General features: G+C 38.9%; 4 protein-coding genes across 4 annotated transcripts; all 4 read left to right on the forward strand.

Annotated features, from left to right (window-relative positions):
- The first annotated feature begins 544 nt into the window (after positions 1–544).
- LOC121650594 (olfactory receptor 10K2-like) lies at positions 545–1667 on the forward strand. Its single transcript, XM_042002161.1, has 2 exons — positions 545–572; positions 748–1667. The coding sequence occupies exons 1-2, from the start codon at positions 545–547 to the stop codon at positions 1665–1667; spliced, it is 948 nt and encodes a 315-aa protein (XP_041858095.1).
- A 6295-nt stretch (positions 1668–7962) lies between these two features.
- Positions 7963–8833, forward strand: LOC121650501 (C-C motif chemokine 4 homolog). Its single transcript, XM_042002048.1, has 3 exons — positions 7963–8111; positions 8186–8312; positions 8482–8833. The coding sequence occupies exons 1-3, from the start codon at positions 8048–8050 to the stop codon at positions 8585–8587; spliced, it is 297 nt and encodes a 98-aa protein (XP_041857982.1). The 5' UTR covers positions 7963–8047; the 3' UTR covers positions 8588–8833.
- Positions 8834–15709: 6876 nt separating this feature from the next.
- On the forward strand, positions 15710–16624 carry LOC121650597 (olfactory receptor 1D2-like). The gene has a single exon (XM_042002162.1). It carries the CDS (start codon positions 15710–15712, stop codon positions 16622–16624), a length of 915 nt encoding a protein of 304 aa, XP_041858096.1.
- An 8937-nt stretch (positions 16625–25561) lies between these two features.
- On the forward strand, positions 25562–48780 carry LOC121650598 (MAGUK p55 subfamily member 4-like). Its single transcript, XM_042002163.1, has 20 exons — positions 25562–25763; positions 28990–29111; positions 29198–29275; positions 30378–30461; positions 30549–30680; positions 36233–36314; positions 36432–36517; positions 37993–38064; positions 40113–40309; positions 41092–41150; positions 41922–41939; positions 42716–42733; positions 43121–43159; positions 43803–43970; positions 44574–44654; positions 46103–46196; positions 46312–46420; positions 46990–47124; positions 47321–48461; positions 48544–48780. The coding sequence occupies exons 1-19, from the start codon at positions 25562–25564 to the stop codon at positions 47504–47506; spliced, it is 1962 nt and encodes a 653-aa protein (XP_041858097.1). The 3' UTR covers positions 47507–48461; positions 48544–48780.
- Positions 48781–72089: the final 23309 nt, after the last annotated feature.

Here is a 72089-nt window from a genome sequence, read left to right on the forward strand (position 1 = left end):
CTTTTATTTTTTGTTTTATTCTTTTTTTTTTTCTTGTTTCTGTAAAGCACTTTGAATTGTGAGGTATCTAAGCATAGCATTTGTATGGTATACCTCAATTGCCTTAGAGCATGAAATGTGCTATAGAAATAAAGTTATTTTACTTTGCTTTTACAGCATACATGCAAATAACTTTTAAAATAAAACACTGTACATTGAATTAAATTAATATTTGTGCAAGTTTGCATGAATCATCTTTATTTTTCTCCAAGAATCTTTACTGAGGAGTTTATTGTAAGCAGATTTCCTTCATGGTTTTAATCTAATTTTAAATGCCATTAAACATGTTCCTGTTTACACCAAATTTACAGTTTCATATTTTGCATTATTTCCCATACTGTACCGAAAAAGAACCAAACTGTGATTTTGGCGTAGCGTTACACCCCTAATGAATAACAATAAGTTATTTTGGAATCTTTGGGAAAAAACAAATGATCTCAGAGCACATGAGGAAAACAGTCTATAAACAACGTCTTACATGTTTACGTCTACTGAAGTTGTAAACATGGTAACAGCTCTTCATGGGAGAGGCAGTAAGATCCATAGAGGGTAAAGAGACCTCTTTAAATAGCTGGTCTGGCTTGAAAAGTTTCCAACGTGAAGATCAAGACAAGGTACAGATGTTTGCAAATGATTCAGAGAGAGCATCATAAGAGCACTTTTTCTTTTCTCATGTATTCTGTCTGATTATGTTGTATTTGTTGTGAGTCTTGCATACTAAAATGAATGTATCATATATAAGTCTTAGTGGTCACGTGGAAGTGGAAAAATACAGATATCTTTATTTTGTTATTACTTCCATAGTTTATTCTTTGATAATCTGCAGCAATTGTACTATTGTAGGTTTGATTGTGATTCACAGAAGCCTCCACGAGCCTATGTACATTTTTATTGCAGCTTTGTTAATCAACTCTCTTCTTTTCAGCACTAATATTTTCCCAAAGCTTATGACTGACTTTTTATCTGATGAACAGATCATATCCTATCAAGCTTGTCTTGTCCAGTGTTTTACATTTTACTCTTTAAGCTGTTCAGAGTTTTTACTGCTGGCAGCCATGTCATATGACAGATATGTGTCTATATGTAAACCTCTGCAATATCCGACTATCATGACAGGTAAAAAAGTAAGTATTTTCCTGGCTTTGGCCTGGCTTTTGCCTGCTTGTCAAATTGCTGTGCGTGTTGTGAGAAATGCTAATTCAAAACTCTGCAGTTTTACTTTAAAAGGCATTTTTTGCAACAATACAGTCAACAACCTTTTCTGTGAGATATCAAGGCCTCTGATGATATATGGTTTAGTTATGCTGTTCAACATTGCTCTCTGTCCTATGCTTTTCATCTTATTCACATATGTAAAGATACTTATAATAACATGTCAAAGCGGTGGAGAAGTCAGGAGAAAGGCAGCACAGACCTGTTTGCCTCACCTGCTGGTTTTAATCAACTATTCTTGTTTATTTACTTATGATATGGTTATTGTCAGACTGGAATCTGATCTTCCAAAGACAGCATGTTTCATATTGACATTGCAAATAATAACATTTAATCCTCTTTTCAATCCAATCATATATGGACTTAAAATGAAAGAAATTAATAAACACATCAAAAATATATTTCTGTCAAAGTAAACTAATGTAGTCATTTACATCCTTTTAATTATCATGATAGTTAATAGATGTGAGATGATGTCTAAATAATATAATTCCTTCAGGTAAACAAATACCGAACAGTTAAGCGCACTCCTCAGATCCGTGTTCTAAATGTATCTATTCTAAACACATTTTTATTATTAATAGCTTTGTCTCTGGTAAGTTTTATTTATTATTATTATTATTATTATTATTATTATTGTAAATGTTTTTATTTTACAGCTGTAATCAGTGAGGCATTGCTTTTCCTTTTTCTCTTTTTTTCTGTGATGTTACAGATATTGTTTCATGATAGTTATATAGCTAAATGACTGACTGTAGAATGTAGTGAGTGGTTTAAAAACCAGGTTTAGTCCTGTATATGTGGACAAATATTCAATGTACTGTAATATTAGAATAATAATATAAGAAAGAGACATCCTAATGAGTCATATTAAATGTTATTTAAATTTACCTAGTCTTAAGGGACGACAGTTAAGAGGAATAAGTAGAAGTGGCAGAGGTTTTTAAGCCTCTTGTTGCCATTCTTTTATTTTGCAGGTTTTATATTTATACTTCATGACTTGAATGTGAAGCATTTGAGAGAAATATTATGTATGTAAGTTTCAACGTCAGTCCATTTTTGTTTGCTTGTAGGCTAAAACTTTAATATCTTGTGATGCAAACTAACATCTGCTAATATTTTGCCGATGAAAGTTTTTAAGTGATGATTTTAGCTCAGAAAAAATAAATTGATATTGTATGTAGCCCGGTGGGTTTTTAAGACAGAAACATAGACCTTCTGGTATTTCACAATATAATTTTCTTGATCTTCTTACCGAGTACAGTTTGTCCCCATAAAGTTTTAACTGTATAAATTGATTTGTAGTGAACTTGTGAAGTAACATTCAAGACCGCTTTCCAAAACAATTGATGCAAAACAAGCTGTAATAAAAGCATTTTTCATGTGTGTAAATATCTTTTCCAAACACAATAAAGACATAAAATAGTTTCGTTCCTATGTGTCGTTAATAAAGGAGCACATATAAGCTTTCCCTACTCATACATTTGATAAATATCAATCACTATGTTGTCCTAACAAATGCTTAAGATATTTGTCAGGATAAAATGTGATATAATTTATATTTCACTATTTTTTACGAAGGGCCCTTAAAGGAAGCCCTGTATCCCTGACCCACTTTCTCATCTGCCTTCTGAACAATCAAGGACACTGGAGCCCACACAATGTTATTATAACAATGTAATAAACATTTGTTAATGGAACACACACAATATAGAAATAACATGTCATATCCGTTTTACAGTTTCTATTTGGAGTTTTTTTCTTTCTTTCTTTCTTTTTTTTTTTTTTTTTTTTTATTAATGATGACATTTTTGAAAGGCTTCACTAGTTGACTTAAAAATCACCAAAAAAATGCCCATTCCTAATGTAAACTGATGTTGTAGCTGCAATAACTGTAAATGTTGACAGGATATGTTATTTTACCTTGGTCATCAACAAATTACACTAGTGCAGGGGTGGCCAACGTTGGTCCTCAAGAGCCACAATCCTGCAGGTTTTCCTTGCATCCCTGCAACAACACACCTGACTCAAATTAAATGGATCCAACAGCCTTTAGGGATTTGTACAATGACTCATTAGTTTGAGTCTGTGTGTCAGTTAAGGGATGCATGGAAAACCTGCAGGATTGTGGCTCTCGAGGACCGACATTAGCCACCCCTGCACTAGTGTGTCAAACTCGGGTCCACGAGGGCTGGAATCTGTAGGTTTGAAATGTTTACCTTCTACATTATACCTGACTGAACTAATGGCTCATCAGGTCATCATGCAGAAGCTGACAAGAAGCTGTTGGATCCATTTGATTTGAATCTGGTGTGTTGGAGCAGGGAATACCTTAAACCTGCAGATTCTGGCTCTTGAGGACCAGAGTTTGACACCCCAAGACAGAGTTTGACAGTGGAAGAACTGCCATCTTCCAGCCAATTCGTGAATATGTGATGCAAATAGAGACTTAGCAAGCACTCATATATAATAAGTAAGGAGTGAGAACGTACTGGATGAAGAGGATGAAACATTAACCCTTGTTTGGATGAGGGACTTTGCAGAAGATTAACTGTTTTCTGCACCTCCAAAATCTACTATTGACTAGTTACATGCCCATGCATTGGAAACATCACCACAGCAGATCAAACTGGTAAAATGAATAGGTCTGACCCCTTCCTGAGCTTGCTTCAGTGAAGGGGTGTGAGCGTCCCAAAGATCCTATGAGCTATGTTGTCGGGGGCTTTATCCCCCTGGTAGGGTATCCATACCAAACAGGTCTCTAGCGGAGGGACCCGACCAAGCACAGCTCAACCATCCCTTTGGGCTTATAAATTCTAGGGGTCAAATGCAGTGTGAGCGGGGCAGTGACTGAAGCAATTTGATCCTTGGCTATAGAAACTGGCTCTAGGGATGTGAAATGTCACCTCTCTAGTGAGGAAAGAGCCCAAGCTGGTGTGTGAAGTTGAGCGGTTCTGGCTAGAAATTGTTATCCTAGTGGGTGGGAGGGTAGTCTCCCACCGCCTCCTGTTGGGGGTTCGGTCCCTCTAAACTCTTAACTTGCAGACTGGGGCATTGGTCCTCTTCTTCAAGAAGGAGGACCAGAGGGTGTGCTCCAACTACAGGGGGATCACACATCTTAGCCTCCCTGGTAAGGTCTATTCAAGGGTCATGGAGAGAAAGGTTCATTGGAGAGTCAAACTCCAAATTGAGAAGGACCAGTGGGCTCCAACTGCAGGGGGATCACATATCTTAGCCTCCCTGGTAAGGTCTATTCAGGAGTCCTGGAGACATTGGATAGCTGAACTCTGAATTGATAAAGACCAGTGTGGTTTTTGTCCTGGTCGTGGAACAGTGGACCAGCTTGGGGCATGGAAATTTGCCCAACTAGTCTACATGTGTTTTGTGACTTGGAAAAAGCATTCAACTATGTCCCCTGGGGTGTCCTGTAGGAGGGGTGCTCTGTGAGTAAGCAGTATGGACCCCCTTATATGAGCTCTCCAATCCCTGTATGATCAGTGCCAGAGCTCGGATAGCATTTTTGGCAGTAAGATGAATTAATTTCTGTTGAGGGTTGGGCTTTGCCAAGGCTGCCCTTTTTCTCAGATTCTGTTAATCACAGAATGGAATGGTGTTTTCAGGATTGCATCCTTCCTTTTTGCAAATAATGTTGTTTTGTTGGCTACATCGGGCCATGATAACCAAGAGGAGTTTTGGTATCTTAGGGGTCTTGTTCACAAGTGAGGGAAGGATTGAACGGGAGATTGACAGTTGGATCGGTGGGATGTCAGCAGTGTGATGGTATGTCGGGGTGAAGGAGCTGAGCAAACAAGTGAATCTTTCACTTAACAATCAAGTTAAGCTGTGTAGTGATTGAGAGAATGAGATCGTGAATACAAGCTGAAATGAGTTTCCTCCGTAGAATTGCCAGATTCTCACTTAGAAATAGGGTGAGAAGATCAGTCAACCAGGAGGGGCTGAGGGTAGAGTCGCTGCTCCTCTATATCAAGAGGAGCCAGATTAGGTGGCTTGGACATCGGGTCATGATGCCTCCTGGATTCCTCCCTGGTGAGCTGTTCTGGGCATGTCCCATGGGGAGGAGACCGTTGCCAAGAGGCAGGATATGTTAGAGCAGGGCTACTCAATTCGGTCCTACGAGGGCCACAATCCAGCAGGTTTTCCATGTATCCCTGCACCAACACACCTGAGTCAAATTAGGTGGCTCTAACAGCCAATCAGGTTCTACACAATGACTCATTAATTTGACTCAGGTGTGTTGGTGCTTTGCAGGGGATTGTTAGACTGTGTGGGAAAATTGCAGGGATCTCCCTGAATGACCGTTCAGCCCTGCATCAAACCAGAGGGCTAAACAAGGCTCGTTTAATCCTTGCAGATCAAAGCCACCCATTGGCTCGTGAATTTTTGCTGCTTCCATCAGCAGCCATTGCCCTGTTGAATAAGTAGCTCTAATTGTTTTATTTATTAATTTATTATTTTTTATCATAATTGTTGTTTGTGTGTTTGTGACTGATTGTTTTTACTGCTGGCTGTACAACAAATTAACCTCATGGTATAATAAAGATTCCTTGAACCTTGAAGCTTGAGACATTCTCAGATTCATTTTATATATATATATATAAAACACTGAATGCAATTACTCAACAACCAAAAGCAGTTATCTGGGAGTAATTAGGTAACAGTAATAATCTGATCTGAAACATCCAGAAATGCTGTGATGGGGGAAAAACATAAAAACCCACTAAGGACAGAAAAAGGTTTTTAAAAAACATTTAAAAAGAAAAAACTTTTAAAATGTCCTGATGAAACTGTTTCATTCAGCGGAGTCATTCTAAATATTCTAAAGATCTCAGATCTCAGATAACGTGTTAATGTTAATTAAACCTACAGGGAATATTTGATCCATTTAAAGCTGTAATACAACTTAGAAATTCTCAGAATGACTTAGATTCAGCTTGTGCACGTCGCCATGATGACTGCGACACCATCTGTGTAACACCAGAGCAGAAGAAGAACTCCATCTGCATGTGTAGAGGAAATGTGACTTTAAATAACCATGCCGTAGTTATTTAAAAGTACAAACATGGTGGTGACATCACTTCCTGTTGTGGAATGTGGAGGCACCTGTTAGCTGATAATATGTGTGCAAGTGGTCTTAGCGTTAGCTGCTAATGTGAACGGTAATGCGCTGCAAAAGACTTTATTGGGTAATGTAATCCACACTGTTAAATGAAAAACATCTGAACTTGACATTATCTCTAAAAGAGAAACTGATTTTAGATGGAGGCAACACAGGAAACCAGTTAAAAATTAATAAATAATTTTTTTGATAAATCAATCCTTTTAAACCCAGCCCTACTACGGAAACAGCATCCGCCATAGAACAGTTCTCCCTGTAGGTGAACTGCAGGCTGTCCAGGTCGACAGAGATGGCGTGTTGATGTGCTTTAGGAGGATCCGCTGGAAACACTTCATGATGACTGGGGTAAGAGCAACGGAGCGGTAATCATTGAGGCAGGTAATGGTTGTTTTTTTGGGCACAGGTACAATGATGGAGGACTTCAGGCAGACAGGAACCATGAAACGCTGTGACAGGTTGAAGATGTCCAGGTAAAACTTCTGCCAGTTGATCTGCACACAATGTTAGTGTCCAACCTGACACCTATATGAGGACCAAGGCTTTCTGAGGAATAGTCATCTTTAAACAAATAATTTTGTTTTACACAACACATATGAGAATATCTTAAGACCCACTCTATGGGTCTTAGGCCAAGAATTTATTTAATGTTTTACTGATTTTTGCGTGAGCAACCAGTTCTGTCACATGCTTACTTGTGTAGTACGCTTCATACCAGAGGATTCCACTAGGGTGCTCTGTTTAGGAGACGATTATAAGTTGTCTTTTTCTTCTACGTAGCAGTGGTACTTTACAGCCACTCACAGATCACAATGGAAGCAATTTAATTCATTTTTGTTGAATTAAATTCAGGAAAATTGAAAAATAAGAAATTTCTGAACAGCTTGAACAAGTTCAGAACCTTTTTCATAAAGCTATTACTGACCTTCCTATCTTAAATTTCAATTAGAAAAAGGCAAAAATTATAGATTTGCTAGAATTTTTCAGGTTTTACTCTAGCAATGAAGACACACAGATTTACTGTATTTCTGTTATTTTTTATCCATATTGACCAAACATATTATATAAGTCTCGGGGTTAGGGTCACTGGAACAGAAATTCTGCCCTCAGACTGATGCAGAAGGCTTGTGCTCTTAGTATTAACAAAACAAGCTTTTGTACATCTGAAAGATGCAGATAAAAGAAAAACTATGTTACTTTAAAAAGTCACTGACTGGATGGCTTTTTTTAATCCCCAAAACCTGAATAAAGATTATGAGCTAATGTAACAGCTCAGAAAGTCTGACAACCTCAGTGAATTTCACTGTTTTTCTACTACATCTTACATTTACAGTATGGCTACATAAAACTAAATTTATATGGAAGCTTACAATAAAAGTGTCTTTAAATGTAAGTGTATTTAAAACAAAACATATCTGCTGAAAACTTTTAGTGGTATGAGATTAACTTGATCAGCAGACGTTTACAGGAAGATGATTATAATCAGATTACCCACCAGCTGTGGTTTGAGTATTTCTGTACCAGGGAAACTTGAAAAGATGGGGGATCTGCTCTGCAACTTATTGGTTTTGAGTTGACATTCAAAAGAATTTCTATAACTCAGCCAGCATCACAGCAGAAGCTCAAAAGAAGAAAATCACCCTCCTCATCCTCGCTGACAGCATGATGAAGACTTTGTTTTTTGCTCTGGGGCTGTTGATCTATGCCTGTTGCTCTAACGCCATGCGTAAGTCATCTCTGTGTGTTCATCACTGAATTTGCTCCTCACTGATATTGACTTTGTCTTTTGTTTTCCCACAGCTAGCGGACTGGAGTTCAACACAAGTCCACGATGCTGCTGCTTCCAGTTCAGCAGCAAAAGTTTGCCATTAAATCGAGTGTCTACCGTAGCAAAGACCCACCACTCCTGTCGCAAGAAAGGATTCATGTGAGTTTATTCCTCTGGCATTTTTCATCCGTTTGGTGCTGAAATGATTGGCAGGAACATGGACAGCTGTTGATCTGTAAGCAGGTTGGAGGATTAGTCACATTTGTATTAGACTTCAGACAAAACTGAGAAGTGAAACTGACTTTTCTACTGTCTGTATGCTCTGCAGAGTCCAGTCTATTAGTGGAAGAAAGATCTGCTATGAGGAGAACTTCCAGTGGGCTCAGAATGTCTACAATCGGCTGAACACTAAAGGTTCAGGCTGCAGTTGTTAACAGCAGAGATCGGACTACATTAAAACAGAATACGAGCTTTTGTATGCCTAAAGTTCATCATTGGATTTTAATAAACTGTCTGTAAAAAATACAAGTTTGGTTGACCAAAGCCTGAGCTGGAATTTAACCTATGTCAGTTAAATATGTTTTACTTCACTATTTACATGAAAGGTATAATTATAAATTATACTTATTAAAAAAAAAAAAGACATTAAAGCATTTCAGATTAAAAGCAGTTGTGTCTCAGCCTTTTCTTTTTTTTTTTTTTTTTTTTTGAGATAATCAAACTATTTAAACTTTCACTTTACTTTCACTACAATTTCTGCACATGAACGACCTCCCCGTCCTTTATTTTCAGCAGTGATGAACTTATAAAATTATGTGGAGCTCTAATCAAAAGATATCACAAAGGTCACAACAGGGCTGCAAAGTTAAGAGAAAGTTGATCATGAGTATTACAAAGCTCTCTTTTGTCTTTGTATGATGTAATTTGATCCCTTGTGCTTGTAGGCATATGTACATTTTAAGATACGGGGCTCGAAAAAATAAACTGGACGCATGGATGAAAGGATACTCTGTGTGTCTTCAGTGTAATCTACTGTGGTTAACAGCAGGCCAGGTCTCAGAGGGGCAGCCTGTCTACAGCTAGTTAATCATGACCCAGTGGCCACAGTGAGCTGGACTCAAGGGATGTTTATTCACCTCTGTGATCAGCGATATGTGTCAAACACATCCAACATGATGCAACATTACAAACCAACTAAAGAAGTTTGGATCTTAGAAACAGAAACTTTAATTAGGTGACATAATGCAGACATAGTAAAAAAAAAAAAAAAAAAAAACAGCAAACAAATCCAAAGCATCTCACACTTTAAGATTTAAAATTTGTGCATGAACAGTGTAAAACAGAAATAACTTATAAACTTCCATTATCAGATCATAAATATATTATTAATTGCCCTTTTTTGTAACAGCACTTCACTGGAGAAATAAGTACTAAACAAAATACTCTAATATATGCAAGCATTAACAATATGTACAAGAAGTAACACTGTACTGTTTTGGTAAATGGTTGTCTTTAAAGAGAAAACAATACAAACATGTAGATTCATACTGTATGTACATACCAATTAATCAAATATAAAATACGAATCATTGAGGGAGTTATAGAGTTTGACAGCAACAAGAAGTATTTCCTGTGGCGTTTGGCAGCGCATCATAAAGGAATAAGTCTTTTGTAATAAGTCATTTGATAGTCGGTGTAGTAGTAACTCACCAAAATATTGCTTAAAATGTGAACCACATTTACAGCTACTGCAAAATATCTGATCCGGCAGCTGTGGCCCTGGGGGACATTTTCTTGTTTTGCTTGCAGGGGCCAACTTGCCTTTGTTTTAAAGTTATGAAGTAAAACTATCACCAAATTTCAACATAAGTAATTTTATAAATGTGGATAAGATTTGAATCAGAAGTAAAAATAAATTTATAAAAAAAAGACTAAGTAAACTCAAGAATCCTTAAAATTTCTTTTAAATACCAAATTAAAAACAGAGTTGTCATTGAATGTGGCAGATACAAGAATACCTAAAATACTTTTGGTTTAACAAACAGCAGGACCTTCTACTACTTTTTACTTTCTGTAACTAGGATAGTAACCAGCACATGTCTTTGTGTCCTTGATAATAATAAAAATTATTTATATCAATGCCTTCTGTGGTAAAAAGAAAAAATGCCACTAATCTCAGCACACAGATAAATATTTACGCTAAATATGAGTTTACTTAGGTTAAGGTTAATGCTCTTTTCATTCTAGTGACTAAGTCAAAATTAGGTTATTTGTAAAGTATTGCCTTGCAATAAAGATAATACTGTGTATAGTATTTCTTGCTACTGTTACTCCATTAGCCAAAGTCTGAAGATTCTCTGAAGTGAGCAAAAGAACAAATATAACTGGAAATTTAACTGAGGAACAAAAATTTGGAATTAAAAAAGAACATTTATTCCACTCACACAAGCATGCTAATGAAAGTGTTTTGTTAATAATACTTTAATAAGTTGTAACACTGAGTCCCAGTCTGGAGACGCTGGTGTGGGATGACTTTAAACTTTATCAAAGTTTTGCTTGTGTCAAAAGTGGATGTTTTACTCACTTTTATCTTAAAGCAGAATTGAAGATGTATTTAGATGTGAGCAGGTTTTCTGACCCTCACTGTCCTTTAATGACCCTCATGGTCCAGTATGAGACATAATGAGAAAGCTGCATCACCTGTGTATATGCACCAAGATGCTAAAGGTGGCAAAGTAGGAATATCTTATGTTCTTCAGCTACATCTGTACATTTTCATTTGGATTTTTCAGTAAGGCAGACAAAGGAGGAAATTAAGGTGATTAAACTTTCTGGGTAAAAGTTTTATCAAATATGAAGAAAAAACTGGAAACTTACACGTGTCTTTAAACGTGACTAAGGGCATAGCTTGGCTTTAAAAATAAATTAAAGCAATTTGTTTTATACATTTCAGTTGAAACCATTTTCCTTTTCTTAAACTATTAATTTAATGATTGTAAATGCCTATTTGTTTTTTGTTTTGTTTTTTTGTTTTGTTTTGTTTTTTTTTTGCAATGCTTAGGATGTCAATGAGGTCAGAATGCAGCTACAAAGTTAACATAGTTGCTCACAAAGCCATGCAAAGTTTTGTTTTTATGTGAGTTTGTGTGTGTTCGTGCCTTAGAGGAATGGAAAGAAACATCATCCACTTGCAAAGATGTTATTCTTTTTGGATCACACCAACGTGATCCCTTGAGGCAGGTCTGTGACATTGTGTTATTATCTTAATACACACCAGAGTGGCTCCAGTTGATGTAAGAATACTGCCATGAGTATCATTAGTGCCCTTCAGTGAAGCCTCTGCTGTGTTCCCCCTGCGCTGTGGTAAACAACAGGCCAGATCTCAGAGGAGCGGCCTGACTACGGACTGTCTGAAAACAGATAATTATGACACAGTGGCCACTGTGAGCTGGACTCGTGGGATGTTCTGATTTGCCTCTGTTACCACTGAGACGTGTCAAACCAATGCAACATGTCAGATTATTACAAACTGTTTATTAGCAACAGAAAATTTACGTCAGCTCCTAACTAGAGAGAAGTTCAACTTTAGTTACACAAGCCTCTTCTACATGTCATTTTAACAACAATAATCAAAGCTGAAATAATCAGAAATCAGAAATACTTATGTAAATAATGATGTTTGTTTCTGTTTATCTCGCTCACATGGTAATTTAAAATAGGGACAAATTACCGGTAGTTCAATAAATTAAACAGAGGTTGAGTATTGATAGTCATGCAACCCAAATTCTAATATTTGATTTTAATTTTAAAATAAAATGTAAAATTATGTGTTTTATAACATTTGCATGTAGTAAATTAAATGCCACAGTTAAACCGTCAGTATTAGGTAATTAATTTAATTCTAAATCATTATTTGCATCATTTGTTGTATTTCATGCACTGCCTCATAAGTTCTCACTGGGTCAACAGTTTTATTTATTCTCTGCCTCAGATACAGACTGCTGACTCTAAAAATTATGCAATCCCCCGCACACCAACAGCTTTAGAAACCAACTAGTCTCAAGCTAACTAATAACACACACTGCTACTTCCTGCAAAACACAAGCATCATCAGTAAGACTGAAGGATCATGAAATAGCTACTTCTAATTTGTGAATTTCTGGGAACAAAATATAGAAAAAATCAACAGCGATTTTGTGGGTGACTCCATCTTGCAGTGGTGGCAGAATGTATACCAGGTCTGACAACATCAGGCAGTGGCCCACAGTTACTGATGAAGGTTTTTTATCTGCCAGACCCCCCACCTCTTCAAGTTTCTCTGGTGCAGAAATACTCAGACCACTGCTGGTCGCTAATCTGATTATAATCAGCGTTTTTATGTCAGAGAAGGAAAGCGTCTGCTTTACTTTCAGCTTTGCATCTTCCTGTAAACGTCTGCCGATCAAGTTAATCTCATACCACTAAAAGTTTTCAGTAGATATGTCTTGTTTTAAATACACAAAAGTTATTATGTTTTTCGTGTTTGTTAGGCACTGATTACGACAATAACCAGAATAGAGAAAGGAGAAAGGGGGAGAAGTCCACTTGACATTCCTCCCCACCTCAGTTTAAGTACAGTAACACTACTGTACCAGCTAGATGGTTAAGTTGTAGTCCATCACTCTAGTTAACCTAAGAAATGGATTACTTATTCAATATTTCCATAGGTTTTATTTCGTTAATTACCTAGCTAATGCAAACTCCTGGTCTCTCGTAGAGGGACAGATATGAGTGACTGGGAACGTCACCCACCTGCAGGCAGTAAAGCCGTGCGTCCTCTTTATTAACATGAACCAGTGGTTGCGCCATTTTCATAGCGTGTCTTGTGAAAACTAGAATAAAATTATTTATATAAACTGCGGGGAGAATGAAGTTACCAACGTGTCTGATTTAAGGCTCCATCGTCAACATGATCACTGCGTCATCTAAAGTCTAACAGCAGAATCTCTCCATGTCTCAGCCCAGCATGAAGTACAACTCCATCAGGTTTAGTTTTTCTGATCTGCATTTTCATCATTTAAAGACAAAAACACAAATACAGTTCATGTTTTATGTTCTAACAATAAAACGCATCACACAGATTCATGCTATCACAATAATCTAATATGAGTTTAGGAATTATGTCCAATGTTTTTTGGCAGATCTATGCTTAGTAGCATTTCACAATATGTCCCAAATTAGTCGTTTACTTTTAGCAGCAGGACAGCCGCTTGTTGCTTAGTCCATTAGCAATAACTAGCATAATAAACATGACTTGTTGCGCCATGTTAAGCTTGACAGCAACACTGAAACGCAAAATTTAATGTTGGATTGACAGTTTTTCACTGAAAGTTGCCTTTCTGTTGTTGTTGGGAATGAAATCTGTTCGGTTAATATTCTTGTCCCACTGAGCCTATTCTCTTTTTTTTATTATTATTATTATCATTATTATTTTATTTATTTAACAGGGACAGCACATACAGTGTTAAGAAACAAAGATAAAATTAGTGTAAATATGCCAGGGTTAGCCCAAAAGGCTAATTTTCACCCATAATCCCTGGCCAGATCTTACAAGGCTACCTGGTAACTAATGAAATATTATAAAAAACACACTATGAACACACACACACAGAGAGAATTGCTAAAATGGTAAAAAAGTAAGTGTCAAGTTGTCTGATATGACCTGGAATAGAGTTCCACTGCTGGGAGGCTCTGATTGAGAAGGCAGACTGACTTTAAAAAGCAGAGAAGGAGACACAACCAGGAAAATCAAGTTAAAAACTACATAATTTCTATCTCTGTTCTCTTCTTTGTTTTCATTTGTTCACTCTTTTTTGGGGTTTTACTTGCTGCTTCACTTAAATCATCCATAAAAATAACTGTTTAGGGTTAAGAAATAACTGAGGTCAGCTGTACCTCCTGATTTTTGTAACATGGTGTGTTTAAAAAACAGGAAGAAGAGCTGCAGGAAATAGTGTGTAAGCAGGCCAACATTTAAAGGCTTCTGGCCTAAAGATGTCCTTAAACCATTTTAAATGTTACCAAGGCATCAAAAAATGGTTTAAAAGAAAGAAGTTGAAATTGTATAGTTATATAAAACTTTTTATTTGATTTCACCTTTATTTCTGCAGAGTAGTAGGATCATTTATAATTAAATATAATATATAGATAAAATCTACAAAGCCAAAATAGGGCAAGTACGTTTTCTTATTGTTCATCTTCTTTGCAGAAATGCTGCAACACAAGCTAACAAGTCTTTATTTGTACAAAGAGCTGTTTGGATTTCAACAGTTATTTGACTTGCTTATTTTAGAATAATGCAACCCCGTAGCATCAGAGGTGCAGGCCTTTAAACTGTCCGCTGATAACAAGCTGGATGCTCCCTCTTCTCACAGCATCCATAGTTTCCAGAAAGAATTTCACATTTTCTTTAATCTGACCACAGAACAGTTTTCCATTTTGCCTCAGACCCTTTTAAATGAGCTTTGGCCCAGAAAAGATCGCAGTGCTTGTGGATCATGTTATAATATGGCCTTTTCTTCTTTGCATGATAGAGCTTTATTGTACATTTGTGGATTACACAACAAACTGTTAGCAGCGATTTCTGTAAGTGTTCCTTAGCCCATGCAGTGATTTCCAGTAGAGGATCAGGCCTGTTGTTAATGCTGAGGGCCTAAAGATCACAGGCATCCAGTTTTGCCCTTCAGACTTGTTCCATGCTCACAGTCTGTCCTGATTCTCTGAATGCTTTAATATTATCATACATTGTATATGGTGGGCTCTTCGTAGTCTTCACAATTCAACGTTGAGGAACATTTTTCTATAACTGTTCCATAATTTCTAGTTGCAGTGTATCGCAGACTGATGAACCTCTGTCCAACTTTACATGTGAGAGGCTCTGCCCTCATATACCTAGTATTGCTACAGTTCTGTTGCCAGTTAAAATATTTACTTATCAAATGCTCATCCATCTGTTTTTGATTAGTGCCTCTTACTTTTCCAGCCTTTTGTTACCCTTGTTCTAACTTTTATTGTATTGCTGCCATCACAATGTTTTTGGAGTTGAGGTTTTATAAGTGTGTCAAACTGAGTGTGATTATGCTTAAAGATGTTTGTAGCATCTTTCATTACACAGGTTGACTGTGCTTACTGTTGCAATGTAAGTTGAAAAAACAGATTTTTATTTTATTTTTTATTTTTTTATGTAAAAAAAAAAGTAGACCCTCATTCAGATTTTACATGGTACATTAAAAAAAACATGTTCTCACCATGTTTTGTTTTTGACATCCAATGTTTCATTTTCAATTCATCCCTTATTATCTATTTATTTATGTGTTTTCAAACATCTAGACAAACATGAGGTGAGAATTCCCAAGGTTAGAAACGTTTTAGCCAGCCAGGATATTGATAAATGGTGTTTGTGCTGAGGGAGAGCAGGTAGTCTTCAGTTACAGCAGAAGAGGAAGGATACTCTTTGAGTATTACCGTGTATGTTGCAACTCAGGGCAAAATAACAAGCAACTATTTTGACTTGCATAATGGATTATGTTTTTACTCTGTCTGGATTTAATGACACCATAGATCACAGAGCTACTGTCTTTTCTTTCACATTATTGTGTTACTTTGTGATTGTATTTGTTAATGTTTCCCTCATCATAACTATTACCTTTGATGAAAAATTGCATGAGCCTATGTATATTTTACTATGTGTTTGTTGTATCAATGGACTTTATGGAACAGCAGGTTTTTACCCCAAATTCCTGACTGACCTGCTGTCCTCCTCTCAGGTTATCTCCTACAGCGGATGTCTCTTTCAGGCTTTTGTGCTCTACTCGTTTGTCTGCAGTGACACATCTATTCTCGCTGTCATGGCTTATGATCGATACTTGGCCATTTGTCTGCCTCTGCATTACCACTCCATCATGACTCGTAAGAGGCTCTTTAATCTGGTGTGCTTGTCTTGGCTAACACCTTTCTGTATTTTCTCCATTAACATCATGCTGACAAACAGACTCAGATTCTGTTCTACAAACATTCAGAGACTCTATTGTGTCAACTGGGTGATTGTTAAACTGGCTTGCCCTGGTATAGACACTTTCATAAACAATATTTTTGCATTTACCACACTGTCAATTTATATTTTGCATTGGCTTTTTATTGTATGGACTTACATATATATTGTTAAAACATGTGTGCAATCAAAAGAGGAAAGGACAAAGTTTATGCAGACATGTGTGCCCCATTTAATCTCCCTGCTCACTCTATTTGTTGTTGTGGTGTCTGATTTCCTACAGATGCGATTCCTCCCTGAAAATGTACCTCAATCCTTTAAAAATGTAGGTGCTATAGCTGTGGTCTTTTTTCCTCCACTGATGGATCCTTTACTTTATGGATTCAAACTCACAAAGATTCGCAAGAGAATTTTTGTTCTCTTTCGTATGAGAGAAAACTGACCTGTATAATTTGTAAACCTTATTAACAATGCCTACAATTAATGTTGTGATCGTCTATTGTTACACATGCACTATAATGTCAAGATCAGTGTTGAATAATGCATAAAAAAAATACAGACCAGCTTTTACAAACCCTATTACTATCATGTAAAAGTTTTGTTAGGTTAAAAATGGTTCATAAACAAAAGCAGATGAAAAATATTTAACCTGCATGAAGATTTGTGACAAAAACATACTTGCATTTGCATTAAATTTTTATATTCACATTTAAAACAATTAACATTTATGTGGTATTTTAAAAGCTTGTTTCTTATTCTTATTTTTTTATAAATACTGTACATGTTCATTAAATCAATAAATATACTATATATATATATATATATATATATATATATATAGCTCAGAATATAAAGGTGTGCAGCACAAAGTAAGACGTTACAGAGATGTGGATTATATCATATGATTGTACTTAACTCAGTAAAAAGGCTGATGGCAGTAAATGTTCTTGTCAGGTTACTTGTTACCACAATTTGATTAGAACGATCCCTGAAGTCTGACCTTTCAGACTTAGAATTGGTGCTGTACATTACATATCTGGGGTATTTTTGTTTTTTTTAGCACTTTTAAAATGAGGCCTGACCACCTGGTGTGAGGAAATACAGGTGGTTGCTACTTTGGGGAAGCTGACTGTTCGATGTGTGATCAGGGCCCTCTACTTGGCAACATATAAAACAACCGACCCACATTCGAGGTCACATTCTGGACCTGGTTATTTCAAAGGGTGTTGATATTTCTTCTGCTGCGGTCACTGACTTGGCCTTGTCTGACCATTTTTGTATTTTGTTTGATTTACTGATCACTCAGAATGTTCAACCAACCTGCTCCTCGGTTAGAAAGAGGTACATTAATGAAAGAACAAGTGCTAAGTTTGTGGAGGCCATAGCTATGTTACCAACAACCAGTGCAGAGTCAGTTGATAGACTCCTGGATAATTTCAATCTGAAAATCTTGAATGTAATGGATGCTGTTGCACCGATAAGAATCAAGAGCAACTTGAGCAAACAGAAAACACCATGGAGAAACACCACTGTGGTTACCAGCCTAAAAAGAGAATGCAGAAAAACTGAGCGGAAATGGCGGAAAAATAAACTTCAAATTTACTATGAGCTGTACAAACAAAGCCTACGTAACTATAACAATGAGTTGTGCAAGGCCAGAGAGCTGCATTTATCTGAAATGATTAACAGGAATGTCAACAATTCTCGCACTCTGTTTGCTATGATTGAAAAACTTACAAATCCTCCTAAACAGATACTGTAAGCCCAGAGCTCCTTTCCACTGAGAAATGCAACCAATTTGCAAACTTTTTTAGCCAAAAAATTAAAACAATTAGGCAAAATATTAATTCCACACAGTCAAACAAGAAAATTAGTCTGTGTCTAAAACCCGGAAATAATTCTGATGTCATGTCACAATTTAAAATGGTGAATTTAAAAGTCCTACAAGAAACAGTTTGGCATTTGAAATCAACAACATGCACTCTGGACATGATACCATCCGACTTTTTAAAAACAGTTTTTACCTCAGTAGAAAGTGATCTCCTACTGATAGTTAACAGCTCGCTGGCATCAGGCATTTTTCCCAAGTCACTAAAGATAGCTGCTATTAAGCCACTCCTAAAGAAAAGGACTCTAGACGCCTCTGTAATGAACAACTATAGACCTGTCTCTAACCTCTCTTTTATTTCCAAGATTATTGAAAAAGTTGTATTTCACCAGCTTCATGACTTTTTAAATGAAAGTGGAAATCTTGATAAATTTCAGTCCGGCTTCCGACCTCATCACAGCACTGAAACAGCTCTGGTCAAAGTGTTAAATGACATTAGGTTGAATACCGATTCTGGTCAAGTATCAGTCCTGGTTCTGTTGGATCTCAGTGCTGCGTTTGATACTATAGATCACAGAATCCTGTTACACAGGCTGGAAAACTGGGTTGGACTTTCTGGAGCGGTCCTTAACTGGTTCAGGTCCTATTTAGAAGGCCGGAGTTATTTTGTTACGATCGGCAGCTATGAATCCGAGCGAGTGGCCATGACTTGTGGAGTCCCCCAGGGGTCAGTCCTTGGACCTCTTCTGTTCAACTTGTATATGCTCCCTTTGGGTAAAATATTACAAAACTATAGCATTAGTTATCAAAGTTATGCAGATGATACACAACTTTATGTGTCTCTGTCACCAGACGACTGCAGTCCAATAGACTTAATGTGTCAGTGTCTGGAGCAAATAAACACCTGGATGAGGGAGAATTTCCTACAATTAAATGAAGACAAAACTGAGATTATTCTGTTTGGTAGCAAAGAGAAGAGAGTCAGCATTGGTAAACACCTGGAGACTCGGGCTCTTAAAATTACCAACCAAGTTCGTAACCTGGGAGTGTTGATAGACTCAGATCTGACTTTCAGCAGCCATATCAAAGCTGTCACTAAGACAGCTTTTTACCAGCTCAGAAACATCAACAGAATTAAAAGTTTAGTCTCCCAGAAAGACCAAGAGAAACTCATCCATGCGTTCATCTCCAGTAGACTGGATTACTGTAATGGTCTTTTAACAGGACTTCCTAAAAAGAGCATTAAACATCTGCAGCTCATCCAGAACGCTGCTGCTAGAGTTTTAACCAGGACTAAGAGATCTGAACACATCACACCAGTTTTGAAATCTTTACACTGGCTTCCAGTCAGTCACAGAATAGATTTTAAAACCCTTCTGATCATTTACAAATCCCAGAATGGTTTAGGCCCAGAATACATCTGTGATATGTTCAGAGAATATAAACCTAGCAGAGCTCTTAGATCCAAAGACTCTGGTCAACTAGTCCAGGCCAGAGTCCAGACTAAACATGGAGAAGCAGCATTTAGCTGTTATGCTGCAAACAAATGGAACAAACTGCCAGTGGAGATTAAACTTTCCCCAAATGTAGACATTTTTAAATCCAGGTTAAAAACTTTTCTTTTCTCATGTGCCTATGCATGAAATCTGCACGGTAACTTTTTTTTACTTATCTTGCTTTTAATCATTTTAATGTAATTTATTATTTTATTGTGATTATGTGTTGATTATGTGTTGATGCCTTTTACTATTCTAAATATCTGTAATGTCTTTGTTTTATGTAAAGCACTTTGAATTGTCCTGTACATGAAATGTGCTATACAAATAAACTGCCTTGCCTTGCCTTGCCTTACTTTAAGCCATTTTGTCATGCTTCATGGTCTTATTTCCTGTGTTTGGGTTTTGTCTATTTTGTTTTGGCATATTTTGATGTTGGGTTATAATTCTGGTTTTGTCATATTTAGTTTCTGTTATAATTTGGTTTTGGTGTTGGTTTAAGTCCCGTCATGATCATAGTTTAGGTTTTTGGTTTTTGTCATGTTTAGTTTAGTTTTCCTGTTTGTCCTCATGTCCTCTGTTTGCTGTCATAGTTTATTATCTTGGTTCTTATGTTTGATTTTGTCATTTGGTTTTCGTCACATTTTGATCCTGGTCTTAGTTCGGTCATGATCAGTTTTTGTCATGTTAGTTCAGTTTGTAGTTTTTCCACATGTGCTCTGTGTTTTCTGTTCCTGGCTCGTTAGAGCATCTGGTCTGATTTCTCATTCACTTCACCTGTTCCTCATTACTCCCTCTGTGTATATGTGCCCTTTGGTTTTCAGATGTATTTGTCAAGGCCTTATGTTTACCCATGTCATGTCTTGGTTCCTGTTTTGAGTTCTGGAATAAATTTTGGTCAACAGCATCGTTCTGCTTCCTGCCTTTACTGTCTGCATTTGGGTCCTCACTTCCACCGCATCATGACACGCTCTGCATAGAAAATAATTGTCCATGACTTGAATGTGTCTGCTGATGGGTTTACTTGATGAATCACAGAGAAATAGGTGACATCGAACAGCATCCAGCAGAAAAAATCGCTAAGAGATGTTGAAAGACATCTGAGGACACAGTGAGGGGCAACTTGTATGCCACGTATTTCCAGAGGCTGATGTGACATGTTTAATAAAATTTGGGAAAGCTATCAATTACTTATTACTTAAAGAAGTTGGATAACATACGTTTAAACTACTTTTTGGAGCTACTTTAATCTACCATGTAAAATCTGGAAATTACAGAAATTGTTGCAAAATATAACAAAAAGAAATGAAAAAGAAACTTGTAAAATATCATGCAGACTTATATTTTACAAGTGTCTTATATCAAACTGACATAATAAATACAGATTGCTGGTGCTTGTTCTACTCTTTGCTTTTAACGAATGAGAAAGCAATGTGTCCCCCACCATGTGCAGTCTGTTTTTCTAATAGCTGGTAGTTAGCGACCCTAGCTACTGGATCATTTTACTCCACGTTTTTATTCTCAGAAGATTAAAAATAGACCACAAGCCTTCCAAAACAAGTTGTTACCATGCTTTCTCACATCCATTTCAGCAGTGAGGCCTGTCACTGTTTCTCTCTCTTTTGGAGGGATCTGTGTTAATTTGAAGAGGTGACCTAATGACTTTCGCCCAAGGATAACCACTGTGTACACACAGCTAATAGCAGCCAACCTATTGAGCACCCAGATGCTGCATTGGGATTTAATGCGTCACAAAATACACTGGTATTGTGTGTTGTAATCTTAACACTGTGCTTCCTGCTGTTGCTGTATATGCCTGGCCTGCTGTGTGTTTGTGTTCTCATTCATCTGTGTTTATGGGGACCATTGTGAGGTTCAGTTCATATGTGGATGCTTTGGGAAAATTTGGATGTTTTAGAGTTTTTACTTTGGAAAAGACAGGCAAACATCACTTTGTATGTTTCGGTCTTTTTTGTGGGTTGAAGATATAATTGGGTAAAGATTTGGTTTAGAATGCATTATCTGGACAAAGGTCCCTCACAAAGGCATAAGGACAGCAGTGTGTGTGTGTTGCTAAAAGGGCTAAAGGGTTAAGAAGCTTTGTGATCCATTGACGTACTTAAAATGGTTGAAAAGAGATGGGAAATAATAGAACAAGTACTCAATCATATGAAAGGATGAAAATGGAAAAATGGATGCAGAGAAACAGATGGAGTGAGTGACAGAAAGAGAAAGAAATAGATTTCCACAATCCCTAAAGAAAGCAGAGAGAAGGAGCGATGCGCTGCAAGGCAGGGAGAGAGGAAGAGGTTGGTGGATTAAGCCGGGTTAGAGAGGATTAATGTCAGGTTTGGTTTGCTTGTATACTAACATCCATGCCGGTCACTTCTGGCTGCCGCTGACATGCTAACACCGCTGATTCCCTTCAGCTCAGAGATCACACACTGAAGCATCACTGCTGGGGAAACTGGACATCAGGAAGAGGAGGTGAGTTGGTTTTATTTCACACAGCTGTCTATGGGTTGACTGCCTGTAAACAGATATGCATGTGTGTGTTTGTATGAACACATGTAAAATAAGTCCAGTGACATCCGCAGTCAGTTGTTTTTTCAGCTAAATGCTAACATGCTTACCACGGTTATTTTTTCATATATTTGAGACAAAATGCAAACAGATGAGGACTTGTTGAGAAAGAAAGGGCTGAAGACAAATGATTGGATGTTTTCAGGCTTGTCTGATTATACCAATGATGAATACAAACCACTAATCAGGCTCCTAAAAGGATGACCTTATGCTAATATAAATATTAAGAATTAAACCACTGCTTAAGCAGTCAGTAACAGCTGGTTTTCCCTTCCATGTATTCTGACACAACTTTAAACACACTAGAAAGGTGTGTTATTAATGTTGAATGAGGGTGTATGTATGTGGAATAAAACCTTTGACATGCAGGTTACTTAAGCCTTATACCACTTTTAGCTTCCCAGTGATTGAAGGATCTCACATCACTGTAACATGCACACTTAAGTCAAGCTGCAATTAGAGTTTGACCTGGTTTAACTGGACCACCATCCAAGTCCTATAATACATGTGTGGAAGGCTGATCAAGTCATTCACCTGAAGTACTTTAGACATTACAATAGACTCTGCAAAATAGATGTTCAAGCTATTCTGCCCCTGGAGATGACATTGCATCTACGTGCAGCTGAATTCACTGCACAAATTTTGTATTCATGGTTACTTTAAAGGTAATTTAATCAGATTACAACGGTTATAAAATCAGGATTTTATTAGACAGCAGCAGTTTGGAAATGCTTGAAGTGAGTTGACACAGGTTCTTAATGTGCTGCTTTTCTGATTCTGACACAAGAAACATAAAAATTTGATAGTAGGAGGAGCGTTACTAAGAACTCACCTGTATTACTGTTTTTCATTCAGATAAAAGAAAAAACAAATGAAGCTTTGGAAAGCATGCTGCGCGCCTTGGCCCTTTTCAATCAAGTTGAGCCTGAACATAAAGGATTTTTTTGAACTCCATCTAGTTTTAGGAACCTCAGTTTCAGATGATTCAGTCTGAACACATCTGTATTTATTCAAACTTGTTTGGACGGACTAATGTTATGTAAATAGACTGACTGACCAGTCTCAAGGCAAAAGTGGTGCCTTCCTAAATGACCTATAAAAAACTCTAGATTTTTTACTTTGGTGTATTTTATAAACAGACACCAAAAGAACCAGTCCAAGGATTTTAGTGGCTGTGTCTTTATCTTTCTGAAGACACTCTGCGTGAGACTGTGACTGACGTGTCATGAGACTGTAGGAGGAAAAAGAAGATGAGTAAAGATAAGAGGCTAACAAGGCGGCATGACCACAACCCGTCTACATCTAGCCTCCTGCTGAATGAAAATGTACAAGAATAACACAAGTTGTGTTTGAAAATTCACCTCCCATTTGTTTTTTTATCTTTCTGAGCTAACGTTGTAGATTTATTAATAAATTAGCTAAGCAACATAAAACGTTTTAATATGTAATTATTGACTGAAGCAAATATAATTTTTAAATAAATTAAATGCTTATGTCAAGATCTGCATAAATACTTGATGATCTTTCAGGTTTATTTTAAAATTCCTAAATAAAAAAGATAGATACTGAAAAAGATTATCATTCATTTTTAGCAATGAATAACATTAATTTTCAGGAGGGGAAAAAATACAACTTATTTTATAAATAAATATCCTTGAAGTTAAATTTTTTTAAGTTAGATACACAGTGTTATGTTGACTCAGATTGTAAAGAATAACCTAAAATAAACACAAACTGATAACAACACTACAATCATTTTCTCACATGCATTGCAGTCCTGGAAAGTTTTGGGGATTTTCTGGATCTTGTGATGAGGTGTCAAGAAAAAAGGTGATTTCTCCAGACTTATTTCTGAATTAATTCCAAGTTTGTGCACAAAACAGAAGGTGTGTGAAACAGTTTCACACAGAATAAAGACTGGAAGTTAAAATAATGACCAGCAAAAAGAAAAAAAAGAAAGGGGGGGAGAAACTTTTGATACCTGGGCTCCCTTTCACCTCAACCTCTTTATGTAATATGTGCTGCTTGGTCAGCCCTCTATCAATTGAGGGAAGGAAGGAAGGAAGGAAAGAAGGAAGCAAGGAAGGGAAGAAGCAAAGAAAAGGAGGGAGGGAGGAAGGACATTTTTTATATAGCACCTTTCACAGATAAAACCCACAAAGTGCTTTAGGATCACTGGTAGTCTACAGCTGTAGGGCAGTTACTGCGTGTCAGTAAGTGACGGTAAAGGGAAGCTCCATACATTAAAAGCAGTGTGAAGGTGTCCTTACAAATGGTCAGAAAGGGACAAGATGGTAATTTGAAAGTGTTGCCATTTTAGGAATAAAAAATCTATTTATTAAGCAATTATATATTTAAATTACACTCACACTTTAAATCCTGACCCAAAAAATGATGGGCAGAAATATTGGGCCATTTTAAAAAAAAATGATTAAAAATAAATAATAATAATAATAATAATAAATAATAAGTAAATAAGTAAATACTGACATGAAAGTGAATTTAGTAAAATAAATAAATATAAAAAATGATAGTAATTAATATTGCACACATAAACAGAATGTTATTGCAGGGTTATTGACAGTGCCTGATGGTAGGAGAGAGCAGTTTACAGGCAGGGTGAGTGGAGTCTCTGGAAATCCTCAGTGCTCTTGACAGGCAATGGTCAGCCAAGTCCCCTACAGGAGGCAGTGAGACCCCAATGATCCTCTCAGCAGCCTTTACCACCCTCTTCATTGCTTTCCAGTCCGAGGTGCTGCTGCTCTCATGCCACAGAGAGGTGTTTAGCTAGTTAGGATGCTCCCTTTGGTTCCTCTGTAGAAAGTGGTGAGGACTGATGTGCTGAAATGGGCTTTCGTTAAACTCTGCAGGAAGATCAGGTGCCGATGAGTCTTCTTGGCAATGGAGGAGGTGTGCAGAGACCAGGTGAGGTTGTTAGCCACATGCACCCCTATGAATGTCTTCTGCACTATTCTGACAGCAGTGTCCTTGATGTAGACTGGGTTGTGTGTTAGCTGTTTCCTCCTCAAGTCGATCACCAGTTCTTTAGTTTTTTTAAAATTCAGGATCAGGTTATTTCTACTGCACAAATTCCACAAACGACTTCACCTCCTCTCTGTACATGCCTGGCCTACTCTTTATAGTCCTCCACCTCATCACCCTGAATGAGACCCACCACCGTTGTGTCGTCCACGTACTTGATGATGTGGTTTGTGCGGGACTCAGAACACACCGCTGTGTGGAATATGTGCTTAGAGAGATGGTGTCCGACTTGTTCTTTCCTCTCTGAATGTACTGAGGCCTGGCTGTTAAAAAGTCCAGTATCCAGTTCCACATGTGCCTACTGGGCCTGAGCATCCAGTTTCGAAGCACTTCATTATTACTGGATTTAAAGTTACAGGACAACAGTCATTCATGGTTGTAACTCTGTGTTTTTTTGGAACTGGGATGATTTCTGAGGTTTTATAGCATGATGGCACAACAGCCTGACCCAGGAGCTGTTAAATATATCTGTGAGGACACGTGTCAGCTGCTCTGCCCAATCTTTGAGCATGCAGCCTGGTATCTGGTCTGGGCTTGCGGCTTTTCTTGCATTGATTATCCTCAATGTCCGGAGGACATCATCCGGGTCCAGACACAGCACCTGCTCATCAGGATGAGGGTGGCCTTCACTGGTGATGTGTCATTAAGTGCTTCAAACTGTCCAAAATAATAACTGAGTTCATTAAGGAAGTTGTCACTGCCGTCACAAGGATGAGGATCTCTCTTGTAGTCTGTGACAGATTTAATTCCCTGCCACAGTCTCCTGGTGTTCCTGTAATCTTGAAAATGTCCATGGGCCCTTTTGGTCATTCTGATTGTTCTGAGGGCAGTTGTATCTCCAGATTTAAAAGAGTTTCTCACCTTCAGCAAGGCTCACACCTCAGCAGTGAGGCTTTTGGAGATGCAGACATCATCCTTACATTTATTAATGTAGCCAGACACAGCTTCTGCATATTCATTTATGTCTATCCTTTGGTCTGTGGTAGCTGCCTCACGGAACACAAAACATTCAAAACAGCCCTGCATTAACCTGTATTCAATATTACCCCTGAAAAGCCAAAGCTTAGAAATAACACCTGAGCCTGAACACTATTGTGTGTATATGTTCATTAAGATTCAACTTTAACAATATAAACTGCACTTGTTCAAACAGTTTAAGTAACATTTACGGAATTAAAAGAAATTAGTGTTATTTCCTACATGGTGTATAAAAAGTCAAAGTTACTATTGGACAAAGACAGGTAATATGAGCAGAAGTTTTTGTATTTACTTGGACTCAGCCACTGATTGGTATTTAGGCCAGCAGCTGCAGTCAATCTGCCCATTTTAGTCTCATCTGCTCACACAGATGTTCATGACTTTGACAGAAGGCCTAAATAAGGCTTTATGGTATTCAAAAGCAGTGATCTAAATGAAAAAAAGACGACTGCCTGATCCTGCAGGGTCATTTTATTGTATGCTATTCTTGAACCAGACTATAGGGTCACATGATGTATAGACAGTAGGTTATCCCCTGTGTCAGTCTGTTGCTTACCAACAAAATAACATTCACTTGTTTGTCTCCTCACCAGGCCTGCTCTATATGAAGTATACAGTACATGTAGATAAACTATATATTTTTCTACCTGTCCTATGGATTCAAATAAAGCCAAAGCTCCTTTATCTTTTTATAGTTTTAAGTTTTATGGAGCCTGTCTGGTGATATTGGCAGAAATATATTTTACTGTATATCTACAGGTTACTAAAGACATAATTGTACCAGATCATATTGTTTTTTAATATGTTGGGGTTTTTGAGTGGGACATATGTCCCTCCCAAAAGTTACCCAAAAGTTACCCAAAAGTTACCGTAGGGTAAGCACACTGTTGATGTTTATGTGGGATTTGTCATCTTAAAAAGACATAAAGACACTGAAGTCACCATTAAATGGTATAGAAGGTGTTTGGTCATCTTTTGTTGTTTTGCTTTAAACTATTCATTCAGGTGAACCCAGTAAACCTGCTTACATCATCATAATCCATCCTAAGATAAAAATCTAATTACATTAAACCAAAATTGTTCATATTGCATGCATGCTATAGCCATAAAGGAACTCAGCTATTATCTTGTGGTCACATTTAACACTTTCTATGCATGACTAAGGCATGGCCATGAATTAATGATCTTGTTCCGTTGTATTGGTAATCCATGATCACGTCTTCCTAAAATGTAGCTGACAGCTCTCCAGCTGTGGATGGATTAATGTGTTTTTTTTTTCGACGCCACCACACAGACTCCACAGGATTTTATCACGACTACCACTTTAATTATGTTCAATAACTGACCTGCTAAACTGTCAGAAGTCTGTATTTTGTATCAGTAATCCACCATAAACTGTTCCAGACAAAAACTATAAATACCAAAAAAAGAAATTCAAACAAGTGAGATACAAGCAGAGTAATTATGTGGAAAAGCAGTCTGGTTCCACCTTAGTGCTTAAGCTGAAGACAGTTAGGCTCCGATGTGTCACATGAAACTTATACAAGTCAAGACATAATCTGAGTTTCAGTTTGAGAAGAAAACTAAACTAAATCCATGGAAATTGCTTGAAATGCCTTAATGTTGCTTTAAAAGTATCCTTATAGTCTAGCTCTAAGGATTCTTTGGCTTACTCAGAATAAACACAGACTAATTTGCCCATCCTTCCTTCCCGTACAGTACCGTACCTCTGCATAAAAGACTTTCTCCGGGAAATTGATCAATGACAAGGTTACAGGTGCGCTGACTTTCCAAACAATAGTCAGGGCCAATCAAAATGATAAACAGAGTATTTCCAAAAATTATAAAGCAAAATATTTTAAATTGAGAGCACTGGGACTCACTGCTATATAACATTGACCACATGTTAGAACGTTCGATTTTTAGTTTTAAAGTTGAATTTTGAGGTTGATTTTGAGTTTGTATTAGCAGCTGACTCAACTCATGGCGTTGCTTTTGTAAGTCCACCTTCTGTTCACCTCTAAGTGGTTGAGTGGCTGCATGGATACTATTAGTAGAAACATGACTTAGTGTTAAAACAAGATGAAATGTTTTTCTAATCAAAACTCCAACAGAAACATGATGGTGGCCTTAGACAAGGCAGTTCTTCAATCAAATAAGATATTAATCTTATTTCTTTTCAGTGAAAGAATCCTGTCCATTCTCTTTGGTGGTTTTGGAGGATCACCATGAGACAAACAATGGAAGATGGTAAAGAAGCACACACATGCACGCACATCTGGTTTTTAGTTTTAGTTTCGTTCTTTAAGGTTAGTCTTCAAAGTCAGGTCTATTTTAATCTTATCTAATACCCAATTCAGCACTTTAGTATTAGTGTCTCTGCAGGGTCATGAAAGTTAATCCTTTCTAGCCCACGTGTCTGTTTTTCACCATCTGCTTAAGACAAATTTCAAGATTCAGATGTGTACTTTCACACACATTCATGTAGGAGCGTTTTGTTGTCCACTGAGTTCCATGTATTTTTTTACTCTAAAGGTTTAGTATCATTTACTTTTTCATTTTTGGTTCTATTTACATTACATTTTTATAATACATACAAAATCAGTTAGATGCCACATACCTGTCAGACATGATCCATGTGAGTATTTATTACTGTTAATGGTGAGAATTCATTTTTAATGTACCAAGCTGGTGAAAAAAAAGAAGTATTTTGGTGGAGATGTCAGTCATAGTCACAGTGACAGGACAATGAATGTGTGTACCAAATGATGCAGTAATACATGCAACTGTTGTTATTTACTTCACGTATCTTCACATATTCACATCACATTTAAACTGTAGCTTTGTTTTATGTGTGTGTGTGTGTGTGTGTGTGTGTAGGCATCAGTGAAGTGCTTTCCAATGTGGTGGAGGATGTTGGCGAAGCTGTCAACAGAAACATCAGCGGTGCTCAGCTTCTGCATGAGCTGCTGAGCGCACCGTGGCTACGCTCCCTGCTAAAGGTACCTGATTCTACAGCAGAACACACCGAAAGCCCATCTGTAAAATAATAATAATAAAAATGATAATTTCCTTTTTAAATCTCCAGATTTATGAGTGTCTGATTGAGTTCCAGAGGCAGACACCAAGCCCCTTTCTGCCTTATGCTTCAGGACTCTCATATGAGGTGAGGGAACATATAGACAGAAAGAGATTGCATCCCTATCCATCAGAACTTCAGCTTTTTAATGGGAAAGCTGTGGCTAGTTTTTACTTACTCAGAGTTAAAGTGGAGTTTGAGAGATTAGTAGTTAATCCACAAATAAAGCTTTACAGTAAAACAAACATGGATGCCTTATTTCGCCAGGAGATGGCAGGATGCTCTCATTTAAACTACAAAATACAAGATACATTATAATAAGTAGCATAACCTGACTATTTCTGAAAGAAAACAATATAACTGTTCACAGAAGTATTTACTCAAATAATTTTACAAAAAAACATTTCAGCTCAGCATTCAGATCAGGATATTTAGTGTCCTGTAATTTAAAAATCTGAAAAGCCTAATTGTTTTTAGTTCTTTGTAGTTTTGTTCTCTTTCATATGACAGGAGTGCTACTGATGGAAAGTTCCATTACAGGTGGAGAATTCCTACTGATGGAATTCCAGTATAAAGACACCTTGAACTCATCAAATCTGTTTGAATCCCTGAACGAAGGGCAGTGGGCTAAAATGCAATAGTGTTTTTAAAAGTCACTATGACTATACCATAGAAATATAGACGTTTAAATTATTTTTTAAAAGAAAGTGTCTTGAACCGTCATGATCTATGTTGTTTTTTATGGTGTTGTCATGTTTAGTTCTGCTCTGTTTTCTGCTTCTGCTTCCTGTCATCTGCTTTGTGATGTTTCAGTGTCTCTGGAAATCACTTTAAATCCCTTTAAATCACCTTGTTGTTGCATTGTACTAAACAAATTAACTTGCCCTGCCAGTTAAGTGGATAATCTGTGTAAGCTCTCCCACCCTTCACTATATTATCTCTCGTGCAGTAATAAAGTGCTTCATGGGTTATTGATTACTAATGATTTTGAAAAGAGAGGAATCAAATGGGTCCGTCCTAACTCTGAATTTGGCTCTTCTGAGGTGTAAAAAGATTATTTTGACCTGCACATCATGGGTTCAGAGATACCTTAGAAAGTTGTGACAGCTTGCAAAAAAGAAAAAAAATGAAATGAAATGTCTGTTGAATTATAATTGTGTATCTGTTTGTTGTCTTACTTGTTCGTCAGATCATGACTATAATACAGAGGGCTCATTGTCCTTCAGCTGAAGCTAGAGAGCTCTACAACCTCCTCAGTTTGCCGCATGTCCAGGTTTGAAATTAGATTATGTCTGAACTTCTTTGTTACTCGTATCTAATGCTCTGTTCAGACGACTCTAACTGCCTCTATGTCTGTCAGGCCCTGCTTTCATCCCATGACAGTGTGGCACAGTCGGACTACCTACCCGTCTTACCACCCCTCCCTGATGAGTTACCTGAGGACGAGGAGGCTATGAGAATAGTTTGTCTTGTGAAGAACAACCAGCCGTTGGTGAGACATTTAGTTTTGGTTGTTAAGATTGTAATATTTTCCAGTAGCTCTAATTATAAAATAATAAAAGTGGTTTAAATTATAAATCCATTAAAGGCAGAGATTTGCCACAGCCAATCCAAAATGCTCCAGTCTGACTAGGAAAGGGTATTAAAATTTTTATTGCATTTGTCTGTGCAGTATTAAGACCAGTATGTTGTCTATGGTAATTAAAACAAATATATTACATTATATTTTTTATAAATATGAATTAATAACTAATTGTTTTCTTTAAGAAACTGGTTTAAAGTGAAGGGATGTGAAATGTTATTCATACTGCATGGAAATTGTAAACTTGTCAACATATTTCAACAAGAAAACATCCGACCCTTTGTGAAACATGGAAACCACAACAAACAAATCTACTTTCAGTAATTGATTTCTCTGCAAAACAACAACAACTACACCCTTGATTTCAAAACAGTCTCTGCTGCAAAATAACTTTTTGCATAATTCTTCACCAGTTTGCTGAAAGTTGTGACAACTTACCATTAAACAACTTAAGCTGCACTTGTTTTTCAATCAGCCACATCACAACGACCTTATTTTCTTTTTGGGAAATGTCATACAGCAGTGATTCCCAACCCTGGTCCTCCAGACCCACTATGCTGCAGGTATTAGATGTTTCCCTTCTCTAACACACCTGATCCAAATTAAATTAAAATAAATCAAAAGTAAATACAAAAATATATAATTAGTTTAAAAAAAAGAAACAAATTGATTTGTCAAATTATTTTTTCATCAATAAACCTATTAAATGTGACATGAATTTATATTTTTTATAGTCATTTTTAAGTACTTTAACTTGTATTAATACTCCCTATTTTTTCATGTAATTTTCTCTTTAATTTATTTATTTATTTGATGCTTTTAAAATTTATTTACTTTATTTTCATGTCTATATTTATTTTTGTATTATTTTCCTTTTACGTTTTCTTATCCTCCATGTTATTTCTGTATTTTATTTTCATCAAACATTTTATTTATTTCTTCATTTAGTGACAGTTTTTTATTCTGTCATATTTACATCCTTTCTAGTCTTGCATTTTCTGACTGTTTCCTTTTTACATTTCCCTTTCACCTTTTTGCCTCTCTGTATGCATTTCTGGCTCATTATGTAAATGAGGGGGCGGTCTTTCAAGGAGTGTCTTGGAGGCAGATCCTCTTCTATTGGTCAAAGAACACTGAGCGATCAGGCCCTAAGTGCAGGAGGGATTATGCAGCCCAGCCTGGCTCTGCAGGACTCTGCAGCTTGTGATCTCTGGAGGAAGATGAAGCTTTAGGGCAGATAGACCATCTGCAGAAATGGCTGACTCTCAACAGGAGATTGTACAGGATACTTGGCATGTTGCTCTTCTAGCTGAAAATCACACAGTCACTGATGTCTGTTTACTGTTTGATGTGGATGCAGTAACTGAGACAGTGTTCCAGCTACAGACATGCAAAACAACAAAGAACTGCAGAAGGTTCTGGTGAAGTTGGCTGTGTCGCTGTCTGGATCGTTAAGATAAACGATCCATGACCATTCGCTTAAGGTCACAACTAACCTCTGTTGAACCCTCCCCGAACCACAGTTTTCTCTTCTTACCGGTTCACCGCTGCCAGAAAAAAACATGCTCCTCTCGAATTGTAGATCATATCCAAGCCTTCCTTAGTGACAGGAAAAAAAATACAAGAAAATAAATAAACTGAAGTGGTTATTTCAATTGACTAAACAATACAACTGCAGCCCACCACAGCACAGCTCTGATTCATGGCTTCACATCATTTTTTTTTTTTTTTTTTTTTTTTAATTAATGATGTATCAATTTGTTTATTGAGCCATTTTTACATTTCTATTCATTTTTGATTTTGGCAGTTTCAGTCCTCCATACCACAAGAGGTCACGTTCTTTGAATCCACATCCACTAGAGGGCAGTGCAGAGCTTAGAGTTGACATCCGAATTCCAACATCAGTTTCAGACAATGGCAGAAGTGAAAACTGTGGAGAAGATCATGATGCACATTCTTAGAAACAGAGGTAGCACAGTAGACAGTGGTGGTCAGTGCTGCCATTAAATACATTGCTGCTTATTGCTGCCAGTGTGGTTTCCAGTGATATAGCTTGATTTTCTGTCTGGGTATGCATCTGCAAGTTCTCTGAAAACAAACCAAAATACACACTTAAGGGATGCAGTAGACGGACAGAAGAATCTGTTTGTTCCGTATGCATATTTAACATACAGCAGAAATTTGTCTTTAGATGAACCCATGAGGTAATTTTTGGGGGGACGATATGAGAAACTGCTACTCTCCAGAAACAATGACTAGCACTTAGCTTATATTGCCCTACAAAACCTTATCAGCAAGACAGCTTGATACATATTTCTTGGAGACAACCACTATCTATTGTAATCTATTGTAGTAATTTAGCATATGATTCACAATTAAACCTAACTAACCCGCAAAGTAACTTTTTATAAATCATACCTGTGCTGATCGCTGCTTTCAATCAGAGATTTGTGAAGAATAAAAACTCAGTTTCTCTTTTTTTTTTTTTTTTACCAAGAGTGGAGCGGAGCACAGAGGAAGTGTAGGAGATGAGGTAGGAGTAACACGTAGCCACTGGAGCAGCCTTCGTCGGCTCACATTGGAGCGCCTCATCCCTACAAAGAGGGCGTGGTCAGGGGAGGAGCTCCGAATGACTGACAGTGAAGCCACACCTCTGTCTCCATCCAGAGGAAGCCATCCCCACATTTTCCTCCCACGTTATGAGTCAACAGGAAGTTGCTGTTTGTGTCCACAAAATGCAGAAATTTGGTGTCAAAGGCTCAACCACTCAGCCCCTTCTGTCTTTAACCCTGACACCTGTGCTGGTAAGAGGAAGAAAAACAGATCCAATTGCTGGTCTATTTTCTTTTCATTCAGTAATTATTTTGCCTTTTATAAAGCTGTTTACATAAACAGAAGCTTTATCAGTATTGTGACATGTCACATTCCTGCTTTCATCCATCCATTTCAATCATTCTTGACTTTGCCATCCCACCTTTTCATCATCACTGTGGAAGGCAAAAACCTTTTCATCCATCGTCTTCCACCTGACAAGTTTCTTTATTCTCCTCTTCATCCCTCATTTTCTGCCAGGTCAAACTTTCTTCATTGTTCCGACCATGTTTTTCATGTAGTTATCCCTCCACTGCTCCATTGCTGTTAGCATTAAATTTTTTCTTTTGGCATTGATTTTCTTAACCATCTTCCATCTCATTGTCAGAGAGATGCAACAGGGAAGATGGAGCCTCGAACAGCAGTGATGACTATGCTTACCCTCCTCCTCCAGTCCCAGCTTACACTCTCAGTCTTCCCAATTCTCCTGTCTTGTATAAAAAGAGTGCTGCAGGGGGAGAATCGGGGAGCATTCCTACTCCTAACATGGCGCCCGTCACAGTCCACACTGCGCCTACTAGTCCTGCAACACATCGTTCTACTCTGCAACAAGGAGTCGGCACCCTCCCCACCCCTGTCAGGCAACATGTGTGTCAAGCTGGACAGCATTACAAATGGCAGGAAAAGCCTTTAAACCATCCGTGTATGCCCCACTACTCTACTGTTCCTCATCACAACGGATGCAAAGACCAGCCAAAACCAGCACACAAAGTGCTTCAACAGCAACCAGAACCCCCCCAGCCTCACCCACCTCCTGAGCTCAACAAACAGTGTAGCATGGAGGAGCTCAGGTCCACTTTTCAGACAGTGGCCAGCAGTATAGAGCACAGTAGTCAGGATGTACGGCACCTCGGCGAGAGGATGATGGCAGCAACAGAGATGATCACAGACAGTGTGGAAGAGAACGCCCAGGCACTCAACCTTCTGGCTGAAGTGGTTGATAAGCTCCAGGGGATCATTGTAGCCAAAAAATGCCAGGAAGCATCACACACATGCAAGCCAAAACTACGCAATGGTCCCACACCTCCCCCAAGGGTCTCCTCACTATCCCCAAAAGTGGTCCACAAACCTCCCACACCTTATCCACAACCTCTCTTACCCTCCTCTGTTTCTTCTTGCTCATCCTCTTCTTCAGCTGACAGTTTTTCTACAGACGGCTTTGGATTGTCTCAGAGGCCGAAACAACTGAACGGAGGATCTAAAAGTACCTCCAGGGCAGGTGGTGTTGGCAATAATGGACATGCTTGGTTCAACAATGGAACAGTTTCAAGGGCTCAACAGGATGACGAACAAAACTGTAAGAGCACAGGTTGCTTGAAAACCATGAAGAAGAAGAAAAATAAGTAATCAAACTAAAGACTAGCTTTCTCCTTTCATGTCTGTTCTGGCATTTACAATGAACTTTTATTCTCCATGTGGGAGGAACTTTTCAAATGGAAACAATGCTAATATAGAGTTACAAATCATTTTCCCAATTCTCGTGTCACTAATTAAATGTTAACCCATAAGCAGCTTCAAAAACTCGTCATCAAGAAAAGATCCCAGAAACCGTTATCTGATTTTTTTATTTTTTTTTATTGGATCACTCAAAGAAGCAGAAGGAATGGAATTTAAAGGTAAAAAAATGGATGTCTTCCCATGTTACATCAGCTTGTTCTTAAAACTAATGGATTTTTCAACATACCATCTCCTTTATTTCATTGTTTTCATTTGCATTTTCACATTTTCCATCTCAAAAATATCTAGAAATATCTAGTCTGAGATTGCTGATGTGTTGTTTTTTTCTGGTCTTATGAGGGCATAGTGCACACCTGGGTGTGCCACTGCAAAGTTCCACCGCCCACTAGAGGCCGGGCATGTGCACTACGCCCTTTCTGGTCTTTGCTTTTTGTCGCGCATGGACATAGTTTTCATTCTGCTGTAAAGCTTTTCAGGAAGGAAGGAAAAATATTTGTGTTTTGCATGGAAACACTGTTGTGTAAACAAGGCCTAAATGCACTGAGTTCCTGTCATGTGACTATTTGCGTCAACCATCAATAGTGTACCTTATATTAAACTGGCCAACAACTATGCATTTTATAATATAAATAAACATTTCTATAAATAAGGTTCAGTCTATTGCTACACAGATACCCAATGAAAACAACAGCAGCAGTCAGCTGATACATAATTTTCCAGAATGATGAAAGCATAGTTTTAGGACCTCATGAATTCAGCTACTTCTAATTTTGTAACTATCCCTTTTAAGACTTTACTATATGTTCATATTTCTATGTGACAGAATTAAAATGCCTTATTTCATTGTACATTTTCAGTCAAAAATAAAAATTTTTTTGACTTATCTTAAACTGTTGGTATGACTGAAGAATGGCTAGTTAGTTTGATTATTGTCAGCATTTTACAATGCATTTAAATGGGATTATTAGGAACACGGATTGAAATAGTGAGAAAAAGTCATTTTTCATCATATCCTTAATGAGTATCTCAACGCTCCCAACCACTCATCTGTTTCCACTCCTTTTAACCATAGCAGAAGCTGGTAGCTATTGTAGTTTTTAAAAATGATTTTGAAATAAATATCTATCTATCAGGGGGCAACTATAAGGAAGGATGAAGGGACGGGAGATATCTACATCGCTCGAGTGATTCATGGTGGACTTGCTGACCGAAGCGGTGAGATACAACTGTTTACTATATCTGTGTGCACATCTATGTTGGTTAGCAGATGTCAAACAAGTAGGGTAAATATAACATACAAGATTGTGGTTTAACATTAGGTTTGTGTTTTAGGTCTTCTCCATCCTGGTGATCTGTTAGTGGAGGTGAACGGAAACCCAGTAGTGGGCCTGGAGCCAGAAAAGGTCATCCAAATACTGGTGGGTAGTCTGATAAAAATAAAAATTGCAAAATTGCTTTTCATGCTGAAGGCAACACAAAGTGCTTTACATGATAAAAACAAAATTCAAGCATATTTCAACTCATGCATATTAAAATTAAAACAAGCCTTTAAACACACCAGAATTACATAACAATAAAAAACACTATTAAAATATTTCACACAGTCGCACGCACGTACATGTATACACACACACAAAGGAACCCATCCATTCTGTACAAGCATGATTCTCTCATTTCTGTCTCCAAACTGAATGTAGGTATAAATACTAAAAGTGATAAACATCTGGCTTAATGCTGCTGTGAGGAAACCATATCATGGGGATCCATCCACACCAGGACAAGGCTATTATGAAAACACTGAAAAAAAACTGCTCAGCAACACACAAAAAAATTAATAAATGCTAAATTAAGCTAAAAGAGAAGCCCTGGGAGAACTTGATGGGTGACTTGGCAAGTGCAACTAAACACAAATTTGGCAAGTGGAAATTCTGATCTGTTAGTAACTTTGGGAATCTATTAAGCACATTGGCTGATAATTCGTTTTTGCACTTGGGGCCCCCTTAATTGTGTTCAAGCCCTGAGCATCATGTGCATTTTTCTTTGCTGCCAAAAGGTGTGAAGTGTGGTTACTCAGCATTGGGACACTGCAGAGCAATGATGGCCCCAGGAATGTGCATAATGAATGTCTGTGTGCTGTCATGAGTCAGAATAACAGTGTTTTAAGGTCAGAAACTTACAGTGTTGCTTTAAAGCAAATCTACCTCTTTACATTGGACCTAAAGAGCGCCAGTTTGCTTATCCACTTCTTGTACAATAATGTTTTCACATCTGTTGTATGATCTGTATTCTTTCGTTTTTTGTTAGTGTACTGCTTTAAGTTCTCCCATGTGGGAGACTAGGGTTCACCTTCCAGTTGGGTCCTTAGTCAAGACCCTTAATGCTTCAGCCTTACCACTTTAAGACGCTTTGGATAAATGCATCTGCTAAATGACTGTAAAGTAAAAGTAAAGTAAATTAATGTAAAGTTCTCTTTATTCGGTTCCCTGCACACATACTGTTTAAGACTCTATTTCTAAGCAGACATTGGACTTTCATCCTAACCCTAACCAATAATAGGTGTAACTGCAGAAGAAAATGAAGGAATAACAAGTTGTGGGTACACATTTTGTTCTTACAAAATATATGTATACAGTTGGAAAAATCTGTAGGCTTCAGCTTAAACATTATTACATTTATGCACTGCACTTTACCTAAGAAAAACCACCTGGGACATGTTACCGTCTTACAACCTACGTTTAGATAAACATATATATTACATGTTTTCTACTGAGGCTGGGCTCATATTTCCTAATGAAAAGCAGACAAAAAACTTTATTTTTTTCTTTCTGTTGTGAAATGGAATTTGTGATTTCAAATAGTCTCTTTGTGTTTGTGTGAATTTTTTCCCCTTTAGAGCAGCTCCACAGGTACGATTCTGTTTAAAGTCATTCCACATCCTACTCAGGTCAGCAGCAACCAGAAACCGGTAAGAAATATGCACATTTTTATAATAAATACATTTTGATCAAATCAAACTTACTAGGAAAAAAAAGAATTGTAAGGATTTAGAAGTAAACCCATTTACTGAACCAGGTTGTTGGGGCCCACTTTGCAATTAGAGATGCATTAAATTTCCTTATGGCTGACTATGGTCACCAAATAATGACAAATAGAAACTGTTAGTATTTTCAGTTTTTGAGTTTAAAAATGACACAATTCAGTTTGAACAAGCTTTCAGGACAGTCAGATGCTGCTTTGCTCCAGTTTCATCCAACGTAAACAAGTCTGTGATGAAACTACGTTTTCCTGATTGGCTTAAGGGTTTGATTTTTCTTGGTGAAAAGATATTCCTGCATTTTATTTTTAATTCTTATTTACTGCAGGGCCGATGCTTTGGGAAGGGTGGTCTTATTTGTCTGAAAATCAGCCAAGAATTCACTATTTAATCTTATTTCTTCTTTATTAAGCCAGGAAAATACCATTGAGAAGTGAGATCTCTTTCTCATGGGCGTCCTGGACTTGAAAGGTTCTCTAACATCAAACCCTGCACAGAGTACTGGCACCAAATAAGCAACAAAACTGCCTTTCAATAGCTGAACTGATTTAATTGAAAAGATCTTTCCCTGTTGTGTGAACAAAGCCAGCTAATAAATAATCTAGGAAATGATCATCTGCACGTCTAGCACCAATGTTCATGTCAAAAAAGATCAACAAAAACCTGTCAATGGGCATCGTCCAGCAGCTCTGAAGCTTATTCATTTATATTTGAAATCTTCCTGCTTGAATCATATTTTCACAGAGAAATTGGATGGATCGACATATGCAATGTTTTCAGCCAATCACTAAAGCAAATTAACCCACTGAATGTTCAATAAAGGGAATTTGAGTTTTATCTTAGGGTAAGTTGTTTATGTTCAGCGTTTAAGTTTGCTGTAGCCCATATAGCATTTCCTCTTCAGAGAAATAAATGTGTTGTCAGTTCTTCGGTACCACTCAGATGGCTGAAATGGGTCCACTCTTCATAGGGAAAAAATTAGGTTTGAAACAGAACCAGGTCTTTATAATGTCGTCTTTGAGGTCTGTGCTGGTTGGGCAAGCAGTGGAGTACATGCATGCATGAAACAAAGTAATGTCCTGCACAAAGACGAGGCAGATGTATTTGTGTAGTACCAGTGCTAGTACATAAAATTTGTATTTCATGTACAAGACTATTCAGTGTTTTACACTCCGGTTTTATTACACACCACACATTTGAAAAACTCTTGAAATGGCATCATTAGTCTATCAACGTAAAGAGGTTCAATTAGCTTATCTTCAACGACAGTAGTCCATTCAAATGATCTGAAATTGATTTAAATTTTTTTGTTGTTTTTGGCCAATTATCAATTCTTTAACTTGTTGATCTTATTCAGTGGTGCTCATGTTTCCTCATCATTTATCTTGCTTATGTTTCCTCATCATTTATCTTGCTCATGTTTCCTCATCATTTATCTTGTTCATGTTTCCTCATCATTTATCTTGCTCATGTTTCCTCATCATTTATCTTGCTCATGTTTCCTCATCATTTATCTTGCTCATGTTTCCTCATCATTTATCTTGTTCATGTTTCCTCATCGTTTATCTTGGTCGTGCCTCTGACGGGTTGACACTTTGTACTTCGGAAGTGAATATGTTCTGCAGTACAAGATGTCAACCCCTCAACACACTCATTACTTTTTTGGGATTAACTTTTGCAACACTTTTATAGGTATCTGAAACAACATGTTTGTCCAGTGGTCACCATTGTGTTTGAAGAGTGTCTCAGAGGGATTGTTTTGACATTTCAATGTCTGTTAAATAACTTAGAGACATTATATATTAGATAAAAAAATAAATAAATAAATCTTCCTTATAATCATCTACACCTTATTACAAAGTGTCCATAACTTTTGGCCACACCCTCCCTCATAACACAAATACCACCTAGTTTATATGGTTGTTTTAGTTTGTATTTATCTGAATTAATTTTTTGATTTGAATAAATCTGTCTGTCAGGTGTATATGAGAGCGATGGTGGACTACTGCCCCCAGCAGGACCCCGCCATCCCATGTCCAGATGCAGGAATGGCATTCAGCAGAGGCGACCTGCTGGAGGTGGTCAACCAATCGGACGGCCAGTGGTGGCAGGCCAGGAAGCTCCCCTGTGGAGCGTCCTTTGCTCGGCTGATTCCTTCAGCCAGTATGCTGAGGAGGTAAACACATCCTGAGAGCTGCTGATCTCCCATGCTGCCACCAGAGGGAGCTGTAAATCAAACTATGGCCATCCACTGTAAACCTGGGTTTACTTCCTGGACTTCCTGAGGCGATGCAACAGCTACAGTATTTTTCTGTTCTGTGTGTTTCAACAAACTAAACACAAATACAGAAGTTGTATATTTCTATAAGTACATGTGATAATGCATGCATTATGGATTTAGGGGCATATCTGTATTGATGTAATGTTACATCCTGGTATTCTGCAGGGGTTTAGTGCAGAAAACGAGCATCTGGGATCTTGCCCTTAAGTTTTGGTCATAACTGTGAAGTTGGTGATATTTTACTACACAAACCTGATCATACTCAAGTACTTTTACTATTGATACTAACTGCTAACTGATATTTGCAGTGTATCAGTGATACTGTTACTTAAGCAGATAATACTTAAGTAGATCTACTGGTAGTATGTGGACTGTATGAAGCTGATAATATTTGTATATTTCCTGTTGATACCCTGATGACATGAATCTGTGTCTATGAGTACTGATTCTTCACCTTCAAGAAGCTGGTAGTATTTCAGTGTTTCCATTACTGATACTTTGAATATATTAGGCTGAAAACGTGTACTTTTACTCCAAACACAGGAGCACTTTGACTGCTGATACTTCAACAAGATACAACTCACAGTGTTTTTACTGCTGATTCTTGGATTTTGGTAGTTGATTATTCTTCAACATCAAACTGATCATTTTCTTCTCCTTTTTTTCTTTCTCTAAAGCAAACAGAGGGCGCACTGGTGGTGTCAGCCGTTACAGGTTCATACCTGCATCAGACCCTGTGAGGACTCTTCATCGTTATCTCTAATACTCTGTCATATAAATTTCTCACACTGGTTAAAAAAACCTCAGTAATCTGACGTGTTAAACCCCTGCTGCTGTATATGAGAGTGCAAACTAAAAATGGGCATTTCATGAGTTTTCATCCATTGTTACTTGGTAGTTTATAGTATTTAAACTCATTAAAGTAGTGTTCAAAGTACATGTGAGGTGCTCTCACACCATTCTAAAGCTTTAAAAATCAATGAGTAAGCAGTTTTACCTATGTAGTCTTACACCAGATCATGCAAGAGTTCCTGTTACAAAGCTCAGAATGTAGCAGTTTCCCAATAAAGGAACTAAAATAGTATTTTAGGTAAATTTTCCTGTCTCCAAATCCATGAAAAGTGGAACATGTAGGCATACATCTTGCTACATGATGCTGGACAGCCCATTATATTGACATGGTTAGGGTTAGAAATAAAAGTATTCCAAGTTTCCCAGCTCATGGTTTGGGTTTTCCCTCATCTCACATCAATGCTGCCCTAAACAACATACTGTTGTCATCTCAAATTTTTCCAACCTGGATTGTGCTTTGGAGATGTGCATGTTTTTTGTTGTCCCGGTGAGACTGGAGTTTAGAATTCAAGTTGTAACACCTCAATCCGACAATTACCGGGCAGGTTTACTACTTCTTTCCCACAGGGTGTATATCTGTGTGCGTGGTCAGTACTTTGAATGTAAATGTAAAATAACTTCTAAAAGTTCTTTCTTTCCTTCCTGTTGTCCGCAGTGCCCCAGGCTGATAATGGTGGGTGTCTCCCCTGATTCAGCACTCGTACAGTAGCTGGAAGGTTGTTTGTATCGAAATATTTGCTCAGTTTATTTTCCCATGTGATCCCCCCCAACCCCCAATCCCATTGTTTAATTTGCACACACAGTTCTTCCTCATAACTCCTCGTCTAGTGTTCCAGAAATGTGAGAGGAGGTGGGGATGTATCTGAGGAGAGAAAATGGGAGGCGATGGGCATTTAACATGGGCTGCTGTCCTACAGGTTTTAGATATTTCTCTGCTTAAACACACCTGAGTGAAATGAACAGCTTTCACATTGGTGCAAAAATGGCTAAAAGGCAAAAAGCATCTGAAATGTACATCAGTAGCAGTAGAGCTCAGAGAAGTTTGATTTCCTGCGAAACTCCAATAACACCTGAAGAAGGAACAAAACAACAGTCTGAGACGAGGGACGGCGTGTGACATTCAGATGTGGATTATTCAGTACTATGTTTATGTTTAAAATAAATCTTTTTAATTGTAATTTTGCTGCTTTTTAAAATTAGTTTTTCTTTTTATCTGATATTAAGTCTTGTGTTTTGTTGTCATGATGATGCCTGGATATGTTCTGAACAAGCTATAGCTAACTATAGTTTTCCACCTCCTCCAGAAGATGATCCAACACATGCTGATGACAGACACGTCATCACAGGTAAATCAGTGTTAAATATATGTTTCCATTTTATGAACTGAAGCTTATCACCCACCAGTGAAGTGAGAGTGAGTTGTTTTTCTCTTTTCCACAGATCTGGAAAATAAAGAAATAAACTTTGGTGGGTAAGTCAGTTAATCTGATAAGTTTACTCAAACAGAACATAAATCAGTTATGATTCTTGTGCTGGTTTCCAGTACTCAACTTTGCACTCAAATTCTCTAGAATTTATTGACATTTTAAATATAAGCAACTGAAATTAGTTAATTAGCCGATACAGTGAGTTGTTTTGTTTACTACACTGATAACATCTCAATGAGATCAAGTTAAATTTAATAAGAGTTTGTGATATAATTGTTTTAAAGGTGAGATGAAAAGTATTAAATTATGTCAGATTCATTTGTATTTATGCTTCAAACTCTCCACTTTTATCCTGTTAAGCAGCGTTAAACAGAATTAAGTCCATGTGTTGACAGAATTTCGTATTTGAATGTTTTTTTTCCTTCAGATGAGGCCAATGCTGATATTACTGATGGAATCTACCTGGGTAAGAAACACTTAATAAGCAGATAATTGTGGGATTTAGACATTTCAAGTTTGCATACACATATGCTAACAGCTCCTGGTATGTTTACATTAAGCATTTTTATTCCAGTCAGGCTCTTAATCCAAACACTTGTGTCCATGTAAACATGGCAACTGTTAGCATGTATTTTTCTAAAAGAAATATAGACAGGGCTTCAGGGAATATAATTAAGTAGCATTTGGAAACCCCTTGTTAAACGATATGTTGTCTATTTCCTGGCAAAATAAGGCTCACTAATTATCTATTGACCAGTAATGAAACAATATTGAGAAAAAGTGACAGAACTTGTTTTATAAATGGTATTTACTTTCTACAAAATATACAAACCTAAATCCATTTAGAATATGTAAAACGAACAAATAAACCTATTTACAGGCTAATTTAAACCACATTACATTACAAAAAACATTTTTACAGTTAAATGTATGTATATTGTATGTTATTGTAATGTATGATTTTTTTTAATGATGAAGAAAAAGATTCAATATCTCTTGTAACATGTCAACATGCCTTGACAAGTAATTTAAAAATGCTGATCTTGGTTTTGTCCAGTGTTTTTACTTTGGACAAACTAATAAATGAAAGTTTTGTTCACCCTCATAAGCTGGTTTCCGCCGGAGTTTCCGTCTCTGGAGGAGGACGTCCTACCGGAGGAGACGACAGTCCTGCACTTCCTGTTCGCCCAGCACCAACGCTCTTGCCACCCCTTATGAGGAGGTGGCTTTGTACCAGCGCCCCCCGCAGGAGAACCACCGCCTCATTATCCTTGCCGGTAAGAAAGAAATATCCTCTTTACTGACTGAACATAGCTTCAACTTAGAAATAATCAGGAAGTGTCCACAAAATACTTTCCAACATAATGTTTAGTAATTAAGGAATATGAAAATATAATGAGTATCCTCTTGTCTTCATTATTATGTTCATACATTAAACAATGCATGTAAACACATTGGTCCAACATCTATTTCAGTCACATTAAAATACCCAAAGCATGCCTTTAGAAGTCTAACTACAGGGTGCTGATATGTGTTGGGTGGCCATCCATTAGGCCTGGTCCTCCTGGGCATTTATGGGGGTGGGTTTGCTCTCAGGCTCCTGTGGTCTGCCCACCTCTGGGGGACCAGCAGCTGCTGTCCCTGGCCCCCCAGGGCCTGTGCCTCATGGCCGTGGGGCACTCTGGCTGGGGTCCTCTTTTTTGGAGTCAGACATCCACAGAAGGGGAACAAATCAATTCTCTACCTGTGATTATAAACTAAGATGAGAACTGTATTCCAATTAAATGAGCTAATCAAATTATAACCATAGCCTCAATATATCTGTGCATGGAAACACATGAGGAAAATGCATTTATTTATTTTTTTCTTCTTCTGTGCAGGTGCGTCTGGTGTTGGAGTAAATGAGCTCAGGAAGAGACTCATCAAACTGAACCCATCAACCTTCCAGGGGCCAGTCCCTCGTATGTCACCTGCACTTCTAAATACTTGGGAACTTTTTAGGAGCTATTGTTTGCTATTCTTTTTTATTTTTTATTTTGTAAAAACATTGTGTTTACCTGTATAATCTCAGCATTGATACATGAAACAGGTTCAATGAGATGTTGGAGGAGTGGAAGTGGAACAAATCACAACTTACTTTTAAACTTCAGTTTGTCTTTCTTTTAGTTTCAATTCGGTCACTGCACTCCTATGTTTAAGTTCCACACACACAATTGTTTTATTTTCCGTTTATTTTTATTGGCTTTCTTTACATGCTTGGTTTTGTTGGATGCAGGAACCAAAGACTTTGTATGGATTACAAAAAAGACTATGATAACATAAATACGACCTTCAGGTTTCTTTAAAATGACGCAACCCTAGCCTGTTATCCCCTGAGAAACATTAGAGTGACTCTATTGTGCTCATTTCAAGCAAATCATTTTTCACAAACCCCTTTATTTATTTTATATGGATCCTCTCTGTAGGCCCTCATTTCAGCCTTTGCCAAAAACAAGCAGAATGAGACTCTTCTGCCCTGAACCCCACCTCCCCCTGATGCAGGCTGCCTCTGATTGGTCAACTGCCGGGGTAGTTGTATTGGTAATGCAATGCTTGATTGTAGGAACAGACCCTACTTTCAGCTAAAACCTGGTTGCAAATCCCACGTTGTACTGGCCCTTATTCATCCAGCAGTCTTCTGTGAAGTGCTGGTCACAAATGCAAACGTTGGTGCAATTCTGTGGCAGGCTCCTAAAAACAAATTCCATCCATTGCTGTCTAACCGTTGTTTCCTTCAGGAATTTGAACAATGTGACATGTTGACACTGAAAACGTTGTGGTGTCTTCAGCCTTACACTGAGCAGTGAAGATGGGTGTGAATGTGCACATCCTGGAGAAGATGACCAATCACTGAGCCCATCCCCCGGGGATGTCACTGAAATATCGAAGTCAAAAAACTCTGAAACAAATTGTTTTCAGAGCTATGGAAACAAAGTGGAAACACACTGGAAAATTTAAACATGCATTTATGTGATAAAACAAACAGCGCTCTGATGAGTATTCAACACTATAACACTAGAATGCTCAGAAAAGTCCAAATAGCATAACAGGGCCCTTTTAAAATTGTACACACTTATAACCCCGAAAACATGAAATAGAAGTGTTTCACTCTTAATGACTCAGCTGAAACAAATTTATAAAACTGAGCAGTTGAGATGGAAACTGACAAGAAAGTGTTGTCGAAATATAGAGAATGGGGAAGAAATTAGATTTCCAAGTAATGAACAAATGCATTCTGCCTGACCCTAAACATTTATAAACCTATAACTTAGCAGAATATGGGCACAACAAACTTCAGTTTTTATATGTTTGACGATGTCATATCATTAGTAAATTGTTACACACCTGTTCTGTGGCTATGTTCCTGCAGACACAACACGTCCAATACAAGAAGGGGAGCTGACAGGTAGAGAGTACCACTTTGTTACCAAAGAGCTGTTTGAGTACATGGCCTGCAACCAGAGGTAGGATTTTTCTTCCACCTTTGATCCTAATATGTAACCGTAACTATTCATGTTAGTTCTATTTGACTTTACTTAATGATCATATATCTGTAGAATGCCGCATTTCTGTGTTCAGGTTTGTGGAGTATGGGGAGAGTAAGGGCCATCTGTATGGAACCAGCTTTGATGCCATTAATGAGATTCTAAAACGAGGACGGATGTGCATCGTCGATGTTGAACCACATGTGAGTATCCTTAAATACCCAGTTGATGTTTTTTACATGTTTTTTTATTATTGTTTTCTATCCAAGGTAGTTGTGTTCTTTTCCTTCATTATACCTAACATTTAACCACAAAGTGATATTTGCTGTACAGGTTGTATAGACCAGTGGTTCTCAAACTGAGGGTCCCAACCCCTATGGGGGTCTCAAGATAATGTCTGGGGGTCATCAGATCCCTGTAAAAAAAATATAGCCTACATTTATTAAATAAATTAGGGATTTTTATTAGGACTCTCAAATCTAATCGGTTAATGCAAATAAATTGATCTGTGGAATTTGCACGTTACTTTTCACCCCATTAATGTGTAAACAACAAGCGTTAGTACTCATACCATATTAAAAATCAGAATCTGGTATGATCTTTGTGGGAGAAACTGATCTTGGGCATGCTGGTGCTTTGTTACTTTGATGAACCGTGGGGGTAGCAAACACCAGTGTATGTTATCTTGGGTGTTGTGGTTCAAAAAGTTTGGGAACCACATTTGAGAGCAGTCTGGGCAAAAATCTTCATTTTAACTTTGTTCCATTTTTAGAGCATCCTGCTGTTACGCTCGAGGAATCTGAAACCCTTTGTGATTTTCATCAAACCCCCAAACCCAGAAAGACTGAGACAAACTCGAAGAAATGCCACAATTATCAGCAATCAAGCCATCAACAGGGCATTTACGGTAAGACTGTGGATGACACCTCATTTTGAAATGACTACTTTCACCACGCCAAACAGGAAGTACAACTTAAAAGACAATATTACCCTTGGCAATAGTCCAGTGCAGAAACCCCAACATGGAATTAAATTAAGGACTGTAATTCAGAACTAGAACTGAATGGAGTGATGAGCACATTCTCACTTTTCTTTTCATGCAGGAGGAAGACTTTTTGGAACTGGAGGAGGTTTCCAAGTTGATGGAGGCTAAATACAAACAGTTTTTTGACCACGTTCTGGTGAATGATGACCTTCAGGATGCTTGCATCCAGCTCTGCTCCATCATCCAACAGGCACAAAACGAGCCTCAGTGGATACCTGTCAGCTGGCTTCTAACAGAAGAGTAGCACTGGATTGGAGGAAAGGAGGGGATATCGAGTAATAGAAAGATTCAGGATGAGTCAAGACTTTTTCACTTACAGTAAATAATTAACTATAAAATACACTTATTGAGATGACCATCTAAACATTTTTATTTCTTTGTTGGGTGACATTCTGTTAAACATAAATTACATTTTGCAAAAAACTTCCATTTGTATTTCAAAAATAAGAAAAAGGACAGGACGTGGAAGTCTTTGTTGTCACATTACCTCCAATTAAAAAGCTGTAAGTCAGCTGCCATTTAAGCCACTTAAAATATATAACTGCATATGGAATGTGATAACAGCCTGGTTGGTAGCTTCAAACTATCAATCTCCTCACCACATAAACAGCCTGGTGAACAGCCCTTCAGCACTATTTAGCCCTAACGGCTAAACAGTATGATGATACTACCAAAGAACAATTCCCAAAGAAATGTTGATTGTGTTTTTGAGTCGTCAGCTTTAACTTGGCAGCTTTAGATACTTTTTTCTTTCTTATATTCATACTTTGCCTGCCCAGTATAGGATGTGCTGGTTCCGCAAAGATTTATGATTTTAACCATTATACACCACAAGTAGCTTGTTTTAAAGTGAATTAAAAGTGAGTGTCTTCTAATCGGATTTTGTCCACGATGTGTTGTAGTTTCAGAGCCTCCATTTGAGATGTGATGGATGGTAATGTTGTTTAAAGATGTTAGCTGTGCTGACTAGGGTTGTAAGTTTAGCAAGTACACGCAGGTGTTGTGTTCCTATTGATGCCAAGCTGGAGTCCATTAAAGCCTGTATTTACTCCAGGGTCATTTGATGCAATAAACAAAAAATAATAGCACTGAATTGAAACACCCTTTATTGACCACTTAGCTTACTCTTTAGCCATATCAGTAAGTGGCCTATAGTTATCTGTTGTTTCACCACAGAACTGATCAGTTATCTTCTGACTGTACTGTTTGGTAAGTTGAGTCTGCATTGCTTTTTGGTCATCAGTGGGCATACACTAAGTCTGAATTTCCAAAAATCATGAGATTATTCAAACAGGCTTATGAAATATGACTTAACCAGCTACTTCTTGTAAAGGTTCATCATTAGAACATTCTACATTTTGCATCTCTGGATTGGTAAACTGGCATCTTTATTTTCCAAAGCAGATTATTAAAGTTTGACATCCATTAAGGTTCAAAAAGAAGGATGGTTGTTAATGTCTGTCTCAGACCCAAATTGGGAATGTATATTCTACAGAATTGTTTGTCTTGTGGCTTAGAATGAAGTTTTATTTTTTGTTATCGTATTATTTGTAAATATATTCTTATTTGCAGCAATATTAACTTGAAAGTTGTCAGTTATTTTCTTGTTCATGAAGTTCAAATAAAAATGACCATATTGCATTATAGACTTCTCATACCTTGAAACACTGACCTGCAGTTTGAGGTCAGCAAGAGAAGATCTATTAGTTTTGGTTAGACATAAGTACCTATTGAGCAGAGACTTCCCTGGACTGAAGTCCTCTCACTGTGAATATAACTACTACCAGTAATGGTAATAGCAGTCAAGGTATTGATAAAGAAGAGGAATTGTCATTGTGATTCGAAAGATGAAAATTTTGCATTACAGTCATTAATCCATTCATACAATTGTTGATCCACCCATCTACTCTCCTCTGCTTATCAGGGTTGGGTTGCAGGGACAGTAGCCTAAGCAGAGAGACCCAATGTTGCCCTTGGAAAAACCCTAAGGCGTTCCTAAGCCAGCTGGGAGACGTAGTTCCTATAGCATGTCCTTGGTCTTCCCCAGAGCCATCCTCCCAGAGGGATGTGCCTGGAAAACCTACCCAGCGAGGCATCTAGGGGGTATTCTGACCCGATGCTCATCCCACCTCAACTGGTTTCGCAATGTAGTGGAGCAGCGATTCGACTCTGAGCCCCTCCTGGATAACCAAGCTCCTCAGCCTATCCCTAAGGGAGAGTCCAGCCACCCTGCAGAGGAAACTTCAGATGCTTGTATTTGTGATCTAGTTTTTAAGTCACTACCCACAGCTCAGGACTAAAGGTGAAGGTAAGATCGTAAATTGACCAGTAAATTGAGAGCTTTGGCTTTTGGCTCAGTTCTTCCTTCACCTTGACCGACTGATGCAGAGCCTGCATCTCTGCAGACGCTTCACCGATCCACTTGTCAATCTCCTGCTTCATCTGTCCCTCACTTGTGAACAAGACCATAAGATACTTGAATTTATCCACTTGGGGAAAGGACCTGATTCCCAACCAGGAGAGGACACTCTTTTCTGCCTGAGCTGCCACCTTACCACAGTGGAGGGGTTTGTGTGTCCCAGTGATACAAGTAGCTATGCTTTCTGGGACTTCATGCCACTGGTAGGGTTGCCCATGACATACAAGTCTGTAGGTGAAGGACCAGACAAAGTGCATCTCAGAAGACCCTTATGCCCTTGGCTCCGGCAGGTCAAGCAAAGTTTTTGCACTACAAAAATCCCTATGCATCCATTCTAAACTGATACTGTCATGGCCCATGCTCATTCCCACTCCCTGCTTCCTGCTGACCATATTTGGATCTCCAATCATCACAGCTATTAGGACGACGCAGCTGGAGGATATCAAGTCATCATTCTCATCGCCATATAAACCTCACCCGGACCTCCAGTCATCGCTGGATTATACTACTCATCGTGAACCGTACCTGAACCTCGTCCACACCACGGAGAATCCTGTCTGCCCGCTCCAGCCCGTCCTTCCAGCAAACCCTGCATACTGCACAGCACAATTCTAATAAAGTGTCTCTGATCATTCTCCGAGCGCTCCTCTCTTTGGATCCATACACCCAATCCATGACAGAATAATCCAGCCAAACAATATGGATCCTACGGAGCAAGCCGCCAGGAAAGCCGAACCCGGAAGCGATCTGCATCATGCCGTGTCTGCACACGGGAATCTCCTTGGTCAACACTCGCAGGTACTCCGATCTCTAGGAGAAGGACAACACGCTTTGCAAAAACAATTAGACGACATCGCCAGATCTTTGTCAGCCCTGTTTAGTCAACCTGCTCAGCTTTCAATCCCCGCAGCTCCTCAGCCTGTCCCCGAGCCCACTCCGCCCACTCCGGTGCGGGACGTACACATTCCGGATCCCAGACCGTTTTCCGGCGAGTTGGGGAAATGCAGAGGATTCCTTCTCCAGTGTACCCTTATCTTCGACCAGAAACCGCACACTTACTCCTCGGATCGCTCGAAGGTATCATATATAATTGGTCTGCTTACTTCCAGGGCACTTACATGGGCAGAGGCATACCTTGAGACCACGCCCCTCCACACGCTATCACTGCAGGCTTTCACAGCCGACTTATTAAAAGTTTTTGATGGTCCAGTTCGGGGCCGTGAGACGGCCAAGCGCCTGATGTCTATTCGTCAAGGGAACCAGAGTGTGGCTGAATTTTCGGTGGAGTTCAGGACGTTGGCTGCCGACTCTGGGTGGAACTCAGCTGCATTAATGGACCATTTTTTACATTGTTTAACAGATACCCTGAAGGACGAACTGGCAACTCTGGACCTTCCAGCTACTCTGGATTCCCTGATAGACCTAGCCACCCGTCTGGATAACCGCCTCCGGGAAAGGACCCGAGAACGCCGTAGTCCTCGCCCGGGTCTGTCTCATAGGTGGTTTCCTTCTTCTTCACCTGAACCATCTCCGGACTTCCTCCCTGTTTCGGCCGCCGAACCCATGCAGGTGGGTCGCGCACACCTGACCCCGACGGAGAGGCAGAGACGGCTACAGGCAGGAGCGTGTCTGTATTGTGGTGAAGAAGGGCATTTCCGGGCTACCTGTCCTGTTCGGCCAAAAGACCAGGCCCGTCAGTTCAGGTCGGGATTCTGACGGGCCAGACCCAGACAAAGACCCAGATCCCGGCAACACTAACCTTTTCAGATCAATCCCTCACCATACAGGCCTTAATCGACTCAGGAGCAGAGGACAGTTTTCTGGACATCCGCCTGGCTGAGGAAGCCAAGATCCCTCAGGTACCGCTAGTTCAACCCATAACAGCCAAGGCCTTGGATGGTCGCACCCTTGCCCAGGTAACACACACCACTGCACCCATAAAATTAAAACTCTCTGGAAACCACACTGAAGTAATAGAGTTCAAGTTGATTTCAGCCCCCGAATCCCCGCTGGTGCTCGGTCATCCCTGGTTGTCTCTCCACAACCCTCACATCAACTGGGCCTCCCGAACCATCATGGGTTGGAGTGAGGAATGTCACCAGTCCTGCCTTCGATCAGCCATACTCCCAGCCGACATAGACTCCAGCAAAGCAGAAGCCCCGGATCTGACCTCCGTCCCGACCGAGTACCATGACCTGGCCGAGGTATTTAGTAAACTCAAAGCGTCCTCTCTGCCTCCCCACAGGCCCTATGACTGCGCCATAGAGCTCCTGCCTGGTTCCCCGCTTCCAAACAGTAGGCTGTATAACATCTCCAGGCCAGAGCGGGAAACCATGGAGAAGTACATCCAGGAGTCTCTCGATGCCGGCATAATCCGACATTCCTCCTCCCCGTTGGCCGCTGGGTTTTTCTTTGTCACAAAAAAGGATAAAACCCTGCGTCCCTGCATCGATTACCGGGCCCTGAACAAGATCACCATACGTAACAAGTATCCTCTCCCCCTAATTGACTCCGCCTTTGAGGCGTTACTAGGTTCCACGATCTTCACCAAACTCGACCTCCGTAACGCCTATTATCTGGTCCGCGTAAGGGAAGGTGATGAGTGGAAGACCGCCTTCAAGACCCCTCTGGGTCATTTCGAATATCTAGTCATGCCCTTTGGCCTAACCAACGCCCCGGCAGTATTCCAAGCCCTAGTCAATGACGTGCTCCGGGACTTCCTCAACCGTTTTGTTTTCGTCTATCTCGATGACATTCTGATCTACTCACAGACCCAGTCCGAACACAAGAAGCACGTCCGTTTGGTTCTCCAGAGACTCCTCGAAAATAAACTGTATGTAAAGGCGGAGAAGTGTCAGTTTCACTCAGACACCGTCGGCTTCTTGGGCTACGTCTTCGCGAGCGGGCAGATGAAGGCAGACCAGGCAAAGGTTCAGGCGGTATTGGACTGGCCCACACCGGACTCTGTTAAATCTCTGCAGCGCTTCTTGGGTTTTGCAAATTTCTACCGCCGCTTCATTAAAAACTTCAGCCTGGTGGCAGCCCCCCTTACGAAACTGACTTCTCCCAAGACTCCGTTCCATTGGTCAGACAGTGCAAAGTCCGCTTTTCAGGACCTTAAGGCGCGTTTCGCCTCGGCTCCGGTCCTCACTCAGCCAGACCCTTCCCGACAGTTCGTGGTCGAGGTGGACGCCTCTGATTCCGGGGTGGGGGCGGTACTATCCCAGCGCTCGGAACAGACGGGCGAATTACACCCATGTGCCTTCTTTTCCCGGCGCCTCACCCCAGCCGAACGCAACTATGACGTGGGGGAACGCGAGCTTCTGGCTGTTAAGTTTGCGCTGGAGGAGTGGCGCCACTGGCTGGAGGGAGCAGCTCAACCCTTCATCGTGTGGACGGATCACCGCAACCTTGAGTACATCCAGTCGGCCAAGCGGCTGAATTCCCGTCAGGCCAGGTGGGCTTTATTCTTCGGCCGATTTAACTTCTCTTTGACCTACAGGCCGGGATCCAAGAACGTCAAACCCGACGCCCTGTCACGCCAGTTCGGCTCCGGTGGCCCGTCCTCAGATCCAGACACCATCCTGCCTGCATCCTGTGTTGTGGCTGCCGTAACATGGGAGGTGGAGCAAAACGTCCGGGAAGCCCAGCGAGCGCATCCAGACCCAGGTACCGGTCCGCCTAACAGACTCTTTGTTCCTGACCAAGTCCGCTCTCAGGTTCTTCAATGGGGACATTCCTCCCGGGTTGCCTGCCACTCTGGCCGCGCACGCACAGCGGTCCTCATCAGACGGCGGTTCTGGTGGCCAACCCTGGAAAAAGACGTCCGGGAGTTCGTGGCCGCTTGTCCTGTCTGTGCCCGGGGAAAGATGTCCTCCCAGGCTCCGGCGAGCCTCCTCCGGCCTCTCCCCATTCCCGGACGACCCTGGTCCCACATAGCACTGGATTTCGTTACCGGCCTCCCTCCGTCCCGAGGTAACACTACCATCTTGACCATCACTGACCGCTTTTCCAAAGCAGCTCATTTCGTGGCGCTGCCCAAATTGCCCACTGCTTTGGAAACCGCGGACCTCATGTCTGTTCATGTCTTCCGTCTCCATGGCATCCCTGTGGACATCGTTTCTGACCGAGGGCCCCAGTTCGTGTCACGGGTCTGGAAGGCGTTCTGCTCTGAGCTTGGGGCGACCGTCAGCCTGAGTTCGGGGTTCCACCCTCAGACCAACGGTCAAGCAGAACGCCTTAACCAAGAGTTGGAGTCCGCCCTGCGCTGCGTGGCTGCCGACGACCCCTCCGCCTGGAGCAGCCACCTGTGCTGGGTGGAGTATGCCCACAATTCACATGTCTCCTCCGCCACAGGTCTCTCCCCTTTCGAGGCCTCCCTGGGGTATCAACCACCTCTCTTCCCGGACCAGGAGGCTGAGCTCGCTGTTCCCTCCGTCCAGCATCACCTGGGTCGATGTCGCCGGCTGTGGCGGGCTACCAGGGCAGCCCTGGTGCGGACCTCGGTCAGGAACCGCCGGGGTGCGGATAGGCGCAGGATCCCCGCACCTCCGTACCGTGTTGGGCAGCGGGTCTGGCTGTCCTCCAGGTACGTGCCCCTACACACGGACTCCCGCAAGCTGTCTCCCCGGTTCCTCGGTCCCTTTGAAGTCCTGGAGGTACGGGGCCCTGTGGTCGTGAAGCTGCGGCTGCCGCGCTCCATGCGCATCCACCCTGTTTTCCATGTCTCCCAGCTCAAGCCGGTCTCCTTCAGTCCATTGGTCCCTCCTTCCAGGCCCCCTCCTCCCGCCCGGGTCATTGACGGTGATCCGGCCTTTTCCGTCCGTCGCCTCCTGGATGTCCGCCGCCGGGGTTGTGGTCTGCAGTACCTTGTGGACTGGGAGGGCTATGGCCCGGAGGAGCGGTCTTGGGTCCCTCGCTCTTTCATCCTGGATGCTGACCTCATCCGGGATTTTCGTCGCCGTCAGGCTGCTGGGTCGCCCGGGGGCTCCCCTTGAGGGGGGGGCACTGTCATGGCCCATGCTCATTCCCACTCCCTGCTTCCTGCTGACCATATTTGGATCTCCAATCATCACAGCTATTAGGACGACGCAGCTGGAGGATATCAAGTCATCATTCTCATCGCCATATAAACCTCACCCGGACCTCCAGTCATCGCTGGATTATACTACTCATCGTGAACCGTACCTGAACCTCGTCCACACCACGGAGAATCCTGTCTGCCCGCTCCAGCCCGTCCTTCCAGCAAACCCTGCATACTGCACAGCACAATTCTAATAAAGTGTCTCTGATCATTCTCCGAGCGCTCCTCTCTTTGGATCCATACACCCAATCCATGACAGATACTGAGTTTTAAACGTTTTCAGGGTTTTGTTAATTATATTTTTCAAAGAAACCACCTCATCCTTGCCTCCCATTTCTGTTACAGTTTTGAACTAGGCTGTTAGAATAGATTAAAAAAAGACCACCACAGAAAAATGACCAATGAGGGGTTGAACAAGATTTAGATATATTAGATAGATTTAATAAATTAAACTCAGTGGTTATACAGGATCAGTTTACAGTGCAGGCAAAACTGACTAAAATCTGACTTTTTTGCTCTCATGTGGCCGCGGTCCACGGCAACAAATTTCAACACCAAAGCGTAATTGTGGCATAAAACGAGAATTTTATTATGTTACATTTAAAAAAAAAAATTATTTGATGCAGAATATCACAGGAAAAATATCAAAAATAGTCACTTGTACGCTGGCTGGGAAATGCAAAACAATATTACATCAAGTGAAACCCGTTTACGTTTTCGGGATACAGATTTACATCCACTGCAACATTTGAACACTGTCACGATGCATGTTCACATCAAAGAAACCATGTTTACATTTACATAACAAAAGTACTATGTTAAAACACTTTTACCAAGGGCTAAACAACTTTACATGAAAAAAAAACTGCACAGAACCTCTTACAATCTTCAGAACATTTTACATTAAAACACATTTACAAGTTCTTGAAAACGTACACCAAGATCTGTGACCAGTCAGAATGTATGTACGTCTTAGAAGACGAGCAAAGTCTTGAAAACATTTGTATTGAAGTCTGAGTTCATTATAGTGCAGATACATTAAAGTCATACATTGTGATGCCTATCAGAAATGGTGACCTAGCTATATGATCCTGGTTATGTAAGGGCCACATATTATATTAGAAGAGTCCAGACTATAAGAGGGGTGAACTTTTTAACCATTTAACTCTGAAATCCGATGTCCCAAAGCAAACACACATTTACACACTTCTGTCAGAGATTGGAGCTTGCTCACCAACTGATGTCAGAACATGAATAATAATACAATAATTATGGTTGAAGACTGCATTTGTGGTCTGTATTTCTTTGGGTTCTCCAGTGCCTTCAAGACCATTCAGCCTTCTTTGCTCCGGGACAAACTGAGCAGGATGGGAGTGGACCTTCACCTGATGGACTGTATCTTTGACTACCTCACTGGCAGACCACAGTACGTCAGGCTGAAGGACACCACGTCTGACACAGTGGTCAGTAGCACAGGAGCCCCCCAGGGCACAGTGCTGGCCCCTCTTCTCTTCACCCTGTACACCTCGGACTTCCGCTACAACTCGGAACTGTGTCACATTCAGAAGTACGCCGGTGACACGGCTATTGTTGGGTATATCAGGGATGACAGAGAGGAGAAGTATCGGAGACTGGTGGTGGACTTTGCTGCATGGTGCCACAGTAACCACCTACAGCTCAACACCTCTAAGACGAAGGAGCTGGTTATTGACTTTGGGAGGTCCAGACCAACACCACGACCAGTCCAGATAAAGGGAGTTGAGGTGGGGGCAGTGGATTCTTATAAATACCTCGGGCTGTGGATGGACAATAAACTTGACTGGACAACAGACACAGGGCTGCACGGTGGTGCAGCTGACTTCCGACCTCCGGCTTCCTCCCACCGTCCCACCGTTTTTCAAAAAATGCAAAGGAAAAATATTTTTGTTTTGCTTGGAAACAGTGTCCGGTAAACAGGGCCTAAATCAGTGGGTCACTAACATGCTAGTCGTTAGCTTCCAGTGGTTGAGCTGGTTGTTAACCACCCCATTATTAATGCCTGCATCTCCTTGCAAATGGACAGAAGAGGAAGTTATTTATTCCAGGCTAGAGAAGCAAGTTGTTTGCTTCTCAAATGCTAATGCACATGTGGGATGACCCAGTGGGATCAGATCAGTAGCTGGCTTTGGGATGAATGTAGTGTTTTGCTGCATGTATGTAGTCATGGCCACGTGCTCAATACTCTTATCTTAGGCCCTTGTACTGTGCCATAAGCATCCATCCATCCATTTTTACCGCTTATCCAGGGTCGGGTCGGAGAGGCAGCTGCTTAAGTGGGGAAGCATAGACTTCTCTCTCCCCTTCCACATTTGTGTCCTGGGTCTTCCCCAAATGAGTTTTCTCCACTCATTTGTCCACCCTGTGGAGAAAAGTCATTTCAGCCACTTGTATGTGCAATCTCATTCTTTCAGTCACTACCCACAGCTCGTAACCATAGGTGAGGGTAGGAACGTAGATCGACCAGTAAATCGAGAGATTTGCCTTTTGGCTCAGCTCCTTCTTCGCTCCTACAGACTGATGCAAAGTCCGCATCACTGCAGATGCCGCACCGATCGGCCTGTCAATCTCCTACTTTACACAGAGTGCCATAGCACTCCGCCTAAAATTCCATGCTGATGCCACAGAAAGCTGCATGATAAGAGGAAATTCATCCATTTTCCAGTTTATTGCAGTGCCTTCACAGAGAGACAAACAACCACTCCATTCACACTCGCTCCCATGTATAGACAAATCCAACAGCCGTTTTGTGTTTTGCACCATTTGCGGCAGAGCCAATTTAGCGGCGGCAACCTGGTAACTGCTGTTGTTTGCCAACACTGAAGCAGAATGACTATCAGGACTGACGACGTTGGGCAGTGGCCCAAAATTACTGATGAAGGTATTTTATCTGTGATACTTGAAGTTATTTATTTTCATGTTAGATAGGCATTGACTATGACAATAACCAGCATAGAGAAAGGAGATACGGGGTACGAAGTTCACTTGACATTCCTCCCAATTTTCAGTACAATAATATGTTACAGTACTTGCTAGATCATTTAGTTGTAGTCAATCACTACAGACCAATGATACTAATGCATCTGATTTATTGTTGTAAATGAAGTAGCGATGTGATACAATTAGCTCTTGCATATAAAAGAGAATATCTTATGTTTTAAAGTATAAATAAATATAAATGTCATTAAAGTATTTTATTCTCATACAGAAGAGTCAGTTCTGGGCCAGACCAATATACACAAAGATATACACAAAGATCAGTCAGTGTGTTTCCCTTCAAATGTTTGAGGATGGCCCCCAAGCTTTGTCATAAAAAGCTTGTTGGCCATCCCCAACCATCACAGCGGTGAGTTTATAAATTACAACCAGCTAAAAATCTTAATGCACAGTGGTATACAGAGTTTAACCATTTAAGGCATATGTTTGCAGCCCTTATTTACAATGAGTGGGATAAAGGTTTCTCACTCTGAGAGAGAAGCTAGATTTGTTTCTAAAATAGAAACCTAGTTTTAGTTTAAACTTAGTTTTTTGATGTTAAATAAATCTTAAGTTCTCATCTAAAATAAAACCTAGATATTTATAACTTTTTACTGATTGTTAAAGAAGTTGGGTAAAAGCCAACTTAAAGAAAGGAAATGGCCTCAAGAATCTTTTGTAAAAAAAAAAAAAAAAAAAAAACATGTCGTTGCTTGGCAACGCAGGTATACAACTCATCACAAACATGACACTATGGTTGTCATAGTGATGTGATGTAATAAAACAAATTCTCTTTTATGACATTCCAATTCTGATATATCAGAATATAAAGCATTGGACATTTCAGTCTATCATTAGAAGTCCTTCTGTATAGAGAGCACGTCAGCTAAAGCAACAGTAAATATAATTAAATATACAAGTCCAAATCAAAGTATGGATAGTTTAACTCCAAAAAGCTACAAAAGGATGGTTCCTGCAAAGAAGAACATTGACTCTGGCATACAAAGATTTGATGTTGAAACATTAAATCAGGCCAATGAAAGTATCGAAGAACTTTTGCAGCTGAGACATAAATGGAAAGCCGAGGCATGGTCTCTGTCAAATGGAAATGCTGACTTAGCAAACAGGTATTTCCAAGAAAAAACACAGAGCTATTTGAAAAAATATTTTGCTCTTAGACAAGCTTTTGCAGAGCCAAGACAAGAGATTAAAGCAACTTTAATACAAGATGTACAGGTGCCCAGCAGTCCACCCAAACAAGAAAAGGATCAATTTGAAATGGCTTTGCCCATGTGTAATGATTTTTATGCATACAAATCTGAGAATGCTGACCTAAATCAAGTGCGCCCGAAAAAGGACGCAAGAACAGCTTCACTTACTGCCATTTCTGATGGGACAGAGACGAAATCTCAAGGTATTTTTGAAACCGTTAAGAAAAACATAAAGCAGTTGTTTGGATTAAATTCACAGGATAAAGATGAACAGTCATCACAGCAAGATTTGCAAACAGATTCAAAATCCTCAAAAACCGAATTTTCATCCAGATCCTTGAGTCTTAAACTCGTTTCGCCCTGCTCTTCCCCTGATTCCAGCAAACACAACAAGTCATTGTTTGATTCAGATAAACCTCCACAGGATGATCAGGTTCCCGATGAAAACATGGACCAAATCTCTCAGACTGCAGACAATTTTATCAAATCTGGCTGTGAGACTCCAGAAGATGAAAATCGGGAAAATTCAGTTTCTCCATTTACAAAATTCATAACCAAGACAAAAGATGTCCACAAAGGTCTTACAACAACTTCACTTAGTGCCATTTCTGATGGGACAGATACGAAATCTGAAGGCAAACAGGACAAACGTATCTTTGAAACCATTAAGAATAACATAAAGCAGGTCTTTCGATTAAAGTCACAAGATAAAGATAAAAGGTCATCGGAGCAAGATTTAATAACAGATTCAAAATCCTCAATAACCGAATTTTCATCCAGATCCTTGAGTCTTAAACTCGTTTCGCCCTGCTCTTCCCCTGATTCCAGCAAACACAACAAGTCATTGTTTGATTCAGATAAACCTCCACAGGATGATCAGGTTCCCGATAAAAACATGGACCAAATCTCTCAGACTGCAGACAATTTTATCAAATCTGGCTGTGAGACTCCAGAAGATGAAAATCGGGAAAATTCAGTTTCTCCATTTACAAAATTCATAACCAAGACGAAAGATGTCCACAAAGGTCTTACAACAACTTCACTTAGTGCCATTTCTGATGGGACAGATACGAAATCTGAAGGCAAACAGGACAAACGTATCTTTGAAACCATTAAGAATAACATAAAGCAGGTCTTTGGATTAAAGTCACAGGATAAAGATAAAAAGTCATCGGAGCAAGATTTAATAACAGATTCAAAATCCTCAAAAACCGAATTTTCATGCAGATCCTTGAGTCTATGTCTCGTTTCGCCCTGCTCTTCCCCTGATTCCAGCAAATACAACAAGTCTTTGTTTGATTCAGATAAACCTCCACAGGATGATCAGGTTCCTGATGAAAACATGGACCAAATCTCTCAGACTGCAGACAATTTTATCAAATCTGGCTGTGAGACTCCAGAAGATGAAAATCTAAAAGCTTCAGTCTCTCCATTATTGTCCATAACCAAGATGGAAGAAACATGTCAAGATGTCTGCAAAGATCTTTTAGACCCACATGAAACATCCCCAGATGTCCACAAAGACCTTAGAAGGACTTCACTTGCTGTTATTTCAGGTGGGCCAGATGATAAACCAGAGAGCAAACAAGACCAAAATATCTTCCAAATCATGGAGACAAACATGAAGCTCTTTTTTGGATTAAAGTCACAGGATAAAGATGAACAGTCATCGAAGAAAGATTTGAAAATGGATTCAAAACCTTCAAATAGGGAATTATCGTCTGGCTCCACGTGTCCTGATCTCCCTTCTTCCTCTGCTTCGCCTGATTTCAGCAAACACAAGGAGTCATCTTTTAATTCAGGTAAACCTTCACATGATGATCAGGTTCCTGATGAAAAAACTGACCTAATCAGTAAGACTGCTGACCGTTTTATTAAATCTAGCTGCGAGTCTGCTGTTCTATATAAAAATCTGGCAACTCCAATGTTTCCATGTGCAGCATTTCTATCCAATACAGAAGAAACATCCCAAGATCATGACAAAGATAGCTGCATGGATTTAGAATCTGAAATTTGTGCTTCATCTCCTAGCACCTTCTTTTCTGAGCAGCTGTTTTCCAGTTCCAGCGAACAGACACTTTCACCTACATGTAATTGTTGTGTTTATAATGATAGCTCAGACCAAATCACTGAGCCTGCTGATAAAGACCTGATATCCACTTTTCTTTCTCCTGAAAGCACCTTTTTGACAGCTCTAGTAAAAGAAAAATTGGCCGGGATGAAGCTGAAAAAAAATTCTGAGTCTTCATCAGTAGTCTTGAACCTGAAAAGCATCCTTATTGCCATCATTTCAGAGTACTTTCAGAGATTGTCTGAGAGTCGTGAATGTAGGGAGAGGATGAACTTGGCGATGTCCAACACAGGCTCTGGCATAGATGTGGTGGAGAAGCTACAAGAAATAGCCATTCTGATCGCAGAGTTAATCACCGATGTTATCAGGGAGAAGTTTGAAGAAGTTCAATATTTGCTCCCACAACTAGAAGACTAGAGGACATCGTGGATGTCAAGACTGAAAACAAAAAAAGAAAAACCGGTCATGTAACAAACAACAAAAGCACAACAACAACAAGCAAACCCTTAAAAATGACAAATTCCAAATTTTGGAATTCACCATTTGTTCACCAATTGTTCATGTCAAGACTCTGAAAACAACAAAAGAAAAACCGGTCAAGTAACAAAAACAACAAAAGCACAACAACAACAACAAGCAAACCCTCAAAAACAACAACAAAAACCATATAAAACCAAAAGAACATTAAAAAAAAAGAATATCAACAAAAAATAAAAAAAAAGAAAATATCCAAAAAAAAGAGAAAACAACTAATGAAATGAATATAAATAAAATCTTTTCAATTGTCTGTTATATACATATATATATATATATATATATATATAAATATATATATATATATATATATATATTTATATATTGTTGCTTATTCTATGATAAGTGCAGGATTAATAGTAATTCTGTTTCCTTGCACTTCTTGGATGTTATTCACAAAGTACAACCCCCAAAGCCCAACTAAAATATCAACAAGCAAATGTAAACATTGATCTGTAGATAGTTGTTTCTCCACTTCTCTACAGAAAAAGTTTAATTAATGGGCACATAATTCTTTAGAAATATAAAGGTAAGTTACATTAGTATAATGCCTAAATGCCTGAGGAAAATAAATATTCAGAGTAATCCCACTAAAGCTAAAAGGTAAAATAAATTTAAACTTCTTGGATGTTATTCACAAAGTACAACCCCGAAAGCCCAAGAAGTTGGGAAACTGTTTAAAATGTAAATATGGAATGCAACAGCCCTGTCCCAGTCTATAGTTGTTATTGTGAAATGGTAACGTGTCACTAGCATCGCATGTTCTGTTGGGCTGTGTTCAAACATGATTCACTACATGTATACTGTATCCATGCACTTTAGTAACTGTCAAACAGTAAAATTTGTAACATGTAGGCCAAAAAATGGGCAGATATTTTACTTATTAAGACTTGCATTATCAAAATAATAGATTGGTTGTAAGGTTTGTGGTCAATCCTCTTCAACATCAGAAGTTGATCAGTTATCGTGGAAATTGTGAATTCAGCCCTGCCTCTGAAAAGAATCGATATCCTGATGAATAATCTATTTATGGTTCTATTAATGGTTTCATAATATTTTGGGGATTCTCTATCATATATACTTGTTTCATTAGGCAAAAATGGATCATAATAATAAAAAATCTGAGGGTCGATGAAATCTACAAATTACAATATTTTGACTGCCAGAATGTGGAAACTTGATTCATCCATTTAAAAAAAAGCCCAAAGGAGGAACAGAAACCTTTGACAACCTCTGGAAACTATATCCTATAAGTGAAACCACAAATGGCATTACAACGCCATGTGATTGTAGAAAATGTTTTTATTTCCTTTTCTAAATCTCAGTTCTCATTCAGTCACACATCAATGTGAGGGGAAAAATCCAAAGATTATTTCCAGGAATTAATTGATGTCCTTGAAATGATTCTCCATATCAATATCACTATGGACCTGGAAATTCACTAACAGATAGAAAAACTTATCTCAAGTGACCACTAGTAGTTCACATTTTATTTACAAAGCACGTTTACTGCAATTCCAGTTGCCCAAAAGTGCTGAACAATAAAACAACATGAAACACTACACAGTAAAACAATAAATAAAAACTTAGTAAAAAAAAACAAATGACATGAAACTGGAATAAAAGGTAAAAGCAAGCAAATGCCAAGCTCAGCAATGTTCAAAAGCCAGTGCAAAGAAGTGGGTCTTGAGTAAGGACTTAAACAGACCGGGCAGCTTTAATGTGAAATGGCAAACTGTTCCCCAACTTTAGAGCGGCAACCAAAAAAGCTCCGCCACCCTGGATTTGAGCCTAGAAGACGAGACCTTTAGACAGAGCTGTGTAGGAGACCTCAGCCCTGGCTGGAGCATGCTGGTGCAGCAGCTCTGACAAATACAAGGGAGCAAAACTGTTTAAAGTTTAAAAACAATAGAATTTTGTACCAAGTCCTCAAAACGTTTAGGCCAATACGAAGTAGCAGCACAGGGGTAATGTGATTACATCACCTCCTCCCTGTAAGCAACCAGCAGCTGCATTTTCAGCGAGCTGCAATCGGTGCAAAGATGACCGATTAAGACCATAATAAGTTGCATTAATCTAAGCAGGACGTGATGAGCAGGTGAATGACTTTTTCTAGGTCTTGCTTAGGCAGGTAGGGCTTTATCTTGCCAAGCAGACAAAGTCCTAACAATTCCTAACACAGGTCCAAAACGTTCCTAAAAAGTGGGGCAAAAGATTTTGTATATAATACAATAACAGATTATTGAACGATTAATTAATGATTTTTTATTTAGTTTTATAGAATACTATGTTGTGATTTATGTGTGAAAAATATTTCTTTTCCTTAAGAGCTAATACTGTCTTAAGTTTTTAGACAAAAGGATATACTATTTGCAAGTTGGCAACATGTGCAAATATAATTCTACAAAGAGAAAAGAAAAAAAATCATCCTCTAAAATTAAGGTGTTTGTGAAAAAAACAATAAAACAAAACACACAACTTTTGTGGTGTAACAGTAACACAGCCATCCTCTGGGTGGAAGACTCCAGGTGCAAATCCTGGCAAGAGTGTGAAATTTGTTTAACAAATCTGTCAAAATTTTATATATAATACAATAACAGATTATTGAACGATTAATTAATGATTGTTTATTTAGTTTTATAGAGAATATACATCATGATGACTCAAAAATACATAGTAAAATATTATAAAACTGAAGTTAAAGTTTTCATTCTTTTTCCTACAACTTTTTCTCCCCCCATAGCAGTCCCTTTTGCCCCATCTTACAGCAGATGCCGCACCGATCGGCCTGTCAATCTCCTACTTTACACAGAGTGCCATAGCACTCCACCTAAAATTCCATGCTGATGCCACAGAAAGCTGCATGATAAGAGGAAATTCATCCATTTTCCAGTTTATTGCAATGCCTTCACAGAGAGACAAACAACCACTCCATTCACACTCGCTCCCATGTATAGACAAATCCAACAGCCGTTTTGTGTTTTGCACCATTTGCGGCAGAGCCAATTTAGCGGCGGCAACCTGGTAACTGCTGTTGTTTGCCAACACTGAAGCAGAATGACTATCAGGACTGACGACGTTGGGCAGTGGCCCAAAATTACTGATGAAGGCATTTTATCTGTGATACTTGAAGTTATTTATTTTCATGTTAGATAGGCATTGGCTATGACAATAACCAGCATAGAGAAAGGAGATACGGGGTACGAAGTTCACTTGACATTCCTCCCAATTTTCAGTACAATAATATGTTACAGTACTTGCTAGATCATTTAGTTGTAGTCAATCACTACAGACCAATGACACTAATGCATCTGATTTATTGTTGTAAATGAAGTAGCAATGTGATACAATTAGCTCTTGCATATAAAGAGAATATCTTGTGTTTTAAAGTATAAATAAATATAAATGTCATTAAAGTATTCTATTCTCATACAGAAGAGTCAGTTTGGGGCCAGACCAATATACACAAAGATATACACAAAGATCAGTCAGTGTGTTTCCCTTCAGATGTTTGAGGATGGCCCCCAAGCTTTGTCATAAAAAGCTTGTTGGCCATCCCCAACCATCACAGCGGTGAGTTTATAAATTACAACCAGCTAAAAATCTTAATGCACAGTGGTATACAGAGTTTAACCATTTAAGGCATATGTTTGCAGCCCTTATATACAATGAGTGGGATAAAGGTTTCTCACTCTGAGAGAGAAGCTAGATTTGTTCCTAAAATAGAAACCTAGTTTTAGTTTAAACTTAGTTTTTTAATGTTAAATAAATCTTAAGTTCTCATCTAAAATAAAACCTAGATATTTATAACTTTTTACTGATTGTTAAAGAAGTTGGGTAAAAGCCAACTTAAAGAAAGGAAATGGCCTCAAGAATCTTTTGTAAAAAAAAAAAAAAAAAACATGTCGTTGCTTGGCAACGCAGGTATACAACTCATCACAAACATGACACTATGGTTGTCATAGTGATGTGATGTAATAAAACAAATTCTCTTTTATGACATTCCAATTCTGATATATCAGAATATAAAGCATTGGACATTTCAGTCTATCATTAGAAGTCCTTCTGTATAGAGAGCACGTCAGCTAAAGCAACAGTAAATATAATTAAATATACAAGTCCAAATCAAAGTATGGATAGTTTAACTCCCAAAAGCTACAAAAGGATGGTTCCTGCAAAGAAGAACATTGACTCTGGCATACAAAGATTTGATGTTGAAACATTAAATCAGGCCAATGAAAGTATCGAAGAACTTTTGCAGCTGAGACATAAATGGAAAGCCGAGGCATGGTCTCTGTCAAATGGAAATGCTGACTTAGCAAACAGGTATTTCCAAGAAAAAACACAGAGCTATTTGAAAAAATATTTTGCTCTTAGACAAGCTTTTGCAGAGCCAAGACAAGAGATTAAAGCAACTTTAATACAAGATGTACAGGTGCCCAGCAGTCCACCCAAACAAGAAAAGGATAAATTTGAAATGGCTTTGCCCATGTGTAATGATTTTTATGCATACAAATCTGAGAATGCTGACCTAAATCAAGTGCGCCTGAAAAAGGACGCAAGAACAGCTTCACTTACTGCCATTTCTGATGGGACAGAGACGAAATCTCAAGGTATTTTTGAAACCGTTAAGAAAAACATAAAGCAGTTGTTTGGATTAAATTCACAGGATAAAGATGAACAGTCATCGGAGCAAGATTTGCAAACAGATTCAAAATCCTCAAAAACCGAATTTTCATCCAGATCCTTGAGTCTTAAACTCGTTTCGCCCTGCTCTTCCCCTGATTCCAGCAAACACAACAAGTCATTGTTTGATTCAGATAAACCTCCACAGGATGATCAGGTTCCCGATGAAAACATGGACCAAATCTCTCAGACTGCAGACAATTTTATCAAATCTGGCTGTGAGACTCCAGAAGATGAAAATCGGGAAAATTCAGTTTCTCCATTTACAAAATTCATAACCAAGACAAAAGATGTCCACAAAGGTCTTACAACAACTTCACTTAGTGCCATTTCTGATGGGACAGATACGAAATCTGAAGGCAAACAGGACAAACGTATCTTTGAAACCATTAAGAATAACATAAAGCAGGTCTTTCGATTAAAGTCACAAGATAAAGATAAAAGGTCATCGGAGCAAGATTTAATAACAGATTCAAAATCCTCAATAACCGAATTTTCATCCAGATCCTTGAGTCTTAAACTCGTTTCGCCCTCCTCTTCCCCTGATTCCAGCAAATACAACAAGTCATTGTTTGATTCAGATAAACCTCCACAGGATGATCAGGTTCCCGATAAAAACATGGACCAAATCTCTCAGACTGCAGACAATTTTATCAAATCTGGCTGTGAGACTCCAGAAGATGAAAATCGGGAAAATTCAGTTTCTCCATTTACAAAATTCATAACCAAGACGAAAGATGTCCACAAAGGTCTTACAACAACTTCACTTAGTGCCATTTCTGATGGGACAGATACGAAATCTGAAGGCAAACAGGACAAACGTATCTTTGAAACCATTAAGAATAACATAAAGCAGGTCTTTGGATTAAAGTCACAGGATAAAGATAAAAAGTCATCGGAGCAAGATTTAATAACAGATTCAAAATCCTCAAAAACCGAATTTTCATGCAGATCCTTGAGTCTATGTCTCGTTTCGCCCTCCTCTTCCCCTGATTCCAGCAAATACAACAAGTCTTTGTTTGATTCAGATAAACCTCCACAGGATGATCAGGTTCCCGATGAAAACATGGACCAAATCTCTCAGACTGCAGACAATTTTATCAAATCTGGCTGTGAGACTCCAGAAGATGAAAATCTAAAAGCTTCAGTCTCTCCATTATTGTCCATAACCAAGATGGAAGAAACATGTCAAGATGTCTGCAAAGATCTTTTAGACCCACATGAAACATCCCCAGATGTCCACAAAGACCTTAGAAGGACTTCACTTGCTGTTATTTCAGGTGGGCCAGATGATAAACCAGAGAGCAAACAAGACCAAAATATCTTCCAAATCATGGAGACAAACATGAAGCTCTTTTTTGGATTAAAGTCACAGGATAAAGATGAACAGTCATCGAAGAAAGATTTGAAAATGGATTCAAAACCTTCAAATAGGGAATTATCGTCTGGCTCCACGTGTCCTGATCTCCCTTCTTCCTCTGCTTCGCCTGATTTCAGCAAACACAAGGAGTCATCTTTTAATTCAGGTAAACCTTCACATGATGATCAGGTTCCTGATGAAAAAACTGACCTAATCAGTAAGACTGCTGACCGTTTTATTAAATCTAGCTGCGAGTCTGCTGTTCTATATAAAAATCTGGCAACTCCAATGTTTCCATGTGCAGCATTTCTATCCAATACAGAAGAAACATCCCAAGATCATGACAAAGATAGCTGCATGGATTTAGAATCTGAAATTTGTGCTTCATCTCCTAGCACCTTCTTTTCTGAGCAGCTGTTTTCCAGTTCCAGCGAACAGACACTTTCACCTACATGTAATTGTTGTGTTTATAATGATAGCTCAGACCAAATCACTGAGCCTGCTGATAAAGACCTGATATCCACTTTTCTTTCTCCTGAAAGCACCTTTTTGACAGCTCTAGTAAAAGAAAAATTGGCCGGGATGAAGCTGAAAAAAAATTCTGAGTCTTCATCAGTAGTCTTGAACCTGAAAAGCATCCTTATTGCCATCATTTCAGAGTACTTTCAGAGATTGTCTGAGAGTCGTGAATGTAGGGAGAGGATGAACTTGGCGATGTCCAACACAGGCTCTGGCATAGATGTGGTGGAGAAGCTACAAGAAATAGCCATTCTGATCGCAGAGTTAATCACCGATGTTATCAGGGAGAAGTTTGAAGAAGTTCAATATTTGCTCCCACAACTAGAAGACTAGAGGACATCGTGGATGTCAAGACTGAAAACAAAAAAAGAAAAACCGGTCATGTAACAAACAACAAAAGCACAACAACAACAAGCAAACCCTTAAAAATGACAAATTCCAAATTTTGGAATTCACCATTTGTTCACCAATTGTTCATGTCAAGACTCTGAAAACAACAAAAGAAAAACCGGTCAAGTAACAAAAACAACAAAAGCACAACAACAACAACAAGCAAACCCTCAAAAACAACAACAAAAACCATATAAAACCAAAAGAACATTAAAAAAAAAGAATATCAACAAAAAATTAAAAAAAAGAAAATATCCAAAAAAAAGAGAAAACAACTAATGAAATGAATATAAATAAAATCTTTTCAATTGTCTGTTATATACATATATATATATATATATATATATATATATATATATATATATATTGTTGCTTATTCTATGATAAGTGCAGGATTAATAGTAATTCTGTTTCCTTGCACTTCTTGGATGTTATTCACAAAGTACAACCCCCAAAGCCCAACTAAAATATCAACAAGCAAAAGTAAACATTGATCTGTAGATAGTTGTTTCTCCACTTCTCTACAGAAAAAGTTTCATTAATGGGCACATAATTCTTTAGAAATATAAAGGTAAGTTACATTAGTATAATACCTACATGCCTGAGGAAAATAAATATTCAGAGTAATCCCACTAAAGCTAAAAGGTAAAATAAATTTAAACTTCTTGGATGTTATTCACAAAGTACAACCCCCAAAGCCCAAGAAGTTGGGAAACTGTTTAAAATGTAAATATGGAATGCAACAGCCCTGTCCCAGTCTATAATTGTTATTGTGAGATGGTAACGTGTCACTAGCATCGCATGTTCTGTTGGGCTGTGTTCAAACATGATTCACTACATGTATACTGTATCCATGCACTTTTGTAACTGTCAAACAGTAAAATTTGTAACATGTAGGCCAAAAAATGCCTCTGAAAAGAATCGATATCCTGATGAATAATCTATTTATGGTTCTATTAATGGTTTCATAATATTTTGGGGATTCTCTATCATATATACTTGTTTCATTAGGCAAAAATGGATCATAATAATAAAAAATCTGAGGGTCGATGAAATCTACAAATTACAATATTTTGACTGCCAGAATGTGGAAACTTGATTCATCCATTTAAAAAAAAGCCCAAAGGAGGAACAGAAACCTTTGACAACCTCTGGAAACTATATCCTATAAGTGAAACCACAAATGGCATTACAACGCCATGTGATTGTAGAAAATGTTTTTATTTCCTTTTCTAAATCTCAGTTCTCATTCAGTCACACATCAATGTGAGGGGAAAAAATCCAAAGATCATTTCCAGGAATTATTTGATGTCCTTGAAATGATTCTCCATATCAATATCACTATGGACCTGGAAATTCACTAACAGATAGAAAAACTTATCTCAAGTGACCACTAGTAGTTCAAGTTTTATTTACAAAGCATATTTACTGCAATTCCAGTTTCCCAAAAGTGCTGAACAATAAAACAACATGAAACACTACACAGTAAAACAATAAATAAAAACTTAGTAAAAAAAAAAACAAATGACATGAAACTGGAATAAAAAGTAAAAGCAAGCAAATGCCAAGCTCAGCAATGTTCAAAAGCCAGTGCAAAGAAGTGGGTCTTGAGTAAGGACTTAAACAGACCGGGCAGCTTTAATGTGAAATGGCAAACTGTTCCCCAACTTTAGAGCGGCAACCAAAAAAGCTCCGCCACCCTGGATTTGAGCCTAGAAGACGAGACCTTTAGACAGAGCTGTGTAGGAGACCTCAGCCCTGGCTGGAGCATGCTGGTGCAGCAGCTCTGACAAATACAAGGGAGCAAAACTGTTTAAAGTTTAAAAACAATAGAATTTTGTACCAAGTCCTCAAAACGTTTAGGCCAATACGAAGTAGCAGCACAGGGGTAATGTGATTACATCACCTCCTCCCTGTAAGCAACCAGCAGCTGCATTTTCAGCGAGCTGCAATCGGTGCAAAGATGACCGATTAAGACCATAATAAGTTGCATTAATCTAAGCAGGACGTGATGAGCAGGTGAATGACTTTTTCTAGGTCTTGCTTAGGCAGGTAGGGCTTTATCTTGCCAAGCAGACAAAGTCCTAACAATTCCTAACACAGGTCCAAAACGTTCCTAAAAAGTGGGGCAAAAGATTTTGTATATAATACAATAACAGATTATTGAACGATTAATTAATGATTTTTTATTTAGTTTTATAGAATACTATGTTGTGATTTATGTGTGAAAAATATTTCTTTTCCTTAAGAGCTAATACTGTCTTAAGTTTTTAGACAAAAGGATATACTATTTGCAAGTTGGCAACATGTGCAAATATAATTCTACAAAGAGAAAAGAAAAAAAATCATCCTCTAAAATTAAGGTGTTTGTGAAAAAAACAATAAAACAAAACACACAACTTTTGTGGTGTAACAGTAACACAGCCATCCTCTGGGTGGAAGACTCCAGGTGCAAATCCTGGCAAGAGTGTGAAATTTGTTTAACAAATCTGTCAAAATTTTATATATAATACAATAACAGATTATTGAACGATTAATTAATGATTGTTTATTTAGTTTTATAGAGAATATACATCATGATGACTCAAAAATACATAGTAAAATATTATAAAACTGAAGTGAAAGTTTTCATTCTTTTTCCTTCAACTTTTTCTTTCCCCCCTTTTCCCCCTTTTAAATCCACCCCCCCCCCCCCATAGCAGTCCCTTTTGCCCCATCTTTTGGCCGAACTGTCCTGCCAGTGGAAGTTAAAAGAGCTTTCAACGATCACACCTACATTTTAAGACCAAAAACACTTACAGCACCATTCAGAAGCTCAGACCTTCCAAAGAACTTTAAGAAAACCTTTAATTTTCTCTGGCGCTGCATGGTGGTGTGGTGGTTGGCACCGCAGCCTCACAGCAAGAAGGTCGCTGGTTCGTGCTTCGGCTGGGGGGAGGTTCAAACCTGGGGGGAGTTGGCCTTTCTGTATGGAGTTTATATGTTCTCACCGGGTACTCCGGCTTCCGTCCTGTCAGCAAAAGACAGTCTTATCTTAAATCTTGTTCTGTCCCTTTCTCTTTCTTTTCCTTTCTTCCCCCAAAAATGAGTGTGAATGCGTTTTCACATTCACACTAATTATTGGAGGAATTAAGTGTTTTCACATTCACACTATTGGGATATTGTTTCTCTTTATTATTTTTCCACCAAATTTTGGTACTTAACTCCTCCTACACTGTTTGTGCCACTTAAGCCATTCAAATATTTAACTTTTCAGCTCCTTAAGGAGATGTGTGCAGTGTCTTTTGTAATTTCTTTTATACTTTTGATATATTTAGCATTGTGTACAAGATGAAATCTATCCATTTGATTGGAAAAAAGCCCTTCAGACCAAATGTGGATTGGATAATACAGAAATTCCACCCAGCGATTAGACAATTTTGTGGAAGAGTTGAAAACTGCCTTACCAAGTTGCACCAGTATGTAGGTCTGTGTATGTTCAGGCAATTCGTTTTTTTGTTTTAAACCAAAATCAAAAAAACAGAAGTACCACCGTTTTTCAG

The sequence above is a fragment of the Melanotaenia boesemani genome, chromosome 12 (assembly GCF_017639745.1).
Source record: "Melanotaenia boesemani isolate fMelBoe1 chromosome 12, fMelBoe1.pri, whole genome shotgun sequence".
Classification (NCBI taxonomy): domain Eukaryota; kingdom Metazoa; phylum Chordata; class Actinopteri; order Atheriniformes; family Melanotaeniidae; genus Melanotaenia; species Melanotaenia boesemani.

Coding starts and splice junctions, on each gene's coding strand:
- LOC121650594 (XM_042002161.1), top strand. CDS start 545: ATGGTAACAGCTCTTCATGGGAGAGGCA. Junction 573..747: donor AGCTCTTCATGGGAGAGGCA/GTAAGATCCATA, acceptor ATTTGTTGTGAG/TCTTGCATACTAAAATGAAT.
- LOC121650501 (XM_042002048.1), top strand. CDS start 8,048: ATGATGAAGACTTTGTTTTTTGCTCTGGGGCTGTTGATCTATGCCTGT. Junction 8,112..8,185: donor CTGTTGCTCTAACGCCATGC/GTAAGTCATCTC, acceptor GTTTTCCCACAG/CTAGCGGACTGGAGTTCAAC. Junction 8,313..8,481: donor TGTCGCAAGAAAGGATTCAT/GTGAGTTTATTC, acceptor TATGCTCTGCAG/AGTCCAGTCTATTAGTGGAA.
- LOC121650597 (XM_042002162.1), top strand. CDS start 15,710: ATGGATTATGTTTTTACTCTGTCTGGATTTAATGACACCATAGATCAC.
- LOC121650598 (XM_042002163.1), top strand. CDS start 25,562: ATGGCACAACAGCCTGACCCAGGAGCTGTTAAATATATCTGTGAGGAC. Junction 36,518..37,992: donor AAAAGGTCATCCAAATACTG/GTGGGTAGTCTG, acceptor TTTCCCCTTTAG/AGCAGCTCCACAGGTACGAT. Junction 44,655..46,102: donor CTTCCAGGGGCCAGTCCCTC/GTATGTCACCTG, acceptor ATGTTCCTGCAG/ACACAACACGTCCAATACAA.